We start from the raw sequence: 72,089 nt of genomic DNA, 5'->3' as shown, positions 1-72,089 counted from the left end.
TCAACCGTGTTTGTGTATTTTACACACACATACACTCACACAGTAGACACATATCTATTATACAGTAATTAAAATTACACATCACCTTCATCACAGTGTATCTGATTGGATAATATTTATCACATGACGGGGTAATAAAACATCATCCCAGTCTCACGCGTTCGAGCTTCCCGATCATATTTTCCCTTATTCGGAGCCTCTCTAGAAAAACTGTGCAAGAGACACCACAACCGAGTTCCGAATGTCCGAAGCAGAGGACATACATGGAATGGTGAGTCAATCTGATCCTTCTTTATCACTCGTATTGACCAAGACTGATAAGTAGAAATTTCTATTATTCTAAGGATTATGTTTAAAGTTGCTTCTATCTAAATTTAATTTTTAATGTTCGTATCTGCTAAACCATATGTAGTCATATCGAACAACAGCGATGCGCATGTCGTTGAGCAAGATGGATCACGAGGGTACATTAAAAAAATGGTTAAATATTCTTACCAAATTATTTTATCGCACAATGTAGATGGGTCATTAAATTCAAACTTTAAACTCAAAGAAAACAATCTTCGTCATTTTCCCGTTGCCAACTTATTTTATTATATTGTAAAATCTTCCTTGATATCTGTCAGTCAATTTGTCTTTAAGTCGCTTCAATCTTTCTTTTCTATTCGTTATAAAATTTGGCACATACTGTAAAATCCGGGGCTGGCATGTCAAGGTATGTCTAAGAATCGATTTCATCATCATATGTATGACAAAATGAAATTTATAAAATGATTTATCATCTTCATTGTTAAACTTATTACTCAAACTGCATACGTTAATAATTTAAAATCCAACCGTCGATATTTTCCGTTTGTATAATTACTTTTCCGTATCAGCCCGCATCCGAGGATATCGTCTGCTTCCGGCTATATCTGCCCTCTTCCGTATTTAATATTAGCTGACCTCGGTCCGGCTCCGGGGTCCGCCTCAAATATTAGAAATTTGTCATTGTTGTGTTCTAACTAAACAGGGGACAAAGAATGAAGACTGGCTAGGAATCCTTCGCGCTTTATCGAATTGAACAATATAAAACATATGCGGCGACCAGGGGTCTGGTATATTATGTTAGGTGGTTGATTTTCGCCATTTTGTTGTTTCGTCCTTTCTTTCCGAGAAGATGAGATTCAAAAGTTTGCTTGAATCTCTTTCGTTAGTCTTTCCGTTCCTAAATAAGACAAGAAATAACTCCGAGAAAAAAAGAAAAATGTACGTTAGTTAGCGACTTATAATTTCTATAGGCGTACAAATCTCGCCTTTCTGTTGTTTCGTAAACAGCAGATTTAACAAATCTGAATTAAGGTTTGTAAATTCTCGTCTTTCTGGGACATAAAATACCAAACAATTAGAATTATTATATATATTAGAATATGTCATTTCGGAACGACGAGACAAAACAACGAAATGATACAAATCAGCATGTGAACACATGAAAGCAGTAATGTAATATCTGTTGCCTATCTCTGTGTGCCACAATCTAACAGCGCCAACTCAGCGACGCAACTTTGCACTAATAGACAATCAACAAAAATGTCAGCTGAGTCTGATCACTTTTAACAAATGTAACCTTTTTTATCCATGTTGACATTTCCATCCACAAATTTACTAATTTTCGTGTTACTTTCGCGCCATTCCTTTCACACAAAATATTCATTCGTTTGTTTTTCGCCCGTTTCGTATTTTTTGTCAATCCTGTCAGTTCCGGTTATGCGCTGACGTCACACCCCTGCTCTGGACCGTCCAAGGCCGGGTTTGGTGTACCACGTGGTTACGTCGAAGTGTCAAAGATGGTGACAAGCCCGCCCTACTCGACTGATACAATGACACTCTGATGATCAAATCTCAATCACGAATGTCAACACCCCCAAATGGAACGACCAGTACATTTGAAAACTGTCACAGTTGTCGATTGCGTAGAAATTGATGATATTCGCGTTAGGGATCCCAATTGTTTTTGTGTCATTTTGTACTTTATGAGCAATATCCCGTTGTAAATGTGTTTGTTTCAGTGTGAAATTAGAACAAGGAAATTATCTTATATGTATTTCGGATTTTTTTACCATATAACTCTACTTTTTTTTTAAATTTATTTTTGATTATTGTTAATCACATTAGATTTATGTTAGAAACATACAATGTAAGTATACCGAAATCACCGTAAGTTCGATTTTACTCGAAAAACCTTAATTATATACGTCATTTAAAAACATATTTTTGAAAATGTTGACGATTCTGTCAAACTGTCAGTCGTTTCAGGCTTAACTGTTCAAAATGCAACATTTGTAAAATTATGAAAAGGATAGAACACGCTATGTCGATATTACTAACCCTTTGCGGAAATTCCTTTTCTCCATTTTGAAACATCTTTGGTGGTGTAACCAGTATTGCATACATCAAACCCGTCCATGATCAAAATGACAAATATAAGATTTATTAATATGACAAATATTTTTCTAAGACAAAAACACGACAGCGTCTGAACCGCAATGAGATGATAAAATATATCCGTTAAGTCTGGCGAAACAGTGATGACATGTATCTTATGAAGAAAATAATTTTGATGGTGGTGACTAGAGTGAGTCCTATAGGGGCCGCATTGTTAAGGGGTCTCTTAAGGGTCTGATTCATGGCCCTATGAAGCACATCCATCAAGGCGCGAGGGAGCCCTCCCTCCGGAAAAGCCCGTGCATCGCCGTGAGTGTGCGCTGGGGAGAGCGATGCTGTAAAGCAGGCGTCCATACCGCCACTAATGGTTTAAGTGTTAATGGGATTTTGCTTATGGACAAAGACGAGCATATACATCACCACTGTAAATGGATGGATAGGCTGATGTAGTGATCTAGTCACTGGTCTGAGAATTTCTTCACGTCGCTGGTGACCAGTTCCGATCCGTTCAACATCGTCCCACTGTGACTGACCATTGCTACAATGATATATGGTCCACATTTCATCTCTGCGTGTCCCCTTATTAGGGTGTAAATGAGCGTCAACCTGCGTCGGTAATATTCTTCTTACTTGCATTATTAAATACATTAACGCCATTAGCTAGTTTACATTGTATTGTTTTTCTTGTCTGAATTGTAACATGGTAGACTTACGGCAAATTTCTTTTTAAACGAACTCGTTTTGTTAAAATCTTCTGCATCAAAATTGACACGACGTAAATCAGTACATGTCAGTGAGATTGAATAACGGAGGAGTCCGAAACTTTTCTACAAAAAATATTAATCTATGGCAGTTAAGAAAGGTTTGTTTCCTTTTGAAGACTAAAATTAAATTCAAGTTGCGTTAATGAATTAGAATTTAGATTTCATTAATAAAATGTGATAAGTTTTGAAAGACATATGTATGAATTGATCACAAATTATAATTCTGAATAAAGCTTATTGAAAATGGGCGATAACTCGAACACAAATCAGATGTTAAGTGTGCACGGTAGCCTCAACGTATAACAGATATATACGGGGTTTGACCACGCTAGGCCTACTGCTAATGAGGTTTGTATTTTTTTGCCGATCATCACATGAGTCAATTACTCTCGTCGGGAAAAAGGCAATTCACAAGTAAAGGTTTCATCTGAAACGGGACGAACCACACCTGCTCGTGTCGGGGACCATGTATATGGGATTGGGGTGTTGTATTGGAGCGCTCCAGAGTTCAGAGACACAGCTTGGTCCACTATAGTCGCCACCTAAACTCCAACAGGCTACAATGTGAACGATTGAAAATAAATCTTACAAAATTACGTCACACTTTTTAATCCATTCCCTGGGACCACTTTAGACATTTCAGACATATTACCATGGACATATCGTCACCTCGGCGAATGTGTTGATATTTTTCTCGTGGAGGTTGACGGATGATTGAGGCCTACGACGCATGCGCATTAAATGGATCTAGGTAAAAAGCCGCCATGTTTTGCTCCCTCGTACCTCGTTTTAGTCAAAGTAATACTCGCGTTACGTTTGTTTGAGTTATGAGGTATTACAGTTTGAAAACTTTATGTTGAAAAAGGTGGCGTCACTCCCGAATCAAATAAAAAATAAAAGTTTAAACATTGAGACTTCAAGGGGAACATAGCCATCCTCAACTTACTCACTTTAAGGATTTTAGCATTAATAATTATATACTTTGAAGAAAAAAACTTTGTTGGTCAAAGTTGTAATTGATTAAGTTTATACATATATTTCGAATGCAAGTCCAAGGTGTACTATTGCAAACGAAATATCTTTTCTTTATATCTGAAGAATTTCAGAGTCAATCTGCTGTGTAACATCTACCATTGTGACCAGCCTCGTTAGTGTAGCCGGGTCACGCTGGCGGTTCGAGCTACAATAGTAAGTGTTACAGTGCTTTAATAAATTATCAAGGTGTTGTTTTACATTTCTCTAGTTTAACCAGAAACTGAAAATGTAAAAATGAACATAACACAATAACGTGCCATGTGTTTCAGAATTATAGAAGTTCGCGGTTAAATACAGTTTATTGTAAAAAAGAGTTAAAAGTTACTGTCTCACTCAGGCATTGCGTGTATACTGGAAAACATACCTTTCGTCAATGATATTTTAGCACCTGACACTTATTAACTGTGAGATTTGACCTTTTGGTGGCCAACAAACTTCCCAGATTTGACGGGAGACATCATGAAGTGTGCCACACATGGCGAGAGAAACGCTTACCCTTCCGGAACACCAGGTTTCGTCTTTATGTTTGTATGAGTGTATTTTAAGTGTTTTTACGTCATTTCAGTTCGCCTTATTGTCTTTAAAACTATAGAATTGTAGTCCGTTTGTCTTTGCTTTTTTGTCTTTTGTTTATATTTTATTCCGGGCTGCAAAGATATTTGTAAAAGCTGGTATTAATTTGCGACGTACTTTTAAACAAAAACATAAAACAAAATCACAACAATACGACTGTCTTTCGAGAATATATCACAGAAGTGTGATTTTTTTGTGTTAAATAAAAAACACATTAAAAAGTGGAGATAAATCCGTATAAGTTAATGCTATATTAACCTTACAGAGATTTGCATCTCCTGTACAAAAGATTTCTAACTAAACAGGTAAAAATATAAATAATAAACCATATTTTAATTAAGTTAATTAAATAATGACATGTTTTTCAAGAATGCATTAGTCACGTTAAAGAAATTCTGAAATACTAGAATTACGTATAGAAGATAACGGGAGATAACTCTTACATAACAAGTATAACATGTAGGGTAGCATACGCCTTTAAAAATCACCGTCTAAACAAATCCACCTCTACTTTATGACTACCTTGTTTACAGTGATTGACTATACAAAATCGTGTGCGACATTTTTTTCTCTTTCGAGAGTAGATTTTCTCAGGACGATATTTTTTTTTAATATTTTTCTTCTTGTGTGATCTAGAGGAGTTTTTCGCTTAGCGTTTATAGGTGTATATCTTCTTCACAAATTACAGCTCTTTCGAAATGGGCTAGTGTCTGGGTGAATGATATAGAAAGATATATTGTTGGTTTACGTTGATATAATATGAAAAAAGACGGTTGGTTTGAAATGTATTAACACATTGCATGGTGGCCTACATTTAGTTATCAGAACCGAAATTTTCACTACCAGTTTTATTCCAGTTTTGACGTGGTCAAAGCCTTTCATATCACGATTTTCATAAGTAGCGTTTACCGAGATGGATATAGTTTAAGATTTGACAAGAGTCATATGTTTTGTTATCAAATATCAACGTCGATTTGAGCGAACGTAATAATACCAATTTATGTTTTCTTGGTAGTTTTTTTAACCATCTACTCTCATGACACGTAATCTGAGGATTGAGCGTTTGGGCGATAAAGATCATTCTCATGTTGGAAGTGGGACGGCTTAAGACTGCCACTGTTCCAACTGTTGATGGGTTGTCTTGTTATTCGTACCTATGACAACCTCTACACGTGCATGTCAGTGCTAGATACGTAACTTGTTTTACTTGACACGTAGCATGTATTGTCATGGCAACAACAGATGTAGAAAAGGAGGGGAGACGGAACTCTCTTGTAATGGCGGCAGGAAATGGCAGCTGGAAAAATATACTCTCCCAACACCGTCCCTGGTCCATGTTCCTCAGAATGGAGAACAAACATAATTATATCTATTAAAGAATTCTTTTGTCAATGTGTTATTTTCATCCTAATGTTCTATTAACAATGAAATTCTTCTCAAATTTCGCTATCCGTGTAGCTGTCAGTTACCCACTGCGCCGATCCATCAACCGACTGGCGGGCCAGACCACCGACCCTGCCATCTCCGGCTGGCGGAGTGGAGCTAATGTCTGGGACGGAGAGATAGATCGCACAAGAGAGAGAAAGAATGAGTAAAAACAGAATAGGTGTTGGAAAATGTCTTTGGCGGAGAAACAGACCGCCAGGAGAGAAAAAGGTGGAATAAGAGATCGATAAGCGGAATCGCGCTAATGCCTGGGGCGGAGAGACAGATCGCCAAGGGAGAAAAATCTGTAACAGGCCAGGTAATTAGAGAAAGGAAGGATGTCGGTAACAGAGAGACAGATCGCAAGGAGAGAGAGATGTAAGAAACAGGCAGATGGCGTTAAGTTTTGTCAGGAGAGAAAAATAGATAAGAGATAGGTGGATTGGAAGTAGTGTCTGGGACGGAGAGACAGATCGTCAGGAGAGAGAGAGATGGAATAAGTGATCAAGGAAACTGCGCTAGTGTATGGGGCGGAGAGACAGATCGTCAGGAGAGAGAAAGATGGAATAAGAGATCAAGGGAATTGCGCTAATGTCTAGGGCGGAGACACAGATCGCCAGGAGGGAGAAAGATGGAATGAGAGATCAAGGAAATTGCGCTATTGTCTGGGGCGGAGAGACAGATCGTCAGGGGAGATAAAGGAGGAATAAGAAATTAGTGGAATTGGGGATAATGTCTGGGGCGGAGAGACAGATCGCCAGGAGAGAGAGAAAATAAGAATGTCATTCCCACAGAGTGAAAAAATATGCCTGATGGAGGTAAATGCCTATGATAGAGACACAGGTCGAGAGAAAAGAAAGAACAACGCCGGAGATATAAAGATGTGTTTAGCTACGGAGACACACTGGAGATACAGAGACGATTCTGGATACCGAGACACCATAGAGATATGCAGATATGTCTGGATATAGAGTCAACTTGACGATATAGAGACACACTGAAGATATAGACACGTGTATGAATGCAAAGAAACACTGGATATATAGACATGCGTCTGGATAAAGAGACACATTGGAGATATAGAGACGTGTCAAGATAGAGAGACACACTGGAGATATAAAGACGTGTCTGTATACGGAGACATATTGGAGATAAAGACACGCGTCTGGATACGGAGACACATTGGAGATATAGAGACGTGTCTGGATAGGGAGACATACTAAAGATAAAGACACGCGTCTGGATACGGAGACACACTGGAGATATAGACACGTGTCTGGATACGGAAACACACTGAAGATATAGACACGTGAATGAATGCAAAGAAACACTGGATATATAGACATGCGTCTGGATAAAGAGACACATTGGAGATATAGAGACGTGTCTGGATAGGGAGACACACTGGAGACATAGAGACGTGTCTGGAAACGGTGACACATTGGAGATATAGAGACGTGTCTGGATACGGCGACACATTGGAGATAAAGAGACGCGTCTGGATACGGCGACACATTGGAGATATATAGACGTGTCTGGATACGGAGACACATTGGAGATATAGAGACGTGTCTGGATACGGAGACACATTGGAGATATAGAGACGTGTCTGGATACGGAGACACATTGGAGATATAGAGACGTGTCTGGATACGGAGACACATTGGAGATATAGAGACGTGTCTGGATACGGAGACACATTGGAGATATAGAGACGTGTCTGGATACGGAGACACATTGGAGATATAGAGACGTGTCTGGATACGGAGACACACTGGAGATATAGAGACGTGTCTGGATACGGAGACACACTGGAGATATAGAGACATGTCTGGATTCGGCGACACATTGGAGATATAGAGACGTGTCTGGATACGGTGACACATTGGAGATATAGAGACGTGTCTGGATACGGAGACATACTAAAGATATAGACACGCGTCTGGATACGGCGACACATTGGAGATATAGAGACGCGTCTGGATACGGCGACACACTGGAGATATAGAGACGTGTCTGGATACGGTGACACATTGGAGATATAGAGGCGTGTCTGGATACGGCGACACATTAGAGATATAGAGACGTGTCTGGATACAAAGACACATTGGAGATATTGAGACGTGTCTGGATACGGAGACACACTGGATATATAGAGACATGTCTGGATACGGAGACACATTGGAGATATAGACACGTGTCTGGATACGGAGACACACTGGAGATATAGAGACGTGTCTGGATACAGCGACATATTAAAGATATAGGGACGTGTCTGGATACAAAGACACATTGGAGATATATAGACGTGTCTGGATACGGAGACACATTGGAGATATAGAGACGTGTCTGGATACGGCGACACATTGGAGATATAGACACGTGTCTGGATACGGAGACACACTGGAGATATAGAGACGTGTCTGGATACGGCGACACATTAGAGATATAGACACGTGTCTGGATACAAAGACACATTGGAGATATAGAGACGTGTCTGGATACGGAGACACATTGGAGATATAGAGACGTGTCTGGATACGGAGACACATTGGAGATATAGAGACGTGTCTGGATACGGAGACACACTGGAGATATAGAGACGTGTCTGGATACGGAGACACACTGGAGATATAGAGACATGTCTGGATTCGGCGACACATTGGAGATATAGAGACGTGTCTGGATACGGTGACACATTGGAGATATAGAGACGTGGCTGGATACGGAGACACACTGGAGCTATAGAGACGTGTCTGGATCCGGAGACACACTGGAGATATAGGCACGTGTCTGGATACGGAGACATACTAAAGATATAGACACGCGTCTGGATACGGCGACACATTGGCGATATATAGACGTGTCTGGATACCGAGACACACTGGAGATATAGACATGTGTCTGGATACGGAGACACAGTGGAAATATAGAGACGTGGCTGGATACGGAGACACACTGAAGAAATAGAGGCTTGTCTGGATACGGAGACACACAGGAGATATAGAGACGTGTCTTGATACGGCGACACATTAGAGATATAGAAACGTGTCTGGATCCGGCGACACATTGGAGATATATAGACGTGTCTGGATACCGAGACACACTGGAGATATAGATGGATACGGAGACACACAGGAGATATAGAGACGTGTCTGGAGACGGAGACACACTGGAGATATAAGACTTGTCTGGCTACGGCGACACATTAGAGATATAGAAACGTGTCTGGATCCGGCGACACATTGGAGATATAGAGACGTGTCTTGATACGGCGACACATTAGAGATATAGAGAAGTGTCTGGATACGGCGACAAATTGGAGATATAGAGACGTGTATGGATACGGCGACACATTGGAGATATATAGCCGTGTCTGGATACGGAGACACAGTGGAAATATAGAGACGTGGCTGGATACGGAGACACACTGGGGATATAGAGACGTGTCTGGATAAAGAGCCACACTGGAAATATAGACAGATTTCTGACTATAAAGACACTCTCGAGATATACACACGTGTATGGTACGGAGAGAGACTGGAGATATAGAGACGCGTCTGGATACGGAGACACACGGGAGATATAGACACGTGTCTGGATACGGCGACACAGTAGAGATATAGACACGTGTCTTGATACAAAGACACATTGGAGATATTGAGACGTGTCTGGATACGGAGGCACACTGGAGATATAGACACGGGTCTGGATACGGAGACGCACTGGAGATATAGACACGTGTCTTGATACAAAGACACATTGGAGATATTGAGACGTGTCTGGATACGGAGGCACACTGGAGATATAGACACGGGTCTGGATACGGAGACACTCTGGAGATATAGAGACATGTCTTGAAGATATAGAGACGTGTCAAGATAGAGAGACACACTGGAGATATAAGACTTGTCTGGCTACGGCGACACATTAGAGATAGAGAGACGTGTCTGGATACAAAGACACGTTGGAGATATATAGACGTGTCTGGATACCGAGACACACTGGAGATATAGATGGATACGGAGACACACAGGAGATATAGAGACATGTCTGGATTCGGCGACACATTGGAGCTATAGAGACGTGTCTGGATACGGGGACACTCTGGAGATATAGAGACATGTCTGGATACGGCGACACATTGGCGATATATAGACGTGTCTGGATACCGAGACACACTGGAGATATAGACACGGGTCGGGATACGGAGACACACTGGAGCTATAGAGACGTGTCTGGATCCGGAGACACACTGGAGATATAGACACGGGTCTGGATACGGAGACGCACTGGAGATATAGACACGTGTCTTGATACAAAGACACATTGGAGATATTGAGACGTGTCTGGATACGGAGATACACTGGAGATATAGAGACGTGGCTGGATACGGAGACACACTGGTGATATAGAGACGCGTCTGGATACGGGGACACACTGGAGATATAGACAGACACGTGTCTGGATACGGATACACACTGGAGATATAGAGACGTGTCTGGGTACGGAGACATACTAAAGATATAGACACGCGTCTGGATACGGCGACACACTGGAGATATAGACAGACACGTGTCTGGATACGGATACACACTGGAGATATAGAGACGCGTCTGGCTACGGGGACACACTGGAGATATAGACATGTGTCTGGATACGGAGACACACTGGAGATATAGACACGTGTCTAGATACGGAGACACACTGGAGATATAGAGACTTTTCTGGATACGGAGACACATTGGAGATATAGAGACGTGTCTGGATACGGCTACACATTAGAGATATAGAGACTTGTCTGGATACGGAGACACACTGGAGATATAAGACTTGTCTGGATACGGCGACACATTAGAGATATAGACACGGGTCTGGATACGGAGACACACTGGAGATATAGAGACGTGTCTTGATACGGAGACACACTGGAGATATAGACACGTGTCTAGATACGGAGACACACTGGAGATATAGACACGGGTCTGGATACGGAGACACTCTGGAGATATAGAGACATGTCTTGATACGGAGAAACATTGGAGATACAGACAAGCGTCTGGAAACGGAGACACATTGGAGATATAGAGACGTGTCTGGATAAAGAGACACACTGGAAATATAGACAGATTTCTGACTATAAAGACACTCTGGAGATATACACACGTGTATGGTACGGAGACAAACTGGAGATATAGAGACGTGTCTGGATACGGAGACACCTTGGAGATATAGAGACGCGTCTGGATACGGCTACACATTAGAGATATAGAGACGTGTCTGGATACAAAGACACATTGGAGATATAGAGACGTGTCTGGATACGGAGACACACTGGAGATATAGACATGTGTCCAGATAGAGACATACACATAAAGTTGATCAGGATACATAGCTTTAATGAGATTTAGTTTTTAACACCTGAACAAAAAATATTTTCCTATGCATTAACAAACATTGAATGTACTAGAAACTGGACTGGCGTCCTTAAATTATGGGATCAAGTTTGCTCCTTTTAGCACTGACTGTTGTATATAGCTGTGTAACGTTCTGGTTGAACAGGGGAGATAACCTGTACAAAAATATAGCCACAACTATATAACACTCGGATTCTCACTCAATCTTATTGCACTGAAATAGTTAGGAGAAATGAATTTATGAGGTTTAAAATCGTGATCTATTATATGGTTACAAATACATTTATGGCGTATTCTTCAAACACGACGAGTGTCCCTCAAAGTGACAAAGCAGACATGAAACAGAACCCAAAGTTAATATACAGCCTACTCCGTACTTATAAAGGCTGACTCAGGGCTAACAGGAAATTTCATTCTATATATTTTAGCTGTCATTTTTATTTGAAACTAACATTATGATATCAATAAATTTGTTAAACCTGCAAACATCAGCATATATGATATTGGGTCGTTTTATTTCTTTAATTAAAACTTGTTCTCTTTCAGAAAGAATTTTAAACGGAAAGGCACCTTCAGGGCTGATTTTTTTTTTAAATTGTACAATATCATCCTTGAGTTTCCTCATGAAAGAATAATAGGCTAAAAACACAACACAAGTTATCTTGAACTATGCGGAAGAAGAAGGATACTTTTGTTTCAAAGACAAACAAAGATCGTCATAAGCAAAATGAATAATGGACAAGATCCTTTGCCCAACAGAACGGCTATCTACATGAAGGTACCCATAGCTTATTTGACATAATTAACAACAGAAAGAATATTTCATTTTACGTGTGTTCGGGAATTCAGCGGAATTTTATATTAAGATATTCTTTCTTGACGTCCACTCAAAATACATGTGCTATATTTAGATGTAACAACGTCAGTTGGAACAGTGTCGTGGCGGCCAAATTACACCACCCGAGAATCCGACAAAATTTACAGATAAGAAGCAGGCTTATTGCGTAGTCTTAAGTCAATGTGAGATATAGTAGGGACCATATCACACGTGACCCCGACCAGGAACTCCTCGTTAGCAAGACGCTTTTGAGTTTATTAAGGATATTTGTTTCGAGATCCACCCCGTTCCGACAACAGCAAGCATTGCAAGAACGTGCACTTCTAGGCTCACGAGCAATAAATCATGAATCTGGATCAAAAGACTTGAGTAAATGAAGTAAGCTAAACTGTTACGGCAACGCCAAATCTAGCTTCTCTAGGCAGCTAAGTACCATTTTAAATCCATACATTTTATAAAGCATGACAAACGTTCGTTTGATCTTGTGAACAGGGTGATTTACTAGATCGATAAGAGTCGCCATGTTTTATTTCTTATCATCAAGGGTTTCTATATTGGAGCTTGGTAGAGTATGGCGACCACGGCGGGACGGTCACTTTGAATGGTGGGTAAACATTCGGCGGGAAACTAGCGATATGGCGACCGTGTGGATAGCCACCCAGGCAGACATGCAGATATGTAAATAGACGATTAGTGACGTCACACAAAAACGTGCACTGCGGTCAATAATGGGGTCCTTATTTGACCTCTGAACAAGACTAGCCGTGTTATGAACGGTCAATCAAACCCGGTTTCATGAGGTCAGCGTTGCTTGTTATCAACACTCTTGGCAGGAATTCAACGGTTTACGGTACAGTTCGGAGGTCTTCCCTGTCCTTTATTGATAAATAAATGACGTACATGTGCATATAAGGTTAACCCTCGTCCACTCGGGTCAGTGTGTGTCTGCGTTAGTCCGGACACTTGATTGTATGTCCTTCAGAATGCACGTACACGTCCTGAAGTTTCATTTTCTCGTAATTGCTTCGAAATCGTAAATTGTTAATTTTAAAGTCGTCAACACAGATCAATCTTTTATGTACAATAGATTATTATTTGTCTTAATAGTCTGGGTTTAGGTATAGCGTCAATCCTCTATAATCCGAACACTTTGGTTTGTGTATACAGCGAGAGCCTCGTGAGTATGTGAATTAATGTGTAAACTGACTTTTAAAACACTGCTTAAACACTATGTAGATAGATAGATATGTACGAACAAATAAACAATTGGTCATTATGTCTTACACTGGACATTAACAGTCCATTACATGTCCTGTCTGACCAATAACCAGTGGTATGGACACCGTAACTCGCCGTATCGGGCCGTAATGGATGGTCAATACCGATTGGTTTGTAGAGGAGTCCACAACCTTGTCGCTCCATGCGTCGCGCTGGTCTCCGGACACACGACAGCCGGACATCGAGTGACTCCCGGGGAAGTCCGTCCTGTGAGGGTCAAGCAAGGGGTCAAGCGACAATCTTGATCTAGTCAGTCGGGGACAAATATGGAACAGGTCATCTTTCCTCGTCACATTACGGACACATAACGTTAGCCACACGATTAGCAAGGCGCCATTTTGTTCTGAGCGTGTCAACCAACATTTGTAATTGTCAACGCGGTTTTTTTCTGTCTCGGCTCACACTGTTCGGGATTTAACTGGGAAACGAAAGTTTTGTTATTTGTTCAAAACTTCATGTTCAAATCTTGATAATTTTCGAAAATAAAATTGTCAAGAATTGTTAATAATTAGAAATAAAACTAGAAATAAAATAAGAAATAAAATTAGAAATAAACGAAAGTATGCTTTCTTCAATGTGGCCATAGCACAAAGAGTCGGGCGCTTCTATTTTCAAAAAATCCTTTGTCAAACGAATATTGCCAAATTCCATTTTCAATTTAATTATAATTTTAATTAAAGGTGATATCCATTAAAAGTTTCCGAAAGTTATACTAATTTTAACGATTTTAAGTTTACATCTACAGAAAAATCGAAACACAAGTTAGTGTGATGTAAATAAGAGGGTCGAAAGCACAATTACTATTCCATCTCAATTATTTAAAACATTGTCTATTCACGCGATAAATTTGCTCTTACAGGAATTATAATCATTGCCTTAATTCGAAAATCTGTGTGGAACGTATAGAGTTGTTTTTTTATACCTTGATATGAGATGGTATCTTTCGTACAGGTCTTTAGTTTAATCTACTACCTCCCGTGCGCGGGGAATAAACTGCACGTGCGTTGGGAGGAAATTTCGAGGGTATTGACCGTCGGCTAATCGTCAACAGGTTTACTCTGGAAACTAAACACCGGCTCCCAGTGGGGAATTATAATGTCATGATTTAAAACTCTTTCGGATCAACTTTAGCTAAAACCCTAAGTACTTACGAATGAGGTGTGCGTGTTTAGTTTTGACAATGAACTAGAATCTTTGGAACATATAGCCTCTCCGACAAAAAAGCATTAAGTATGGTCAATCTTAGAATAACATTTTTTTGTGTATTTATTCATCATACTTAATTCATTCCGGATTAATGAACCTTCACTCTAAAGTAAAATATCTCTATAAGCAACTATCAATCTGAAAATTCAAGGAACACATTTTTTTAATGTCCGGATTTATGTGACCCGAAAATCTCAAATTAATGTCATCTTGAAATTAGCCTGTGTATAAATCTAAATGTAAAGACATGTGAAAATGAAGTGTTTGAAGTTAAGAATTTGTACACATATACACAATAAAGACGTGTTATAACTATAATTTTTGTAATTGAATCGTAGAATGAAAACACTTCATTTCAGCCTAAATTAGCAGTTTGATATCGCGATTTATTAAAAATAAATCAAAATGCATCGGAACAGGCCCAACATACAAACAAGCAAATATAAATTTAAAACATATATTTACCTATATATTCTTACCACATGATTTGTTTGATATTTGTCTCTTAGTAAGTAAAAAGTCACAAAGAGTTTTAATGGTTACAGAGATTACATTATTGATAACTATGTATTTACATAATTTATCTGCTGCATCGTATTTGGTAAATAAAATACTTGAACTTGAATTCTCCATATCTTCTTGTCCGAATGTTGAAAAACCAAATCATGGGAATCAGGGTAGAAGTCAATCACCTCTGCACAGTAGTGAAAATTAATAAATTTGTTAGTTTTATCTTTAATATACTTCCAGGACACAGTTAAATTGATGAAATCACTGTTAGTATACATACAGGTATATGTTACATTTGTACCGGGACTTTGACGGGGTTTTCCCCCGAAGTACATTGCCTTTCCCTCCGGAGTACACTGTCAACATAAAAAGAGTACCACATATTTTGTTTGAAATATTTCACGATTCACCAGCAGGCTACAAATTATAAGTAAATTCTAATTGAAGTTATAGGTATGTGTGATAAGTTATTTTTTATGTAAATGTTTATGCATCTTGTCTTGTAATTTGTCATTATCTCACATAGATATCTACTTACATGCATCATAACCACGTAGAGTTAATCTATAAAATATATCATTCATAAATCACCTGGTGTCACAACGAACGCATTCAAATTAAATTGCAATTTAGAAAATAAATCTATATTCTATATTCTACACAATTGATAATAAGAAGTCGCAATATTTAGTTTAAAATAGATTTTATTGAAAATTACAACTGACACCTAACACTTTACAATATCGTCGAATACATCTACAAAAAAATTACATGCGTCAAGACACAGGTGTTGTCATTAAAGATTGATGACTCTGTACATACAGTATCGGTGTCACCATTCAATAAACATACAAATATACACAGTCTAAACAGCAGACAAATTGAAAATTGATATTTGGTGAAAAACTTTATCAGAATAACAAATATTGAATTTAAAAAAAAACGTGTTATATATTCTACTGTTTTGTATACATTATAAATTAATACCCTGTACCGTATATAGGTTGTGTATATTACATATAGAATTGACTGATTGATGTGCTGCCCCTATTACAACAATTGGGATCTTAAGCTTCCCCTTTCTCACTTCTCTACTCTTTCCTTTTTGCGGTTTGTCCCCTGTCACCCGTCTTCATATTCATAACATTGGGTGTTAAACCCAAAACAAATAAAGCTGATAGTCCCGGACGTCCTTTGTGGCAAACAAATGGTTATTGACGCTGGAAATGAAATCGCTCCAAAATTAGTTATTACGACATTTGTTTCTTTCAATATGCAAAATGTCATAATATACGTAGTATTACATTGTTTTGACTCTACAGTCCCTCCCCACCCCNACCCCACCACAACCGCAACCACCACCCCCACCCCACCCCACCACAACTCCCGATCGCCCCGTTAACCTAAACCCATCCCTGTTTTCAGTCAACATCAGAAATAGAGCTAAATTTCCGTTTCTGATTAAAATTCAATTACCTTATTAGTTAATCTTAAGCTTTATTCAAGTATATACCCGAGGTGAATTTGTGTTTTAGTATTTATTTTTTTATTCATAACTTTCACAAGGTAACAAAGTCTTTCCATAGTATTCGGCGACGTTTATAGTACAAACTTGTATTGTTGATTGAAATGAACTTTCCGGAATGCCCCTAAATTTACCAGGAGCATTTTACAAATTATTTCTGTCAGTTCGATGCTTGAACGATCCCAGACATAATTAAAGAGCATTATCAAATGTAGATACGGAACTTTAGTACGGGAAATATCTAATTTTAGAAACAAAAAATAACATTATACACAATTTGAAATATAATATCGTAAAATCTATTGTTTTCCCATGCATACATTTAGTAGGACTCATACTATATATGTGTTTATAATGGGGACTTGATGATGTTAGCTTGCCTGTTTATAACTATATATGTGTTTATATAAATATAATGCCTCTGTTAATTTAATTTCTTCATTAATCCAGTTAAATTGATATCAATATGTTCAAAGGGTTCTGTTTTAAGATTTTGTCTTGGGGGAAAAAGAGCAGGTTGCCGCGAGAAATTGACAGCTACTTTGTTGGAGGTATTACCGAGGTCCAAGGTAGACAGATGCATATCTCTGACATGACGGAGCTGACGTTAAGTGAATTAATTCATAAAATATAATAAATTACAAAACTTTCAATACAAATATGCACACTTAAATTAATTGGGATATTCTCTGAAAAAAAACTTGTTTCAATATAGCGGCTGATTTGAGTGTATCTGAAAATATTATTATTCATATTTGTCGATATTATGTATATGTTTAATATCGTACTTAAATTAAAAAAATAATGACATTTTATCATGCTAAAATTGTGATTTCACAATAAATTTGTATTTTGCATTTGTAAGAAAACATATATCTCTTAGTTTTGTATATGAATAAATAAAAATGTAATAAAGTATTGAATAAATGGAGTATGAATTTTTATTAATGATATTCTATAAAAATGCAATTATAATAAACTTATGCTATACAGTACCATTAAAAATCTGTGTTATTATTGACAGGGAAAACAAATAAAGAGTTAAAAAATGTTACTATTTTGCAGTGGAGAATGAACATTTTTTTAATATCAAAATCGGTTAGTATAGTTTCAGAATCCCTTGTCTGCGATGAGAAGCGTGGATTTTGAAAACAGTCGTCAATTTTCGTCTGTAATTGATGCTTTTTCTGTTGGAATGATATGCGTAATGTGATGGTTTCTTAAAATGGTGTATTTTGGAGAAAACTGTAAAATTTATGGTAAGTATACATGTGATTGATGACTGCACAGCGTAACACATATACCTTCTCTAATTATGATATAAATTTTATGTCTCTATCGAAATCAATATTGCATGATTCTACCAAACTTCTTAAATGCGATAAAAATATATATGTATTTACAGGTTTCAAATAAAAACAAGATTGCTAAACTATAGAATGAATTTTTCACACTTTCAGAGATTTATTAATAGTATCAGGCGACCGCAGATCTATTGCGACAGCTAAGCGTGCTGACTAGGAATACACAACTCTCTCCCATTGTAAAACGGTTTGACAAATAATAATATTCTACGTCATATATATGTATAAAGATAAATCGGAAACAATGCAATCTTATGTACATTTTTTTAAACATTTTCACGCTTACAAAGTTATTTATTTATTTTATTATAATGGAGGCTTGAATCTGTTTTCGAGAAACACCTACAGTTTGCATCATTATTATTTTGTTTGTTTTAATTTTCATGTCGTACATTTATATTTGAATTTATGGTTGAACATGATGGGCATAATTTTCACAAGATACGTGGTTGAAATGAGCGTTTCGGCGGATGAGGGGGCTGAGCGCTGGTCAACCTCCCGACCCCTATCAAGCCGGCCACACCCTTCCTGACGGGCCAATCGATCTCCTCTCACTTCTGGTATATATGAAAACAACAAATATGCCAACTTTTCTGTGTTTTATTATTTTTAGTACATGAACGGCGTCCGTAATGTTTTTCTTCTTGTTTCTACCCGTTATATCTTCGTGATAAACTTGAAATAAATGTCAAAATTTGACACGCATCTCCTGAAGTATCGCTTTAATTACACACGTTATACAATCCAGTTAGATGTCATCTGAAAGTCTACAGGAGATTATATATTGTGAAGAAAAGTGGTATGAATATTTTTTTTATAATTGCATGTGAGATGCGTTAATAAATGTATGTATCGCCTCTAAAATACACAAATGTTTTTTTCCAGTTGCGGTGACTTGGTTTATCACGTGCATAAATAAGTGTCTAGAAATAACAATTTATATCTGTAATAATAAGCATTTTTTACATCTTTATAAAAAAAGATTGACAAACAAAATGGTTTTGATTTGGGTAAAACATTTTTAATGACCTTTTCATACAAAATAAGAAACGATTCATTATTTGTCGCTCATAGAATATTTAAGAATCTTTTTATATAAAATTTGCGTGGGAATAAAATACCATTAACGAATTTTCTTTGTTTAATAGATTGCCTGATCTGAAAAGGTTTTGTTTATTTTCTGAAAAAGATGATAAAATTTGTCGTTAATATATTGTTTTCTATTATTTATTTTTATTCCGAGACACGGATTAAATAAATCTGCAAACTGATAGTTAAAGTTGCAGTTAATTAATGATATAAATAATTAACGATTTATATCTGGGAAGAAGTTCAGCTCTAAGTACTCTCGAACTTTACAAAATATCCATACATTACACATTGGTACATGGAAGAAATAACTATTACAATTCTCTTTGTTTTTATACATTCAACTTTGCTCGTTTTATTTAATTTACGACAATCGTAGATCTGGCGAAACGGCAAGTAACCTTTGCCCATGTCAGCTGTGAGATGGATACCTACCGTCCCGAGGTCGTCCGTCACGGCTCCAGTTCCCGAAAGTCCGAGGTTGTCCGAATGATGAACGACTCGGTCCGTGATTGATGGTTTCGTCCAGTCTAGCGAGGTATGCTGTTTTTAAAATCCGATACAGCCATGGACCACCCCACGGATGGAAAAAAAAATCCGAAACCCCGACTTTCTCACCGACGGGGCTAAAGATACTGGCGCTAATTCTATAACTAGCTATTTTCGAATGAAACCGATGAGCTATCTTGATACAATATACTTGCTTCCGAGGGGCCTAGAACCTCGGATTTGAATGTTTAATGGACTTTCACAGCAAAACATTCCAGTCAAAGGCGATAGATTTATGAACTTGGATGTCAAAGTAAATAATCTGTTATATCATTTATTTTAACGCGGTATCTAAATTTATTGTCTATTATAAAAATTAAGTTTCAAATACTACCGGGGCACGTTGCATTTTTTCCGTATCATATAAATATATTTCATTCCTTCAGTTTTATTTAGATTATAACGAAGGATTTCATTAAAAAATAATCCCACAGTTTTCAGTAATTCATCATTATTTTGACACAGATATATGATGAAATAAAACTTCTATTATTCTGTGAGTTTTCTTCGGGATTGTTTTATTGTCACTTTTTATCAACAATGAATTTTGATATTTGATTTCCATGTGATGCACTTGATTTTCTTTAAAACAAAAAAACATTTGTGTTTGATAAATTACTGCTGTAGAATTTCATTTCATATCTCATTTGATTGATGTGATTTGATTGATGCTTAAATATTCCAGATAATGGCGGATTAAAAAACTCACTCTTCTACATAACGAAAATCAAAAATAATAATAATAACAAACAAACAAATGACGCTATATTCAATATTTAATTTCGTCATTTATTATCATATAATTATCTTCGATGAACACATTTCATTTTGTTTTTCTGGATTTTCTTTTTCTCAAGTTTAATGAAACAATCACCAACTTCCGCACTTAACATAATATTGTAACTACATAATGAGATTTTATATTTCCAATAGAAATAGTGAAATACTCCTAGTTTTATATCGAGCATTTGTAACGCCTTGCCATTATTTTGGGTAAAATCTATTGATCAAATATAAATTGGTCCAGAAGATGGACAGAATCTTCCCATAAGAAGCGATATTGTCTAGATAGAGTGATATCGCTATTTAGAGGATGACAGATTCGCACAAAAGAAGATGTGCGTTATCATGGCGGCTCAACCAAGTAACAACGCATTCGTTTAAGTATCTGAGGGACACACACGAATTTCAATGTATCTATATTGTTTTTGTTTTTAATTCTGAAATAAAATGTCTCGATAATAAAAGTATTATTTCTAGTAAAGTACAATATTTCGTCGACACCTGTTCGGATAATTCTCAAAACATTGTTGACATATGGCATTTTATCAACAGTATAAAATATATGTCATAGGTATTGTGTATGTAAAAATATAAATAACAGTTACTTACTCAACTCACTCACTTAGATAGATTATTTAAATACCACTTCATATAGAGCTAATATCTTCTTAATGCGCGTGAAGGCAGTAAAATTACTCGCGGTATAAATACAAAGAGAATAATACATGCCTTTTTCCATATCACACCCAAAATCAACCCGAGACTGCAATATCAGACCAAGGGCCAGAGGCCCGAGGGCTGATATTTGTCGAGGGTTTATACCGGGTGTGATATGGAAAAAGGCATACCCGTATTTATTAGTAAGTATGTAATAAAAGTCGGTATCATCTATCTGAAACATTCCTGTAGATAATATTATCTTGTATATAAAGAAAATTATATAATGTACACGATAAGACATATAAATAATATCATCTTCGGCTTAAATGTTTGTCAATAATACCTGTCGAATACTAGTCTTGTAAATAAGATTAAATAATCCCTATCAACAGACTTCAGTTATTTTTGTACGACTGTTGCTGTAATGATTGAATAAACCATTTTTAAAACTAAGATTAACAAATAAAAAGCGTCTGCCGTATCAGTAAATAAAATTATCTACATCATAAAATTAATAAAGTTATGGGCGATATAAATTGATGTGATTCTCAAACGAATGATAAGATTATCTACAGTACAACAACATAATAGTATCTACAGTACAACAACATAAGATTATCAACAGTACAACATTAGGATTATCTTCAGTACAACAACATAAGATTATCTACAGTAAGATGACATAAGATTATCTACAGTACAACAACATAAGCTTATCTTCAGTACAACAACATAAGATTATCTACAGTACAACAACTTAAGATTATTTACAGTACAACATATTAGAATTGTCTACAGTACAAAAACATAAGATTATCTACAGTACAACAACATAATATTATCTACAGTACAACAGCATAACTGGATACAAAGACACATTGGAGAAGATTATCTACAGTACAACAAAATAAGATTATCTGCAGTACAACTACATAAGATTATCTACAGTACACAAAAAAACTAACATTATCTACAGTACAACAACATAAGGTTATCTACAGTACCAAAAAAAAAGATTATCTACAGTACTACAGATTAGAATTATCTACAGTATAACAACATAAGATTATCTACAGTACAACAATATAAGAATATCTACAGTACAACAACACAGAGTATAATCACATATAAAGTTGATTCAAATAGTGTCTTATAATAATAATTTCTGATTATTCTCGTTAAAGAGATGTAACTGCATTAATGTTTGTGTAGTCTCCACAACTGCATTAGTATATACACTTTAAGCGTTGTATATGTGGTGCATATACATTGTATACAGGTAAATTCTACATAATTTATGCAGATATGCTCGGATTATCTACTTATTAAGTGGATGTAACCTATATGTGAGATGAAATTCAGTATAAACATTATATTTAAATTATCTTTCCTTGACACATTGTAAGTCGGATTTCTAAGTTTCTCCTGTATATCAATCTATACTTAAGATTATAGTCTGTTAAACATACATTGAGATAACCTTAAACATAACATATACATGGAAGATAATCTCCAATAGTTTATGTTTAAGTGAAATGTGCTAAACATTTGATGTTATTAAGTTTTCCTTCACCGTTAAGTTTATGTCGACAAGATTATATTCAGTATATTTTTTGCCGTAATATTCAGTTTGTAAATTATACAAAAAAAAATATAATCCACTAACACACAAAATATACTTAAGACAATAATGTGTTTATATATCAAGCATGTCAATAACTTTATCTTCGGTAAACATTATATTATCATTAATATCATCTTCAGTATAATGTTGATATACGTATACTATATAATACTATCAATAAGATAATGGTCAGTAAAACAGCTACATGCCAACTGTAACACGTCCGGTTAACCCCCAGTACCTAAAACTGTTGTATCGAGAAGTGTATACTTAGCATTGTAGAGCAGATGTGGACAAGCCGCGGTGAATAATTGATGATGAAGTTGAGAGATACCTTCATCATCAGATAGAGCGGGACACAAGCACCCAGCCTCTGTATCAACTTGGAATGGCGGGAGCGTCTTTCATGCTAACCTATAAAAAAAAGCCTATCTCATACTTAATCATCCTTTGTTCAGTTGTGTAGGAGAGCAATTCGAAATATCCTTCGTGTAGGTATGTTTAAAGGATCACAGCATTACTATTGTCATTTACCAACATACAAGAGATTGGGAGGGTAGATAGGGCCAGCGTCTTGTTCCCCCTTTTACCGCAGTTTTCGGTATTAATCAGGTTTAATAGTAGGTGATACATGACTTCTATTGAAACTCAACCCGGCTAGTCACAAAAGCCGGGAATTGTACTAGGTTCTGGAGTTAGAATTATGCATGCAAAAAAGCACAGACACTATAATTTGATTAAAGACTTAAATTGTATCGAGAAATTTGAGAGCGGATTTGATTCTTTTCGTCCCGAACTGGCGTGTCTCACCGCTGACATGAGACAAAAGGACGCGATATGGGAACCTAACAGTCGACCGATGACCATTGTTACCGCTAGTCTTGGCTGTTTAGTATATAATATTGATCTTCGGCGAGAATGTGTCATATTTTTTGGTTAATTTTCTCTCCTAGTAATACCGGTTACTACCATGTGTCAGTTTCCGTTGAATACGCCAATGTTCAAATGTACAAGAGAGGCCAGATTGTATTTCGCTAAAATTACAGTATCACACTTAGAAAAAAATGACCCCCGTCCCTGAGCAACGTCTTAAGATATACCATTTAATAGTTACTCATCTTAAAACGATGCTGCCGTGGAGGCGATACAGAGATGTGGTTTGCGGTTGAAAATAATCCCAGATATAGGATACTATACAATTTTCAGATCAAATCCACAGCTTTGTGGCAGAAGTGTAAGTGATACCTAAAAACGGAGGTATCTTAAGAGGAAGAATAGCAAAACAAAAGTTTCCTTACTGGAGACTTGATCGAAATGAGCATTCTGTTAGTGAAATCGATGAAAACGTTTTACTTTCTTTTGGATATGAAATTACCTTGAAGATTGTAATAAATATACGGACAACTTAAATGCCTCGAACGGATAAAGTCGTGCATCTATTTTATTCAAAATTTTAAAATGCTAGATTATATTCAGTTGTATTCATTTGCTTAATTAAAGTTGTTGATTTTTATGAAAAAAATAAAGAATAAAATATTGATGATATTTCTTTTACGAAATAATATATCTCGTTTTTTGACCTAAACCAATACAACTCTCTATTTTTTCCGCACTAAATTGCGATTAATACTGACATGTAGTACATATTTCAATGCAGAAATAAACATTTGTACAGAAACGATTTCAATACATCATATGTATGTTTGTGACGTATATGAACATGCTTCATTGATACAAGCCTTTGGAGGACATGGTTTTGCGATTTTTTTTATTGTCCGGATTGGTCGGTCTCGACTGGTTTTAAACTTATAGTTGTTGGCTTGTCTAAATGCAGACTAGGAACATATTTTTCCGGGTTTGAGGCTTGGGAGATGGACAGCATCCCGTAAACTATATGGAACTATCCTGTTTGACAGGATAATTGACTAATGAAATTACAATACAACTCTCTCAAGTTTTGCACTTGCGAAAACATGCGTAAAGCGACCGAATCATAGCCGAATGAGACCCAAGCGGATATTTTAGTTTCCTGCGAATTTGCCAGCTTGACATAGCTTGTTTTTGTGAACGTGCCAAGTGAATGCAGACAGAGCTCATAAATATTCATAACTCACTTGCCCTCATGTATCATATATATCTCTGAAATATCGATAAAACGGCAAAATACTCTAAACAAATGACAATAGAATTTTTATTTTTTCCAGAAAATTAAAGTGCCTGCCTTTTTAATGGTCAGGTCAACTACGAATACAACTGGGAAAAAAGAAAGCGTATAAAAGTGAAATAAAGTTAAGTCAGGGAGGATTTATTACCGACCGATTCTAAGCCCTTGATATTTCTACTAATTGAATGTTATTTTCTGTGCTTTCGGTATCGAACCTTCGATGAAGCATTCACATCGCGTATCTAAGAATTCCACAAATATATAATTCATACACATTGGTTTTATAATTTTTGAGACGTGATTTTCGAACGTATCCATGTATTACACCATACTTAAACGCTAGAAAACATTTAGTATTCCTTTACCCATCCCTATATGTAGATTTCATTCAACTTCGTGTAATCGATTAGTTGAGTTAATTTAAATTTTAAAAAAATCTAAAAGTATATGTTGGGTTTTACTGTGTAGAGCGAAGCAGAGTATAATGCATTCAAATTAACTTAATGAAATAAAACAGGATGTCTTGACGCAGAGCATTCCGTATATCTAGAAAATAAACATGTAGGAAACGGAGCTGTACAAATCTAAGTAAAAAAGTGCATTTCATTCTACTTAATGACAATCCCTACGCTACAGAAAATTATCCCTGGAAAAAATACATGCGCTGGGTTTATCTCCGAATCTCCTTAAGGTGTTTTCATGCAAGAAGTTAAATGAAAAGTATTTAAAACAGTACAGTGTAAGTTGTGATGGGTTCCTAGCACGTCACACTGATGGCCGGGGTAATGACGATTACACAGCCTACAGAACCATTCTAATCTACTAGTTCGTGTAATCAAACGATAATTGTATGTTCTAGATAAGGAAATGGTATGTACAGTATGACGTATTCTGATTTGCAGAGTGCGTTCCATTTCAGATTGTGTTCTTTTTAAGTTGAAACAATCTAATCTTCGGTATGTTTTCAGCGGTTTTTGTTTGTTGACGTTGTTGTTTTTTGATTGTTTGTTTGTTTTTATCAGTGGCTAATAGCAATTCAACTTTCTGCCTACACCAGCAACATAATCCTGAAATAACAGAGCTGCGACCGACTTAAAATAGGATTGCCACCATTTTGAGTATGAAATATGAAATATTATCAAGTCGTTTTGTTTTCTTATTTTTTCTTGGATTTTTTTAATGTATAAGATATGACATTCAATATGGCATTGTTGTTTTTGTAATTGATGTCGTCGTTGTTAATTTTGTTTAAAATTGTATCTTGACGCTACTGCATTGGCTGTTTTGGTTGTTGTTGTTATCTGTTTTCGTTGGTGTGTTATTATTGTGGTTATTGTCGTCGTCAATGTTGTTGTTGTCGTCGTCTTTGTTGGTGGTGGTGGGTGTGGCCGTCGTCGTCTTTGTTGTTGGTGGTGGGTGTGGCCGTCGTCGTCTCCGTTGTTTTTGTTATTGTCGTCGTCGTCTTTGTTGTTGGTGGTGGGTGTGGCCGTCGTCGTCTTTGTTGGTGGTGGTGGTGGGGGTGGCCGTCGTCTTTGTTGGTGGTGGTGGTGGGTGTGGCCGTCGTCGTCTTTGTTGGTGGTGGTGGAGGGTGTGGCCGTCGTCGTCTTTGTTGTTGGTGGGGGGTGTGGCCGTTCTTGTCTTTGTTGTTGGTGGTGGGTGTGGGCGTCGTCGTCTTTGTTGTTGATGGTGGGTGTGGGCGTCGTCGTCTTTGTTGTTGGTGGTGGTGGGTTTGGGTGCCGTCGTCTTTGTTGGTGGTGGTGGTGGGTGTGGCCGTCGTCTTTGTTGGTGGTGGTGGTGGGGGTGGCCGTCGTCTTTGTTGGTGGTGGTGGTGGGTGTGGCCGTCGTCTTTGTTGGTGGTGGTGGTGGGTGTGGTCGTCGTCTTTGTTGTTGGTGGTGGTGGGTGGGGTCGTCGTCGTTTTTGTTGTTGGTGGTGGGTTTGGCCGTCGTCGTCTTTGTTGTTGGTGGTGGTGGGATTGGGTGTCGTCGTCTTTGTTGGTGGTGGTGGTGGGGGTGGCCGTCGTCTTTGTTGGTGGTGGTGGTGGGGGTGGCCGTCGTCGTCTTTCTTCTTGTTGGTGGTGGGTGTGGTCGTCGTCTTTGTTGTTGGTGGTGGTGGGGTTGGCCGTCGTCGTCTTTATTGTTGGTGGTGGTGGGTGTGGCCGTCGTCGTCTTTGTTGTTGGTGGGGGGGGGGGCCGTTCTTGTCTTTGTTGTTGGTGGTGGGTGTGGCCGTCGTCTTCTTTGTTGTTGGTGGTGGGTGTGGCTGTCGTCGTCTTTGTTGTTGGTGGTGGGTGTGGTCGTCTTCGTCTTTTTTGTTGGTGGTGGTGGGTGTGGCCGTCGTCGTCTTTGTTGGTGGTGGTGGAGGGTGTGGCCGTGGTCGTCTTTGTTGTTGGTGGTGGTGGGTTTGGGCGTCGTCGTCTTTATTGTTGGTGGTGGTGGGTGTGGCCGTCGTCGTCTTTCTTGTTGGTGGTGGTTGGTTTGGCCGTCGTCGTCTTTGTTGTTGGTGGTGGGTGTTGCCGTCGTCGTCTCCGTTGTTTTTGTTATTGTCGTCGTCGTCTTTTTTGTTGGTGGTGGGTGTGGCCGTCGTCGTCTTTGTTGGTGGTGGTGGAGGGTGTGGCCGTCGTCGTCTTTGTTGTTGGTGGTGGTGGGTTTGGGTGTCGTCGTCTTTGTTGGTGGTGGTGGTGGGTGTGGCCGTCGTCGTCTTTCTTCTTGTTGGTGGTGGGTGTGGTCGTCGTCTTTGTTGTTGGTGGTGGTAGGTGTGGCCGTCGTCGTCTTTCTTGTTTTTGTTATTGTCGTCGTCGTTGTCGTTGTTGTTGTTGTTGGTGGTGGTGGTGGTCGTGGTGGTGGTGGTGGTGGTCTTCGTATTCGTCGTCAGCGTTGTTGTTTTTGTCAGCATCGTCGTCGTTTTTGTCGATTCTTCATGGCCCTGTACCGATATTTTAGTCGACTTTCCAATCAGTTTCAGAACTTGTTAGTGCTCTCATCCTGACTCTCAGCTGACTGTATCCTATTCACTCCTAAGTCTATCCTGTATAATTAGATTGTATTTTGCTGTATGATGTATAGTTAAAAGTGATCTATCTAACCGACATACTGATTTTGTCGGCGATGGAACGACCTGGCGACGATGTAAGGCCATCCCACAGAGCTAATCCCCAGGGTGGATCTTGTCCAACATACATTTCCTAAATATAGAAATGTTCAACTGATATATACACCTAATTATAGGTTTATTAAGAATCGTACCCACAGTGAAACTATTCGAAAATTAGTCAAATGTCCGGGTGTTAAGTTCCAAATGAGCAGGTAAGACATATCCTGGTTGTTACAGGCCGTCATTGTAGAGTCGTTAGCTGATAGCTTATCTCCCTCGATGTCGACGATATCATCCACGCCTCTGCCGTGCATCATTCATTAATTTAATTTAAATGACGTCGCTGATAAGTAATAAAAGATTTTTACAGTCGACATGAATTTGATGACACTGAATTTTTTCGTTCACTGTCATGGCTCGCAGTTCCATTAAGGAAATTACTCATACTTGTTTGCATTATGAATTGCATTGTCAAACTCGCCTGTCAGTGAAATATCAACATTCGGAATTGCGCAATTCTGTTTCGTTCAAATATATTTTATTGAAAAACAATCAAAGAGACTGCGCACGAGTTCTCACAACTAACTAAACCATATCCTGTGCAATGCTCAATACAACACTACAACTATATATAACTAGGAATGACAAAAAGTTTAAAGATATACCAATTTAAATTGTTGTACGAAAGGCAGTAAAGAGAGAGGGGAAATGGATGGAGGTAGAGATAGAGGGATGGAATCAGTAAGTGGTGGAATGAGAGCTATGAGGAAAGATGTTCAGGTTGATTTAGTTATCCAGTAATTAGTTTCAAACCGATTTGTTGATTTCATGAATGACTGTACTGCAAGTATGATATTGACATTTTAACAGTATCGAGATGGGTATGACTGAATACCAATGTCTACCGTTACCATCGTCCCAATGACCGGCACCTGAGGTAGGTTTCATCTTTGGGTTTTTTGTTGTGGTGTTATTTCATTTGAAGTCTGTCTGATATTACGTGGTATTTTGTTTCATGTAATGTGACATTCATTGTGATCAATATTATGTTAGTTATCATTTTACGCAAACTTGTTAGGGTTAATGCCATTGTAATGTCTAAGAACTTATGCCTAATCTGTCTGCTTCATGTCATCAGATATGTTTCTATCATAAAAGGCGAGAAAAAAAGAAAACACTTCAAAGTCTTTTACAGTTATGTCTTATTCTTGCTAATTAAAATATATCGGTTTCTGGCATTCAAATGTTGCAGAAAAATTCATGCCATATAAAAGCAGAGTATGGTTTAAATTGTTTACAGGATCATCACGTCCATTCCTGAAGCTTATTGTAGAGAGTAGAAATGACGTTTTGAAAAATCTATTCTACGGCATCGAATTGTAATCTGGATAATGGAAATCGTGAAAATGAAGGAAGACAGTCTGAAAATCATCTATGACGATTCTTGTAGAAAGTACAAAGTTAATACAATTATCTTCTAAATTGTTAAGGTACCTAACCGGTTACGAGGTAAAGAGACCCACAAGACGCTAGAGAGGAAAGACTAGATAGGTTTCTTACTGAACCCTTTCAGTACAGTATAACTGTGAGTTTACACTAGCTCGTTTGCTTTACAAGATTCCAGCTCAGACCAACGCAATCCTTCAGCGAAGAGCATTCACTGACACACGTTTTTCTCTGATAAAGCATTGGCAGATTTAAGTTAAGGAGATTTACCTTAACTGTAATATTGCTTTCATATGAAAGATCAACTGAGGATCTGAAATTATAATGAAAGATTGCAAAAGTTGGGCTCACTGAAATATTTGATAATCGACAGGTCATGATCGACAAACACGAAAAAAGGTTGCTCAAAATTAACTTTGCTGACAACAATGCTATAGATGGTCGTTTAAGACAATGATGGAGACAATAAAAAAAACCACGAAACAATCGATAACTATACTGGCAATGACGAGAATGACGAGGACGATGGGAAAACAGAATGTAGTATACATGAGCTAAGAAGAAAGAAAAACTCGAAGAGGATGAATAGGAAAGGCAATAAACAAGAACAGTTTGGAACAAAGAAAGGATGAAAGGAGTAAAAGAGGAAGGATATGAATAGTGGAAAAATAGAAGTGGAGAAGATAGCAAATCAGAGTAGGGAATATGAAAGTAGAAACTAAATGAGAGGCGAATAAAGAAGAAAAGGTATATGGAGGAAGTCAAGCAGGTACAATAGAGTAACGTTAGAGAAAGTTAAAAGACTGGAGGAGTTGAGGGAGAAATAATGTAAAAGATACAAAGAAGGAAAACAAGACTAGAAACACTGGAGTTAGGAGGATAAGTACAGATAAGGCTTACGATAGAGATAGTAGAAAAGACTGAAAGTTGCAGGACAAAATTAAAGTATTAAAAAGCTGTGAAATAGAGAAAATGGAAAGATTGAAGGATTATGAGACACTGAGGAGGAATAATATAGAGAATGAATGAAAGACTCGAGGAACTGAGAAATAATGAAATAGATAAGGAGATGACAGGATAGAAGAAAGGGCAGAAAGGGATGAAGTAAGGAAATTAGGTGAAAATTGTAAATAAAGAGTTTGCTAAAAGAGGAAAACATTACAAGGAAATACACGAAGAAAAATCAGTGGAGAAAAGCTCATCCGAGGAAGAAGAAATGGTTAAGGTCAGGTAATTAGAACATATCCGATTCACCAGATGTGTTATACAGGTAACATTGTGGGTAAAAACACCCGCTATGTAGCATATGATTTATGATTTAAAATTTTATCGCTTTTTAACAACATTTAAATGAAGAGAAGTTTTTTCTCCGTAAAATAGTAATGAGATAGAAAAATGTTATGCATTATTCTGTCACAGTTAGCGCTAATGGGGTGTTTGTACACAACGGTCGACGTAGATACCTCTCAGTAGGGGTACCCCGTGGGGGAACCAGGTCTGTCAGTAAAATATGAGTCAATTATTATCTCCATATTTTCTAAAGCGTTTTACAATTAAGCATATGTACAAACTGTATGAACTTCTTTGGAATTTTGTCAGTTTGCTTGACAGATTCCATCGTTAATATTCTTATTATTGAAGAAAGCATTGAGTTTGTTTTATGTTTATAATTGGGAAAAGAAAAGAGAAACTGCAACCTGGTTTTGAAGTAGGTTAATTTCACCTGTTTTGAACCCCTTAATTGACTGAAGCAACCGAAAACGAAATGACAGGTTGATTTGGTCAAAAGAGTTTCCAATATTGACGAGTTTCATGTTGAATAATGTACCGCGGTCTGCCCGGTACTTACTTTCACTCATAGCCTCGCGAGATCCCGTTAAACACGTAACCTTATCACTTTATTCATCAAGTTGTAGTGCTCTATTTCATTAATAGAAAAAATAATCACAATGGAAAATATTAGCCCACACAGGAAAACTATGAGAGTGAAAGCAAGCATCTATCATGACTCTTTGAATTTTTATCGTTTAAAGAGGTAGAGATCACGGCTCGAGAAGGGTATCGATACATCAACATACTGTCTGAGATTTATTATCAACTGTCAGAATGAAACAAGAATTGGTAGATACCCGGGGCGAACGAGGGCCTCCATTATTACACCTGAATATACCGCGATACGAGATCACGTTATCGCTAATTTCAATCACAAAATATATTTATGAAGGTTTCTTGAATTGAAATTGGCAGCTATCATTTTAAGATAAAAAGCATTTGATGACTGGGATAAATTCATACAATATATATTTAGAGGAAATCAGAGCGGCTCGCGGTAAAGGAATGTTCATGGTTAGTTGTACAAATATAATAGTAGACCGCGCCGTTTCGGGGTAGCTTGATGTTATCGTATACCCCATCCACCGCCCATTGTACCTCCCCTCCTAATAACTGATATCGGCGTATATCTTTGTATGTAAATGCTATTATGGCCGATCGGTAAAATCTTAATTTTGGTTTTTAATAAACATGATAACAAGCTATGTTGAGATCGCTTTTTTCTCCGCCGATATTTTTTCCTCTAGTATTAATACTTAGTATAGATAGTATGGATGAGCGATCGTTGGATTCAAACCGGCCTGGTCCTCAAAGGTGACATTTGGTTTCTGCGTATGAAAGGTATCAGCTAAGAGCCAGATCCATACGTAGGTAGTTTGTGCTCGCTCCTATACGTCTTACTGACCCTACTTGGCTCTGCCGATGGTCACTAACTGACCAGGACAACGAATTTATTGCATCGAGGAGGAAAAAAATAGTGTCAAAACCGGAGGGTAAATTTCTGTTGGTGACATCATTTAATTGTTACGTCATAATGATTCATCTATAAAATCCTTACTGGCCATTTTAAGAAATAGATTTTCACCACGTGATCGTTCCTGCGCGAGGTGCAGTATTATAACGGGTTATTTTACTCTATCACGCTCCAAACGTCTTTGCTAGTTGGACCAGAGATGTGTCGTTTATGACAGATACGGGTTTAGTGACTTGTTGTTGTATTCTGATAAAGAATTGAGATACTTTTGCTAATATTTACCTGTCCGCCAAGATTAAATCAAGAAATTATTGCATTAAAATTGCCAGATCCTTCCAGAAATAGATGCACTTCTAAAACAGAACTGTTCGTTTGTGTGAAATGGCGTGGAGAGCACTGTCCACCGTGATAAAAAAAAACAAAAAAACATCGAGGATTTTTGCAGCCAGCTGGAATAGAAAATTAGCGAGTTTTCAATATGTTCTTAAGGAACACAGAAATTAATAGGAAAGTCGAAAAGAATGAGAACAGAAACCACAGCGCAGAACGCTAGTATACCAATGGATAAATGCATATTTTGGATTATTATTATAATAGAATTATATATATATGAAAAAAATGGTTACTTGTCTTATATATTGTGTTATTATAGTTTGGACTCTTGTTGTCTTTAGTGTGTGGGTCTGTTGCGTTCCTACCGTTGTCTTTAGTTTGAGGGTCTGTTGCGTTCCTACGGTTGTCTTTAGTTTGTGAGTTTGGTGCGTTCCTGCTGTTGTATTTTGTTTGTGGGTTTGTTGCGTGCCTGCTGTTGTCTTTCGTTTGTGGGTTTGTTGCGTGCCTGCTGTTGTCTTTCGTTTGTGGGTTTGTTGCGTGCCTGCTGTTGTCTTTCGTTTGTGGGTTTGTTGCGTGCCTGCTGTTGTCTTTTGTTTGTGGGGCTGTTGCGTTCCTGCTGTTTGCTTTAGTTTGTGGGTCTGTTGCGTTCCTGCTGTTGTCGTTCTTTTTCGTTTGGTGACTGCTTCGTTGTTGTCTTTCCTGAAGCTATGGTGTCCGTCGCATTCCTGTTGTTGTCTTTTTTGCTTTGTTATGGCGTGTGCTGCGTTTCTTTTGTTGTCTTTGCATTATTTGTTTGTGTCTGATGCGTTCCCATTGATGTCAGCTGCGTTCCTAAAATTGTCCGATAAGGTGTTGTTGCCTTTCTTTTTGTTGTGGTGTCTGCTGCTTTCAATTTTTGTCTTTCGTATAGTGTGCTTGTCTTTCCTTTCGTTTTGGTGTCTGATGCATTCCTGTTATTGTCAGTCCTTAATTTTTGTTGTCTGATGCGTCCCTGTTATTGTCAGTCCCTAAGTTTTGGTGTCTGACGCGTTCCTGTTATTGTCAGCCCTTAAGTTTTGGTGTCTCATGCGTTCCTGTTATTGGCAGTCCTTAATTTTTGGTGTATGATGCGTTCCTGTTATCGTCAGTCCTTAAGTTTTGGTATCTGATGCGTTCGTGTTAATGTCAGTCCTTAAGTTTTGGTATCGGATGCGTTCCTGTTAATTTCAATCCTTAAGTTTTGGTGTTTGATGCGTTCCTGTTATCGTCAGTCCTTAAGTTTTGTTGTCTGATGCGTCCCTGTTATTGTCAGTCCTCAATTTTTGGTGTCTGATGGGTTCCTGTTATTGTCAGACCTTAATTTTTGGTGTCTGATGGGTTCCTGTTATTGTCAGTGCTTAATTTTTGGTGTCTGATCCGTTCCTGTTATTGTCAGGCCTTAAGTTTTGGTGTCAGATGCGTTCCTGTTAATTTCAATCCTTAAGTTTTGGTGTTTGATGCGTTCCTGTTATCGTCAGTCCTTAATTTTTGTTGTCTGATGCGTCCCTGTTATTGTCAGTCCTCAATTTTTGGTGTCTGATACGTTCCTGTTATTGTCAGTGCTTAATTTTTGGTGTCTGATGGGTTCCTGTTATTGTCAGCCCTTAATTTTTGGTGTCTAATGCGTTCCTGTTATTGGCAGTCCTTAAGTTTTGGCGTCTGATGCGTTCCTGTCATTGTCAGTCCTTAATTTTTTGTGTCTGATGCATTCCTGCTATTGTCAGTCCTTAAGTTCTGGTGTCTAATGCGTTCCTGTTAATGTCAATCCTTAAGTTTTGGTGTCCGATGCGTTCCTGTTATTGTTAGTCCTTAATTTTTGGTGTATGATGCGTTCCTGTTATCGTCAGTCCTTAAGTTTTGGTGTCTGATGCGTTCCTGTTATTGTCGTTCCACTAATTGTGATTGTCTTTCCTTTTGTTTTGTTTCTAATGCGTTTCTGATGTTGTCATGTCTGTTCCTGGTGAGTGCTTTGCTTTTGTTCTACTCAACTATCTAATTTTAATTTCAGCTTTGTCCTTGTGTGTTGACGATGTTGTATATTTTCTAAATTTGCTGTACTTAAATATATACAACATGGTGACGTACTGATCTCAATCAGTTTTAATAAACCCTTCTTAGGTAGGTTTTATAAAACTATAATAGTATGCATGTATGAGATTTTAAGTTAAATCCAATATAGATAATTCACGCAATCTGTATGGTTTTGAATCCGTCGAATGCTTTTGGATCGTCTCATAATAAAAGGACACTTGATCAAAAGTTAATGCTCCACGGAGTTTCTATCCTTGCGAGTACCTTTTCATACATATAGAAAAAACCTATAAACTAATTTCCTTTTACGCACACTCAAAACGTTATCAAAAAGACCGCTTCAAGTGGACATGACACGGTAAAAATAGCCAACACGGGAAAGCGAGAAAATCCGTGAAAATTGTCCCCGAGCGATTGGGAACGTACTCCTACCCAAACGGATCTCTTAACACCTTCGTGCAATGAACAGCGGAGGCAACTAAAGGCGCGAACATGCAACACTATTATACTTGATGAACTCTGACAGATAAACACAAGCAAGTTGTCCAGCATACAACAATAGAAATACAGTAGCCAGCCGGTGTACCAAGCTTCATTAGTTGATGATACATCAAGGTAATTTTCAAATTGATATTTTTACTGACTCGAACACGTGTTAACTTTAAAACCTTTATTATGTGATCTTGCTTATTTTGAATGTATTTTATATTAAACAATGTCAGAAACAATAATTTAACCTGAAAGATAATTAATCCTACTAAAGTAATTGCAATGTCATATTCATGATTCGCAATAAGGATTTAAGTATGGAACCCTCTCGACATACCTTTAACACAGTTTTGGTTTGGTTTGGTTTAAACCCTTATGTAAGTAATATTGACGAGTCTTAATACGCCATATCAGATACTGCTCGATGGAATTCATAACTTTTACCATCAGCTTTGAATTCGGACCCTCTCTGAACCATTCAACATCGTTCAAGTTTGAGTCAATATCCACAACTGTGAAAGAGGGTAAAGGTGAAAAATGTCTTTATTTCTTATCACATGCGACAGATAAACACTCTTTTTGTTTCCGACAAACTATATCTTAAGATAAAATTCTCGTTTAGAACTAATGTGTCTTAATTATTACGTTCTTATGAATGTATTCTAAAAAAAAAAAGTAAAAAAAATCATTGATTTCAAATCTAGATATGCATTTTTTTCTATTAATCTACCTGATAAACCAAGATCATTTATTTATTATCCTATAAAGTAGAGTAACAAAAAGTCAATACAGTGACGAAGCCGACTTTGTAAGATTCTGAGCCAAAAGTTTTATTTTACGATATTTCTTTACATGAAAGACGTTGTTGTTGGCAAGATGAAAGTGCAAAGTTTATGCATACATCTTGAACAAAGTTCGGTTTTAAACTAAGCTCAAACTGAATAACATGAAAAAACAAAAGGAGTCTACGTTAAAACACAGAAGCTGGCATAATGAAATACACGATTCCCCAAAGACCAGATGCCAGTAAGAATGTGACACAATTCCTGATTACGAGGACTCTAAGACGGAGACACCTCCTGCGTCCGACACCAAGGAAAATAACACCGTTCTTAAGACAGATCCCCAGAGGAAAAGAATTGCGTCGAGAGTAGAAAGCGCCAACGAGAACAACGATACAGCTCTCGAAAGACAAAGAGAAGTGCAGAAAAGTACCGTTCTTATTTAAAGAAAAATGCTGTACCTGTATCTTTTGAACTTTTACCGAGAACCACACATGTTTATGAGTTAATGCCCCGCTATAGACTTGTCTTTAGTACACAAACGATGTTCTTACAAATGTCAAATCTTACATGGTTAGAGTACTAAAGAGAAGGTTTCGTGCCCATTTCTTGTATTGCTACAAGTAATCAAATATTTTTACTGCTGTTTTAATACTTATGAAAGTTCAACGTATAGATTACTGAAGTGTGCTTAAATACAATTTCCAAAATATATTTTCAGAAAAAGAATTTAAAATTTTGCCTTTTTCCAGATAACAGAATTCAAAAAACAATATGTATATAAGCACAATTGATGCTGGTATTCTATGATGTTTCCTCGGTTCGATTTGTTCCCCTATCTCATCGATTGTTTACTTCCCAATTGACGATATAATGGACTTATTCTGTTTTAATTTTCAGGAAATATTATGGCTGTTGTTTTCAACACATTTTGGATTCCTATGTAAGCTTTGATAAATCGATATTTATTTTGAGAGAAAAAAACATTTTAAAAATATCACGGCCTAATTATTCAAAGGTTTTATGTTACTCTTAGGATATGATTTGTTCTTTCCCATACTTCGTACATATTTAACATGACAAAGTCAATGCCGGATTGTGTCAGCATTATCAATACATTCATAATTCTGATGTACCTTGAAATTGCCATTAACTTATTAACAAAGAATAAGAACAGCATAGGCTTTAAAAGCTTCAAAGTTGGGAACTCTTTCGTAAAGGAGATGCCATTCATATAAGGTGTATGTCTCCTTAAAATGTGTTTAAGTGTAAGAAATACGAGATTGGCTAGCTAGCAGGCAAAAGCAATTTACGTTGAGTCAATGCAATTTTGAAGAAACCTTAAAAAATAGAAAAGTTTGATTTAATATGGCAACAAAATAATGAACATTGCGTCATATCTGGTTTAAAGATCTGTATGTTTTAGCATGCTCATTAAAACAGAGCGAGGTTCATAGGTTTTAATAAATCACAATGACCGCACTATTAGGTTACACTCCCCAAACTAACAACAAATACAGAACACCATCCAACCGTGTGTGTATACAACAGGTATAACAGAGTAGCAAACAGGAACACAGGAAACGTAAAATCAACGTTTAATAATAAATACAACGTGCTCCAGTGTTTTTACCTGGAAAACAACAAGCGGGGTTGTGTGTGTACCCGGATAATAAGCTAGTGAAATATAGATGGCCTGGAGTGGACATAACTGTCATGTTCTGTGACGGGTGAACGGCCTGTATAAGTAATGTGAGATGTACAGAAATAGCGAGTCAACAACATTGAGTCGTTTACATGGAAATATCAATTTATTATTTAACAGCAAATATTAGAATTCGCCCATGCCTCATTTATTCTCAAAGCTACGACGACCAGAAGTAATATACACTGCTCCACATTGTTGATCATGCGGCTATATTTTTCAATGATTATTAGAAGCCGTTAAAGTACACAAACCACTTTCACAAAATGTTTTATGACTTTTTCGCAAATACAATAGCAGCTCAGAGGATGACATCTGCACAATGCAGACCAGAAAATGCACATTCGAAATATTTCATGGCAATTTTTGTTTAAAATAAAAACTCCAATGTTGTAACGCCCCATTTGAGAAATATTAACGTAATGATAACATGGCGATATCGTTATGCATCTCTAAATGTCCATGTTGTTCAAAGAAGCAGTCATCTAGCCTAAAACATTCCTTCTGAAGATTAATTTGATTTTAACTCACCTTGTAGCATCAGTCAAACATCAATCTGAATCTTTCTGATGTAGTTAGCACATGAAACAAAATTAATATTGAAAATTGATATCTTCATATATCTATTTTTTCAATAATGAATGAATGTTTAATTTCCTTTTTATAAACTTGTAAGTCATTCAGCACAAGCATTCATATCAATTGTGCTAAAACAGACTGCTATAGTTATTTAACGAATTACTATTGTTGTGTTGCTGCCAACGAGAGGAGTGTAAACAATGTTTTTTTCTACAAAACAACTTAGATGTATATTATATAAAATCAATTCAATATAAAAAACAGTAAAGATATTAATGTAATCAGTTAATCGAAAAGTTTTCTGCAAGACAAAAAAAATTCCGCACAGATTCATCGACTTTATATTTCGCAATATGTTTGATGTAGTACAGTATACCGGACATTTTTCGCCGCAGTTTAATTTTCGCCTTTTTTCGCCCTCCTTAACGAGGGCGAATTTATCATTAAGGTCATTGGAGTGTATTGATAAACGGAAACAGGAAGTACATCCCTAGTTGAAAATCCAATGCAGGGAGACAGTATCACAATTTCCGCAAATTCTAATGTTTAATATTAAACTGATGCATATTGTATGTTTATTATTGACAGAACAGTGTGTTCTCTCGATATTAAAGTATTTCAAAGCAATCCAGGCATTAAATCAGGGGTTCTTTTATCAATGAGTCACATGTGTCCATTTTTTCTTTACTTCAGGAAACCGGCTACCTATTTCACTACTGTGAAGTTTTTCAAGAACAATAACTCTTACCTGCAATTACTATGTGTATATGGTTTTATTATAAAATGTCAATTTTTCTATCGTGTATAGAGAATTAATTTTACACAATTTCAGCATTTATTAAATTGATATACATTAATCCAATACTAATATATGTCAGTATCATTTTTATTGACATTATTTTGTAAAAATATTGTGTCTTTCATTTTTTTTTCAAAATTCACTCCTTTTTACATAAATTTCCATTTAAAATCCTTAAAATTCTGACAACCGATATACTTTTTTTGTGGCAGAAAATTTTCTTTACTTTAAAGCAATATAACTATAAAATTTAAAGAAATTCTACTGAGAAATGGTGACACAATCCTATTACCTTAAAGCGAATATAGGTACACAACATAATCTACATTGAAATTTTATATGAAAGGCGAAATTTACACTGGGCGAAGACTGAGTTTATGGGAGATGGGCGAAAGTTTCACTGGGCGAAAACTGAGTTAAAGGGAGATGGGCGAAATTTACACTGGCAAAAATTGATTTTATGGGAGATTGGCGAAAACTGAGTTTATGGGAGAAGGTCGAAAATTCCCCAATATACATAATTAACGATGTCAGTGTGTCATATATCTACTAGTATGCTAGAGTGACATCAATTGTACATGAAAGCTCTCATATGTGTTTATATTAAACTACATCTGTAGTTTGAGTAAAAAAAAGACGCATTTTCCGACATTATGTCACTTCATTATAACGAACTATAACCCCTTACATGTTAATCACAGGCCCCACTGTAGTTTAGTTGTGTGTTTCTTTTTTTTTAGATCGGGATACATGAATTCTGATTTATTTCGAAATAAACTATGGCAGATTGTTGGAATGTATTGAAACTTGATGATATAACTTTGTCTGACTACTTTTTTACGTCGACATATTGAGGTTAAACTGTTCCTTTATCTCGACATGAAGAAGTTTTACTGTGTTTTTTACATACTGTTACAAACATTACATCGACATATTTAGCATCGACAGATATTTACTTTGAAGTATCAATCAGCGACGTCATCTTGAGTATTGGAAATATGTCAAATCTATTTCTACTTGAGTAAAACGTGTTCAGAAGCTTGATTGTGTTAATTTGCATACCAGTCATGTTAATGCATTCCATGGATCTATTAACCCACATCGTGATTCTATTCCATGGATCTATTCACCCATATCGTGATTCTATTCCTATGGGTATATACAGCATGCACGTCAATCAAGCTAAACATATCCCGACCTAGATATAGCAGGCCTCATTACCTTAATGACATATTTAGGTTTATTTTGAAAATACAATATTGTCGAATTTTTAAAATGAAAACAGAAAATATGCGTTCTGGGATTCAAAATAATCGGCTTTATATATCCCAATCACAAAAATATTCATTTATGCAAAAATAGTTTGGAAGAAAATCGATTTCAAAATTAGGCTTACAATATTATTACGCCAATGAGGTTTGTTTCAACTGTTTAATTGACTGAAATATTTCGAGTGTCGTCAGCTTTCAGACTTGAGTTATATTTTGACTGTACGACTGTTGCTTTCATTATAAGGATAAAAAGGCAGCTATGCATTTGAGGGCTTTGAATTAGACAAAGTGTTCATAGCAATGTTGATATTTTTATGAAGCATAAAGTTTTCAAAATGATTCGATGCACCACTGCAAAGCTTACAAAACTTTATACAAAGTACTCTGTTAGCTTTTCACACGTCGAAGGGATTTTTTAAAAGGTAATTGTAAACAGTTGGCAATAATATAAGTATTTCCGTTTTCTGCTTCGCATCGTAGACTAATTTATTTTAAGTTTTAAAACTCTGGAAGTATTATATATTTAAATTAAATTGAACTGTGTTATGAAAGCAACATACCTTGATACATCAGGATAACTGTCAACTAATCATGCATGTCAAATTAGTCAGGGTAACGTCATCACAAAATTGATTTCACCCTTGAAAGATCACATAGGTTACTGATCTGATAGGCATATACACTCTTTTATTAAATTAGCATCCACCCATGTTCAGTCGTTCATTAATAACAGCACATCAATTTACCATTAATGACGACCCTTCCGTTAGTGCTATTGTGTGACCATCAACATTTAACCTTTTAGTAAAGTACAAGAGTCCTGAAAGACTCAACCTGAAATCACTCATACTACAATTTCCCATTTTACAATTACTTCACGCTAGGTGCTATTATAAGATGATAACATAATATATAGATAATTTAAGATAGACTGCAATACTGTTATCACAAATTTATTGCAAAATTGTAAATTGCAAAAATTGCACTTTTCTTCCGATAACGTGTTTGACATTCTTACTGCTTATGACGGAGTAGACGAAATTGAATTGATAATACAAAGTAGTGACGAATGCCTTGTGAAGGTGTGAATAGGGAAAAAAAAGAGAAAATATGGCAGTTTCCTTATCCTTCCGTTCTCTGAGAAAAACTTTTTATTTTTTATTTTACACATTCACAAAGATAACTCAAAACTTGCAACGTCACTTGACATTTATAGCGCTATGTTTGCAAATACTATTTAGTTTTTAGCATTAAAAACTAAAACTTCTTCTTATAGACAAGTTTGTTGTTATATACATATTTCTGATATAAAACATAAACATTTATGTAATAATTACATCGATATTAGGACAGTTTGTAGACAGGTGGTCCTAATTCAGGTTTATCAGTGTATTGTGTATGGACACCATTCCAACGAACGGTTCTTGTTATAAACTCGAAAATTAACCACATTGAGAAATCACGTCTAAACCGTAAGAAAATATCATGCCTCTCTATTTTAGATCTTAATTTCAGCATTCACGATTATTTGCAACTTGTCTACAGGGAATTGACAAGGATCCACGAGTAGGAAGAAATAGCTGTTACAACAAAACATTCTTTATCAGATCATCAACTTTACTTAGTTCTTCACATCTTCATAACCTTTTTATTTTGTTGGACTTTCCTATTTCTCCACTGGCAGGTACGATATTTATTTTAAACGCTATATAGTGATAAAATAACCAACTACACTAACGATTACCGACTTCAGAATTAAACTGTCTGTTATCAAAAAGGAGAGTTATTAATATATAACTTAGTTTCATATTATAAGTGGGGGTTTTGATTTCATATTAAGTCATCAGATCATGATTATAATAAGCCTTTTTTTAATTTCTGGTTAATTTTTTCAAAATCCTTCCTTTGTTTTCAGGAAAAGGTTTTGTGATCTTTTTAAAATATTCTCTGGTAATAAATTCATAAATTAATTCAGATATGCAAATGAATGCATGTTTAGGGCGAAATACATTTATCCTATCAAAGACAGGCGCCCCTGCCTCATTAACTTATCTAAAAATATATCTCAAAATATCCCGGTGGTCTAGACTTTTGTAAATGTTTTCGGTATCTCCTTATAAAAAATAACTTTTCTAAATGTGTGTCATGAAATTTTTGCTCTTTAAAATGAAATTAAACATATTGTTAAAATATAGGTTCTCTTGCATTATGTATTTCTTACATGAGCCCCCGTTGCCTCCTTGGTTTACTGTTTCCTGGCATGATGATATCATACATGTAACTGCAATAAACAATTCATCATTTTAGCACTCAAATGTATTATGCATAAGCTTGTGTCATCGTACAGTTTAACTCTGGTTATCATCCACTGCCATGGAACGTCCAGATAGCCCTTAGTCTTAAACGCTATATAGTGATAAACACATTCTACCGTTTAGCATATAAAGCAGTAAGCTTACACATAATACCGAGTCGAAATCACTAAAATTATCTCCATCATTTTTTCATTAACTTGTAAAAAAGTTTTGAAAACTGCGATAAGGCTTAAGTGACACTTTTATAGCTGTTGGCATTTTGACTTGTTACTGGTTCTAAGTTTAGCAATGTTTTTCTGATGGCATATTGCTACGGCTGCTGAGAACTGCTACTCGGGTTACCATCTATACACTGGGAGGGGTTCCGAACGGCATGCGGAGTAGTTACCGTGGTCTGAAATGGGCGTGGATTTCACGTACTGATAAGACAAACGTTTGCCGGGTATCCGTAACGTACGTATTTTTAACAATCCCCTCCTCCCCTACGGCACAAGATAAGCCTATCTCACCCTCGGAGATGGTGCCTCCCTGATTGTGCCGGGGAAATATTCGGAACAGGAAAGTAGACATAACAAAGTACATGCCATGAATCTGTCATTCTTGAACAATTCGTTTAAAGTTAAGTCAGCTTAATGTACACTTTAAAAAACGTAATATGATTCTTCAAAGCAGTTTCTTTAATGTTTAGCAGTTTGGTTTGAATGATCGAGTAGGAAATTGACAATATCTTCCAAAATTTGTACCAAAATTCCGAACTTTTCATTTTTAAGAAAGACTATACACATATTTACTGGATTGTTTAAGATAACAAGACATCACAAGATATACAGATTAGCATCAGCAGTTGCATTTCGACAGCAACGCTGCTGTTTCTCAAAGCAGCTAATAAAATGAACATAAGGTTTCATACAAGACAAAAGGCACTCGATTGATAGCGTTTGAACATTTCGGGAAACAAAAGACCGGACAATTCCCTAAAAATTGGTATTTAAAATGCTAGCTTTATCATCAAACGAACATAATATAAGTGCACTTTTATTGGATTTAATATAATATAATTGCTTTAAGAAATAGCATGTAATAGGCTAAAAAGACGCTCCCAATGACAGAAAGAATAGAATATCTAACCGTCAGACAATACAGTATGGGTTCAACTGGTCAGTTCTGTGATGTCTACACCACTGATACATCTAATTGTTGGAGTTTGATGTTTCTAACAATATACCTACCAGCAATTATTTTGCAATAAAACAAGAACTTTCCAAATTGAAAAAAATACCCTTGAAATATTAACATAATGTTGATATTTCAATACTAATTTTAAAATGTAGTGGAATCATTAAAGCCAGTATCGCAAAAGCTGGGGTCACCATGTCTTTCTTTTGTTTCGATATTTTCTCAAATTCTGATGTTGTCTTTTTTTCAAATTTGAGGTCCCATTTTGTCCTGATATATTGGCGTTGTAGCTTATAGTTTTTGTAGATAAAGCATTATATTATATTGAACCTTAAATTTGTGGAGTCATCGCGTCAAATGTTGTTAAACTTTGTTAGGAGTACTATGAATAGATACTCATTTTATATAAACAAGCGCACATCGTGAGGTACAAAGCTGACTTTATGACGAAAGTCGGTGGCGTTTTAGCATGTTTTCGTGAATGTGACTTAATTAATAAATACGATGAAATATCTTAGTCATAAATTTCGAAATTCCTTATTTGAAAATAAATTATTTGAGGAAAAAAATTGAGCACAAAACATCTTGATTTAAACGTTTCATTTTAACTATTATGTGTTGATTGACCTTGGATGCCCTCTGCCAGACGGAACGTATCTTTACAAGGTACAACGAGGAGGCGGTGTCCTTTGTTCTTTGTCCTCAGGCAGGTGTAACTCACAAGGTGTGTCGACTATTATATCACGGTGGTTATATTTTTGTTCATTAAGACACTTTCATATTTCATAACAAATATTGAATAAACTTGTCACCGCATCGCAAACAGTAATCCTTGTGTTAGTATATGAAATTGCAAGTCACAAAAGGAACATATCAAGGTGTATCTATTTCGCAATCTTTTATGATTTATTTTTTAACCATGAGTAAGACAAGTGTTCTTTTTCTTAACAAGAGAGTACAGCTACCCTAACATCCATCTTGTGTCAAATACGCGTCCACTTGTTTGTTTCAGATGAGAGACATTATTCATAAAGACACGGTTCGTCATACAAGAATGGCCATATTCAACACATCTATTTCCATGAAGCGTGAAATTTCTTTGTCGTCTTCTGTCAGAAGAAAAATGAGAAATAGGACTATAACGGTAGGTCTGTCATCCAAAGAATTGTATGTATCTCTTTATTACAGCGTGGGTAACCTCGGTAACAAGACTCGTCTTCTTGATGGGGTTATAACTCTCCCCCTACTCCCCTTTTTCTTTACTCTCGTCTTTTACCCCCACTTCTTCGTACTCTTCTTCAACCATCAGATCTTTCTTTTCCAATCTGTCCATATATACGTATCTCCAAAAAGCCATGAACCTTTTGGAAAAACACCAAAACCATAATTGCATGTAAAACACTTTTCCCGGTTTGAAGAGAAAAAGATTAACAGCGGAGAGGCATTGAGAAGTGTAATTCCTGGGATACTATTGGTAACACGGGCCAGTTTTATTACATATGATTCCATGTTTTATGCTAGTTTGCCATACCTCAGCATCGCCATTTCGACTCCATTCGACTCCACAGTTACGCAATTACAGAGATGATGCATGGCGAGCGACCGGTGGAACTGTCACCCGGTGACGAATTATGAAATAGCTCTTAACATATTTTTGCCAGAGGTGTAACCATTCCATTTTCCATGTAACGCTAACTCGATAGAATTCTTCAACACATTCCATTTTCCTAAGCCAAATAAAAACGCAGACGGTTAAAATGTGAGAACTTGTGCTTCGAAACTTTCATTGGCCTTCCTCGCGCGAGGCCAACACATTAGCGTCTTGGTACCATTCCTAGTGCCGTTATGCAGTTTAATACGCCATTTCATCATCATATTTTGGTGTTATTTCATATCTCTCTATAACAGGTTTTAATATTTAATCGTCTACCATATTGGTCCCCAAAGGTCTCCATAGCTACAATCTTATCACTTCTGCATTCGGCATCATGGGAATATAAAAATCGGCATATCCGAAAAACTGTAGAATGTGTGTTGTTTCTAATATATCGCATTAGGAACGGTCTGCCGGGACAGGTTGTGAATATTTATCATTGTTTCGGAATCAATAGTTAAATGAAACACATGGTTTGAGGTTAGGTGTGTTTTTGGGGGAAAAGGAGTTACATATGGTAAGACCAGAAATGCAACGGGTTTCTTGAATTTAAAACGTGTGTGACAGGTTTTTAATTACCTTCTTTTAAGTTAGATGTCTTTTTCTTTTCATTCTAAATATCTTGTTAAAATTTGTAAACGTATTTGTGGAAAACATCAGTCATGATACAAATTAAAACAACAACTATCTTAAAGTATAAGATTAAAAACCAAGCATATCTATATGTTCTTCCCAATATTGCATTTCTCAATTGTTCTTAGGCCGGACAGCGTCAGTTCATTTGTCAGTTGTCATTGTGCTTTCATTACTATAACTGCGTTTTTATGAAAAATTCAATTTTTTAAATCGACATTTTTCGATGAGACAAGAAAAACATTCATTTAAAAAACGTTTAATTATTTTTTTCACATTTGAGTAAATGTCAATTTTCAATGTTAAAAGGAATTTTGGAGACAAATCTTTATCATCATTTATGAAATGTTGAGTATTATTAGATAAACAGATATTTTTTTCGAACTGAAAATGAATTTAATAAAACGTTTGCTATATAATTTCGGTAAAAAACCTTACCTGAATGGGTTTTTTTATTTCAGAACTTTTGAGAAATTAGGAATCAGTCATTAATTTATGTATTATTATAATAAACATTATATTATGTTGACCACGTTATATAAAACATATTGTTTGTTAATAATAGCACATGTTTTATGGGTTTTTAAAAAAATATTATAAAGAGTTTTTTTCATTAACTTAAAACCGATGTTGAAGAAACAGTTTAAATTTTATGAACTTCTGAGAAACTTGTAAACAATATTTATGTACATTGAAATATCCAAATATTGCAATCGACATTACACTTCATTCTTTCTATCATTAAGAGTGTTAACGAATTCAAACACATATACATAATAACATCAACAGGGCATTTAAATGGTCCCTTTATAATCTTTTCTTGCCAGTGACAAAACATAAATATTACAAACAAAAAACCATTTTATTCACTTTTTTCTTTATGAGATATTGCATTTTGTAAAATCAATTAATTTAAAATTATTTTGTTAATGTCTCTTGAATTGATAAAACGGCTCAAACATTCTCTTCTTCCTCACCACTGCAGCACTAGAGAAACTTTTTTTTATTATTGAAGGATATTTACATTGTACAATTTTTGCGTGAACTTGAGGAGTTCAAAATTTTAATTATTTAGCTGTTTATCTTTAAGTATATATTTTTTTTTAATGTTTACCTATGTCTGATGCGCAAATTGTACCATAAAACACCTTTATATGACTTCCTTTAAGATTTGTCTAGTGCCAAAAATCCATTGGAATGAAACAAACTGAAAGTGTACAGACATCTGTAGCGAAATTTATTTCTAATGGTTGGTTGTTAAGTAAAATATTCCCCTGTCTTTTTGTGCCAAGATAAAAAAATAAATAAAAAAAAAATTCAAACGAATTAAAAGTAAACTCCCCTTTCCATTGAAAGTAGTATTTGTACAAAACTAATATCAGACCTTCTTTATTAACTAATGAGACAGAAACAGAATTTATACTCCAATTAAATTCCTGGCATCGCCATCTCCTTCCCCACGTGGAATGATTCGCGAGTACACTATGGACGGAAATGACCGAGCATCCTACTCATAAATTATAACCAATCAGAGACATGAATGGTCGTCACTTGGGGGCTATAAGTATACAAAACAGGTGCAAAAATAATTCTCACCGGCATAATCTACTTAATTGTTGTTATTTACAACTACTCGTCTCTTCTTGCTTCCTGTCTCGATCGTAAATAACGTAGGATTAGGGAAATCATGAGAGGGACGTTGGCGATACGGGACTATACACTACGGACAGCAAAAGATATGGGGAATGGGAAGGAGAAGATATGGGGAGGAGGGGTAGAGAGGGAGGTCTGCCTAGGGCCAGAAACACAACGAGAACCAGATATATCATTTCTCCTGTTGGGTTATAACTGTCAAAGCTTATTAAAATACAGTTCTGTCTCTGGTGTCAGAAAGTGATGGCGACGCAAGCCGCAGCAACCAGACTCCCGCTCTACCAGAGAACATGTACCAGCTATGTGTACTACTTCCTCTCTTCGCCTCCCTACATAACCGTTAATACGCTCACTATAAATGTTTCTTCTTATTTCCTCAACAATACACATTTCTTGAATTTTCGTTTTCAAATGGAGATGTTTCTCTAACGGTAATGTCTTTATGTATGTATCCTGCTGTGAATAGATAAATTCATGAGCTAAATATATTTTTTAATTATTTCATTATCTTTTTTTACATCAAACGTTACTTATATAACTTACTGATCGAAAAGATAGCAATATTATGACAGAACGCTAGTTTTTTATACATGGAATTGAGAGAAATTCTAAAGGTTTACAATGGACATGTGTACTTTGTTGTGTTTATGTTACTTATTTTGTATTTTACTCGAATGGCGTTAAAAGAAAAAAAGATATAAAAGAATATGTAGGCGTGAAATTAAAAAAAAAAAGGAAAAAAAAGGAAAAAAATAAATGAAATAAGAATAATGCACCGAAAATAAATATTTGTCCGAAACAATCATCATTTTTCAGTATCATAAATCATTTATTTAAATCGTACTGAATATTAAATCAACTTAGAAAGCAATTTGTCTATAGCATTCAACACTACGATGTTTGAGATCTGCCATATGCCCCTATATCCTTCATATTGTGAAAGACTGCTAAGTACAACCTCCCACTTTTGACATTCCTAATTACTAATTGGAAAGCTGTTCCACATGCCCTCTTTTCGATTTTCATAATTATAAGACGATTCATAGGAACGGAGGTTTTTTGTTAAGCTCTGACAGCACTTTCCAGCTCCTTGCAACATTCATAGGTAATTCTAATTGAATATCAGTAACGACTGCTGCTCTCCGAATATAAAGTACACTAAATATTTTAAAATGCGCAAAATAAACCAATTATGTCAAATTATCATGTCACGAGGAACGCTAGAAAAAAAGGCCACTCAAGGATCCGTGATGCCAACTCATTAATGCATTAAGTTAAAATGGCGGCAAAGCATATTAGCGATGTAAACAATGTTCATGAGTATTAGCGCCAGTGCTTCGGACAGAAATACAGAAAAAAAATAGGACGAGTTGTTTCGATAAACATATCAAAGAACGAGTATGATTCTATGTCAAAAAAACGTTTTAATTTTATTTGATCTGAATTCGTTGTCGAGTAATACAACAACGTCATATAAAACTAAAAGATACCATACAGATAAATGGTCGATGTTTTAGAAAATAGAAAAATTGTTAAGTATGGGAAAAAAGTAAACAGTTTTATTGTCATTTCCTAGTAAGTGCAAAAGGTATCTAGTTTGTATTTTGACGACAACATGTGTCGTGTAACATATACTGCGATGTTGCTATGATATATATCGTAATATATATAATAAAAAAATGCTTTTGATGGGAACAATCATTTGCTTTGTTTACATTTTCATGACGTTGTATTTTTGCTTTTATAACAATAACCAATGCTTCTTGTATTATGTTCTCATTCTCCTCTCAGGAAAAGCTCAAGGCCGAAGACCTAAGCAGCTTATGTGGCTGCAAGCAGCACAACCCAATAATATGAGGTATTTGTCACCGTATAACACCGTACTCTGCAAATCAGTTGGTACATGGCGACAACGAGGCCGTATCCCGGCCGCTAGGGGGAGCTGCTTGTCTTCCTGTCGGATCGGCCATGTCAATCCTGCATACTTAAATCAGAATGATTCATCCAAAAATGGACGGCAAGCTTCCGTTTTAATGAAGGCAAAATACACTTTAAATACTAGCCCGAAGCAAACTTTAGACAGCTGCAAAATATCAGCAACATATATTCTAAAATTGGGATTGCATGTATTTTTAAATTGAATTGTTATCGAATGGCAAACACACGCGCCTTTACAGATAAAAACATTGTATTTTATCTTCAATATGAAATCACTTGATAAGTGTTCTCTGTTGCATCGTAAAAATCGGATCTATAATACAAAAACGTGATATGTCTGTGTCATATTTCAATCTGTTTCAATATTATAAGAGCAGTAAAGGAGCTTGGTGATACCTTTTTTCCCTCCGAGCAAACAAAAAGAAGTTATTGTTAAAATAATCTTTATTTTAGACACAACCTATTTCCGTCATGACGATGGTATTATGACAGAGATAGGATGATACAGTTGTCTTCCTTTTGTGTTTGGATCCGTGTGATTCCAGGTGTTTGCGTCCCTTTTCCTGAAGTATTTTTAATTTCTATTTGTCAGTGATTCGTATTTTCGATTGTGACGTCCCTTCTTAGATTCTGCTTTACCAATAAGAAAATTAATTACTTCAGGATTACTACACAAAGTAAATATTTAGCTAACTGTAGATACGATTGAAAACAATGAAAGTTACCAAGCCACCAAAACAAAGCAAAAGATATCAAAAGACCAAAAATACGTATGTGTAACGCAGTGCTCAGGAAGAGTATGCGTTTCCTACATGACATGTTTCACCTCTCGCAAAAACTGCTACCAAGGAAAAATGAAAACAATATGCAAGTCATTAAAATTGAAGAAATATAGAACAAGTCTTAAAAGTCTTCTCTCGGGTAGTAAAACCTTGCTTAGTAAAAAGGGCAGGCATGCTCACTACTCCAGAGGCAAATGTTTGCGATTTATTATCTAAAAACAGTATACTTTGTGTGACATCAAATATCCTACTTCGATTCTAGTGTTTCTTACATATAGGGGTGTGATATATCATGGTAAGGTTATGCTCCCTTCTTATATCTGTTTGCTAAGTACTGTCCTCCTGGGTGTATGTGAGTAATTGTAAATCTCCGTGAAAACTGCCCTCACTTGGTTTGTATAAGACAATCAAGTGTTTTATGACACAAAACTAATTTGTCCTTTGTCTATTGACACGCCTGCGCCGATGCATAATAATTCTTTTAATTTTCCAATATCGCTTTTATGTATATATATGGATAGTGATCCTTGGAAATATTACCCTCGTATGTCCTGTATTAAAACAATAACGTTGAGTTTATGGTGCAAAAATGAATTTGTCCTTTGTCACATCCGTACCGATACGTAACAGTTCTATTAATTTTCTAATGGTGCCTTCATAAATGTGTATGTGAGGATGTTAATCTCAAGAAATAATTCCCTTGCATGCTTAGTGTCGAGACAATAATAGTTGGTTTATGACACAAAATTTAATGTGTCTTATTTTGACTGACCTCGTTACACTCGGGCATAATAATACCAGAAAACACACGGGGAAGCTTTCTTTTCAAAAGTCTTCTGAGCAGACGATGATCTCGAAGGTCAAGAGGAATGTTCATTTGTTAGCTAACACACAACTTTTCCAGTGTAACTTCCATTTCCGATTACATTTGAGGATAAACCAGTATGATGTCTTCGAAGGAAACACACACATTTGGTATAACGTGCACCAGGAAAGCGAAATGAGGATAGATGCATGACCTGAAGCTGAACTAAAAAACAAAATGGCATAGTATATCGTTGAAAAGAGGTTTATGGCTCGTTCCAAAACAACTGGAGTAGAAGAAAAGCTCAACTCTGTGAAAGGCTGTGAAAGGATGGTACTGAGTATATGTGCCTTAGGAGGAGGATCACAGTACCCGGCTTGTGGAAAAGGGACATAGAGAGGATGCAAATTTGAAATGATGGATAATCTTTTTCTCTATTTGTAAGCAAACCCTCAGTGCTTGATAGAGAGGTCAGAGGCTGTAAAAGTATGACCTATGTATCTGATAACCAAAACAAACCTATGTGCCACATAAAGTAAAATATGGAAGAATGATATTGTGAATCAAGTTAAAAGATCACGTGGACTTGTTCTCAGTATCTGGCAGAGAGGAAGGCTCTCAAAGGATTGTCCCAGTTACTGCTACAGAAGAAGAGGGTTCTCAAAGGATTATCTCAGTTACTGCTACAGAAGAAGAGGGCTCTCAACAAATTGTCTCAGAAAAGTGGCACAGAAGAAGAGCCTATCAAAACATGTTTTAAGTAAGGAGGCTCACAAAACATGTTTTCACTTAGTTGCACATTGGAAGGAGTCCCTCAAAACACGCTCTCATTAGGTGACACATTAGAAGAAGGGTCGCAGAACAAGCTCTCAGTAAGTGACACACCAGAGCACAAGTTCACAGGACGGCTCCTCCGGTAGGTGAGAGTACAGAATTTGGACCGAGACTGTGATGCCGTGTTAGACCACTATATCCCGCACCTCTGTGTGCCAAACCCAGCTGCCTGCCTTGCCACTCTGATATTCCGGTGTATTCCGTTCTACGCTCGCAACCGTAATGAAATTTCTCTGAAATCTGCTTACCTTAAATGTCATTATACGTCTAATTGGCTCAAAAATTGAATTTCCCCGCAAATATTTCAAATGAACTAACCTTTGACCCTGGAGAAAGTGCAAAAGATGCACTGAGAGTGACAAAAAGTAATTTTGGAAACTTAACTGATTAGCTACGCTCCTCAGGGACCATGGGCCTTGGAAAGAAACGTGTTAAATTACCCCTGTTGAGTAAAGCGAATCCAAAGTGTGAACGAGTTTTTCGCAATGCAGAAAACCTTGCAGCTCTCTTCCTGACGAAACGATGGTCCCCAGCGCATTGCTAGTGTTCACAGGAGACGCGTCTGTAGAATATAACACGTTTAGCTGTTGCTGTATTATTTTCTTTCATATTGGTCAAATGGTGTCCCCATATACACGCAAATACTCCACAGAGGGACGTCGGGCCGGCAAAAATATGCTCGGATGAGCCAGGTGATAAAATTCTATCAATTGTATCCCTACACCGATGGTTTTGGCTATCTGAGGGAATTAAAGTTTTTGGCTGTCAAGCCAGATTGCTTCATGAAGCCGTCACAAATCTAACATCACGTTGTCTCGTCGTAGTCTCATCATGGAGGTTTACTGTTTTTGTCTTTGATGTTTGGCGCTCATTGCGTACTTTCTCAGTACATCCCCCTCCCTCATCCCCATCACGTGGTTTGTCGTCTACAGGCTGGGCGTTCATCAAACTAACAACAATTAGTCCTGGTTGATAACAAGAAAAGATTGTTTTCGCTGATTAACAAGGAATACTGCACATCCTTTTTTAATTCTAGGCTATATTTGATACGTAGAATGCTGAATATAGACATATATGTATTTCTAATAAACTCAACCATTTGATTTTAACATGTCTTGTAATATTCTTTTTATATATCGTCTATCGAGCTTTTTATGTTGCACTTAGTTTGTTTTTACATAGATAAAAGTATATTTCCTATATCAACAAATTGAGATGCATTAATATTTGATTTCTGCCTTTTCATTTATTCATTATTTATTAAATTGGTGAGAGAAGGATTAGAACTACCACATAAACCTCTATAAAACGATCCAATCATTAAATCATCATGCCAGAGCATATCTGTGGAAAACAATTAATTCGTAAGTGATCTAAAGGTTAAAGAAACATAACACATATGATATTTTGAATTAGTCTGAATCGCATTTGAATATTTAAGCATAAGTCTACATCTAATGATAAATATCAACATGCATGCTGGTCAGATTTTTCCAATATTAGCATACCGTAAACCTCTTTCTACTGTCACTTTTGTTCAACAGCAAAAGTTAAGGCCTAATAGAGAGGTCTTGCAATTTAGGAGACTTTAAACGGAATTGTAAACAAAAATAGTAAAGCAATTTTACAATTTGTCGGTAAAAAAGTTTAAGGAGTGACATTATACCGAGATTTTATTGCTAATATGATAGATATTTACGATAAATGTGACTTTCTTATTTTTAGTTTGCACTTAACTTTTAAGGAAATTACATGTATAGCTGCTTTTTAGTATTTAGCATCAACATACAACTAATAATATCCTCTTGTGAGTTTTCAAACAAACACAAATTGATTTGCATTTGTACTTTACATAAATAGGCCAGGTAAGGTAACATTAAAGTATGTTACAATGTTACTGACAAACCAGGCACCGTACTGTTGATGTAAAGTCGTCCCTCTCTTTGTTCAGTGCCGCTTGGCTATTTGTATAAAACTTGTATTCACTTACTCGTCCAGGGAACCTTGTGTCTGTAGCGGATTGTGCTGTCTAATCTTTTGTTTTGTTGTTCTCTCCATTCTTATTGCTCGCTTGTCATATCAACAATGAATTCAATTATTGTCATTGAGCGATTGTGATTTAATTGTTTATATAAACTTTGTTTATTTTTAATACGTTGAATTTAAAGACTAATTATCGCTAAAACTGCAGCAAAACTCAACATTAAAATTACAGCTAAATTAAAGTGATGCTTCGGTTTTTATATATTCAAATATTTAATGAAAACAAAATAATACTCCAACATCAAAACAGATATATACATTGACGCCAGATATGAGCTTTTAAGAGATGACCATAAATTGGTGTTTATTGAAATAACTGTTGGGGGACAATTTTACCCTATTTTATATTCAATTGTTAATTCAATCCTCAATTTTTCTTGATAAAGTCTGAATTGGAGTTATGAAGTTATGTAACTAATGTTTAATGCATAAGACTGAAGTTGTTGTGAGAACTAAAAAACCCAAACAAACAAAACTAATCAATTGTACATGTAAACAATCGGCAATGAACCCCTAATTGAATGACTTTATGTGCAATATACTGTTTGCCTGACGAACACAGATTCAAACAAAGATCCGATGACCTGCACGCGTGATTTCTGGATCAGGTGTATGTATTATGAAACCAAGTTTACAGTATGTTTATTGTAATATTTTGGCAAAACTGAGGTTGTATTTATTCTTTATTTCTCATATGAAATATCTTCGGTAGCATTTACCATAAAATTGTAACATATCATGTTTGTGATTTATAAATGTGCCATCACTTTCAGTACTTACTTGGGCAATATATACCGCGGTTAACTATATTACAGGTAAAACAACCCATGGACAAATCTAGACACAAATGATCAAATATCAGTTAAGATATGCTTACATGTCATCAGTCCTGCATAGCAATTCGTTCTATAGATGTAGCCGAGGTCAAAATTGAACACTGAAGATTAAATGTATTAATGAAAAATTCTAAACTGGATCTCATCCATGAAGCGTACATTATCAATCGATACATGATTAGGGAAGGCCATTAATTGCAGCTTACACGCTTTGACTCAATAGATAAATGTGTGCTGTAATAAAATTAAATGTAGATTTTCTAACGTGACGTATTTGTTTATAGCGTGCAGTTTTGGGGAAACTATCTGTTTATTTAAAATGTTGAAACGAAATTTGGTGATAATATTAAAACACTTGTTCGGATACATATCCAGTTGTCATTCCTAATAGAAAGTATGACGTGTTTAATTAGGTAAGAAAAAATATGATACATTTAATAATAAATTTAGAATGCCGCCATATTTTATTCAAAAGCGTTTAATCTTTGTTTCGTTTAAATCATAAAACAATCCTCGAAATTATCTCTTCGTTAGGAAATATGATGCACAGCTAGGCCCGTATTCATAAAAAAAAATCAAATGATATCCTGTGTTCGAATTTTATTCTTTATTTAAACTAGATAGAACCATCTCAAATATTTCTATATTATTAAATATTTTAGGTACTATACTAAGGTCTGTGACAGTGTACTTTCCCGTGTTTACCTGTTCACCCTCACACTCGTTCATAGCCTGAACACATACTTGGGCTTTGCGAGTCTCGTAATTAGCAACACTAAGTAAAATGGCATGATATATCTCTTAAACGCTCAACGGGATCTCACATCATAATATGTTCATGAGATTAATTCATTCTAATTTACAAGTTAATATACATATTTGAGAATACATGAATAAACAACGGAGGAAACACTTTATGAACTTGTTTTTGAAATAAACACTGAATTCATATTCTAAATGATATACACATAATTCTTAAACCTAAATAAATCTTGGAATTTAATCTTCAATAATGTGACAATATTTTTTTTATTATTATATGTATATTTCACATTCAAGTAATTTTTATGATGGAATATATGGTATTCAAGTTGACAAATTTTGTATCAATGGTATGAAAAATATGTAATGATAAATAAACAGTATCATCTTAATATTTATTAGAGAAAAAAAGGAAAAATCTGAGTAAGCATGTATTACAATGATTCTAAGGCCCCGCGGAATCCCTATGTCAACAATTCTTATACATACAGATTATATATTTACGGAGAAATTAGTATGAATTATTTGCATAATAATTTACTTCTAATAAAGCAAAAGGTAACTAACTTTGGTAAAAAATATGATCTAATAAAATTCATTTATGGGTGTATTCATTTTAGCCGTAAAGTGTACAGGGAACATGTATTTTTTCTGTACATTTTTGTGCTGAAAATAACGAACAGCAAAAAAGTGATATTTCTGACTTATGGTATCCTTCAGTGTGGCATATTCCGGATACAGGACTCGTAAATCAAGTGAACCGTTGATGCCACGGAAGGACTCCCACCCTTATAGTCATGACATCATCATTATTTGTTTCATTGTTTATGGCTTTTCTTAATCAAAATCATCTTTTTTGCAGATATGTGCAGCGATGGTTGTGCCATATTTAACGGACTTTTTACTGCCTGGTACCACATGCGGTGCCGGCCACGCGCAACCTTTTCAGCCACCTGGAAGTATCCTTGATTAACATTGCGGTTTGTTTAATGTGTCTGTGGAGTTGATATCTACTTGAGTTCTGTCTTTTTTATCAGAGTTCATTTTTTTCATTTGTCGATTGTACTATTGCAATTTGTCCTTTTCTTACGTTAAAGAACCCCAGTTTATTTGAATGTCGTAACGAGACATCGATTTAGATACAGGTACATTTCTAAGCTAATTTGCACTTTTCATCATTAATCTGTTAAGTGTTTGTGCGACATAAACAAATAATTGACACGCATTTTATCTCGTACTGTGAAGTATGTGAATTGTTACTGTATTATAGTGTAGTACATACCATTTGTTTACCTATTATAACCGATCTAGTTATAAGGACCATACACGTGTTTACCATCCGGCTTAATGAATGCCGCGGCCATATTTACATAATAACTTTAGTCTGTCGTTAATAGGGAAATAATTGATCACCATGTCATCAAGCCAGAACTAAATTAACTTATATTTTATGTAACAAGTCCTTAACTTTCAAAAAGCAATAAAGAGGCCACGATCAAGAAAACGTTGAAGTCATATAAGTGTACATTTGGACGGAGAGTGGTCTTGAATTACTTTTACAGAAGCACGCTAATGCACTTCTTGTCATAGCACACAATTTACTGTCTCTTTAAGGAAAGTGCACACCTTCTGAACTGGGGTTTATGCGGTATTATTAAGGCCCATATCACAGGTGTTCACTCTTTAATGCCAAACAGGTAATATGTAAAAATACACATTAAAGGTAGTGAAGAGTAAACAGTTGACATTAATACTTCCCTGCCACATTAAATATGATTTGTTTTGGTCAGCGTCTGGTGTAACTGCTAACGTCGTTATATGGATATCAGGAACAGGAATAGTGTACGAATCTTGGTATTTAAAACAACACCGATCTTATTCTTGTCTATTTTTCGAAATGTTTAAATCAATTATACTTTCATCTTTTAGTTCAGCGATTCTGTTTTACCCAAAACATAAACATTATTTTTTGTTAGATGATTTTGCTTAAGCGGTTCTAACTTTAAATAAAAACAACATCATGATAACGCAAATTGAAATCAGCTATCATCTTTACAAATTCCTCCATAACACTGTCTGAATGATACAAACTCACAAATCATTTGAATCTAATTTATTTCAATAACACAGCCACTAATTATTTTTTTTAAATATAAGAAGAAATAAATTAAGTTCTCGAACAAAACGTTTTAAATCTTATCATTATAACGTGGTATTAACATGATTTCCTAAATGTACCATATACATTATTTTTAAGAAAGATGTTCTTTTAATTATCAGGTGTTTCCAACAAACCTTTAAATCCATTAATTAGTAACGAACTATAGTAAGATATGATTTAAATAACTTAAACTTTTTATTTAACATTGTGATTACTCTGTTAGTAGTACTTATTTGAATTATACATATTGAAACCCGTTTGCCAATGTTTTCGTTGTTCTATAAATATATTGATAAACTCATCTGTGTTTCAAACATGTTTTCTATGTGCATTGTTCAAAATGAATCTTAATGGCGTTAGATTTGTCAGTGTCACTTAGAAAACATGAATTTTTGACGATTTTGTTTGCCTTGGAAATGTGTTCAATACAAAATTGTTGTCATAACGGTGTCATGATATAAATGACGAGAACTGACAATACATTTGTAAAAGAAAAATCAGAATGTGTAATTGTTGGAAGCTACTGTGGAAATAAATGTTTGTGTATTATCGCTAAGATATTTGAATTTTGTATTTGAAGTTTGTTTAGGCATTGCATAAATTACACAATGGGTTTTTTTCCCCCAAATATTGTATATTGTATTTGTGACTACCTGTTGCTTTTTATATGCCTCAGGTTTTTATGTGATAATCCTTTATGTAATAAATGCAGTATTTAAATGTATGTGACACTTTGAAAACATCAATATATCAAACTTGGTTAATTTTGTTAAGTCCCTCTGATCTGTTGGTGAGCATCAGCCAAAGGCCGTGGGGACAAAACCAGTTTTATTTTTCATCAACAGAAAAAAACCACGAAAGGACAGATAGACAATTTATTTACCTACAGTGAATACAGAATACTCTTAACCGTAGCCTTGCTAAACAATACGGCATGTTAAAATTAGATAATGGTGATACGTATTTTGCTCCTGTTCGTGATCCCTGCTGGGTTACATTGATCGATAAATCTATCAATCTTACGTAAAAGTTTTCATTATTTTTTAGTAAACAACGAGAAATATCTCGGCATGCAACCTTACTACGTACTTACAAAACACTTTTGAATGTTATACTCATGTGATTTCCATATAAATATCAATACATTTGTCTTTAATATGACATGTTATAATAAAAACGTAATTTGCATGAATTTGAATTTTTATAAAGTGTAACCTATATATAACTGACTGCACACTAATAGAAACGCACCGTTTAATGTTTTCAAATTTGAAATTGTATTCGAAAGCCGTTTCATTAAATATCAAAACCGTCCATTTTCGACGTATCTATAAGCAATTTATACTTAAACAAATATCAAGAAATGTCAAAATCGTTCTCGTTTGCATAATCTATATACTTTTCCCAAATAATAAAAAAAAACATGAAGATTCTGTGCATGTTATAAAAGATAACATTTCAAGACTCTTTTATTTATTATTTTAGGTATGTTTTACCTACGATAACCTTCTCATACTATTTGAATATATATATCATTTACAAATGAGGAAGACTGTGACAAAGGATGAAATATGTATATATATATTATATATATATATATTATGTATATGTATTATATGTATAATATATATATATTATATATATGTATTTTAATTAGAATAAAATAATAAATTTGTAAGATCTACCGCTTAGTAGATCTTGCAAATTTAGTATGTTGTTCTTTATTTCCTTGGCAAGTGCCTGTTTATTTATCATCTACTGTGTTATAGTTAAATATTGATATACATGTATCTACTCCCTGTATATATATATATATATATATATATAAATAGTTTCACATATGAAAACAACACTACACAAGTGTTCCCTTTGCTATAAAATGTACATACATTTCATGATTAGTTGTGACATTTATACATTTGTATATTAACAGTTAATTATACAATTATATATAAGATACAAAACACAATGTGTCGCAAGTTCTGCGAAGTGTTAATAATACCGTTAGCCACGAACAAATTCGTTTCAAATTATTACCGTTTTAAATAAAACCATTTGACAAACATATGTCGTTATTTTCAGTTTACATTCTTCCTTCATTTTTTCAAATGTCAACCTGATTATTGAAACAGATAATGTAAATATTACCAAGAGACGGAGAAGGTGAAGTGACACTGAATAACTTTTTTGTACATCACACACCCACTCAACTGACAATCTATCATTCGATTTTATACACAGAAACATTTCAACGCCAATAAATCAAACGAATAAACACAGACATATAAAAAAAAGTAATTGTATATCGAAGAATGGTAATAAAGAATATATATCATAATTAATAGTCTTGGAATCTTATGCTCTAAACTAATATGTAATCAAATGTCTAATAATCAAATATTTTGATGTTTTTAATGATTGTAAAATGACATTATTTATGTTAAGAAATGGTATTTGACTCAAGGCTGTATTTTATTGTTAGATTATCAACTCTGCAAACCTTCCGCTTACAAAAGTATCAATAATGAGAATTGTCACAGTATTAGACATTTATTTTCCTGGTGATGTTTACTGTAAAACAAGCTACTCATTGCCTAACTACGGAATATCTTGTACATGTACATATTTCATGACTGTCGGACAAAAATTAATGGTGTTGGTAGAGTTGTTTTAAATTCTGTTTATTCACAAACAAAATCGTAAACTTATATAAGTTATCTGTTTAGCTTTGTATTTGCTTCTTTAATAGCTGGTGCACTTGTTGTTTATAATCCATTATTAAAAGAAACATTTTTTTTTATTATTATTTGTAAACTTTTTATCATAAACAATAAACTATTCACCGTTTTACATACATTGTTTTGTTAATAAGTTGACATAATTTTAAATTCCTTTGTAACATACTTTCATTAACTCTTATTTCTCTTGACCAGTTTCCATCTGCTTCTATTTCAGCTTCAGGATAGATTGACATGAACGATACTTCATAAACGAAATGTTATAAATTGTCTCTTTTCCATCGACAAAAACAAAACAAAAAAATAGCTGACTTTGTTCTTCGGTGCTAAATATTTGCACTTTGCATTAAATTCCAAAGACAAGAAATGCGAATGCACTACGACTTCCGAAAAACATTATACGACTTTACGTTTGGAACGTCTCGGGTTTTAGAGTATTTTCTCATAAAATAGAATTATCTGTTTTCGACAAACAAAAATTATCTACGAACCAAAGGCTTAAAAAAATGATGATGTTCTCGGCATTGTGAGTAGGTTTGAAAGGTTGTTGCCTGCTGTGTGTTGGTCGTGAGAGCGAATCTTTAGATATTTGGCAGAGTGTCTGATAGATTTGATGCTATATATTTATATAGCCCCGTCGACCTATGGCGCATAATTAACATCAGTCCGTTTCTGCCATTAGATGAAACCTATGACAGGATGAGAATATATTTGTCTTAGCTTTCGTTCATATCCGGAACATATACGTCTTCTCCTTTCATTTGATATCCGAATACGACCTAAATTTCCTCTCAACATCGATTTTCTATTTGAACCTCGGGACAGTAAACAGAAATTATTGCTAAAGCCATTTCCTACTGCATCTAGAGGGCAATTAGTAAAATGAGTCTAGTCCTCCAACCCGTACGTCATGGCACATCTCTCATCTTGCACAGCAACGAATTATTTTAAAGAAGAAAAAAAACTAAAAAAACTAAAACACTAAATACCGAGCCGTCAACGTTTGGGCTGCCACGTTTTCCTCTCACTCTACAGTAGCATCTTTTAACATTATTTTCAAAAACCAGCAAATGTCATTTTTTCGACTTGAAAAATAGAAGTTGAAATTGTTTTGATGTTAGTGAAAATTGTGTATCAGTCATCCACTCAAAATCGTAAGTTATTTCCACTATTTGTGCACATTTGTAGAACATGGTTTTGGTCGTTTGTGTAATTATGTATATATGAAAATACCCTTTTTCTATCCTCAACATCCATCAAAACCACAACCTAGGGTGATATATATCATGGATTCCCGTTGTAACGGTATCATGTGTCGCCCTGTGTGAGAACCGGTATGTTCAAACACAAGTCATGGTCCTTGCCACGCAAGGTGAGATGTGTGCTGGTTATTGATGGCTAATGAGGTGGTCTTTGATTTGTTTTCCCTAAAAATGACCTTAGTAATTCGGTCAATACCCTTGCGATTCATTGTCCGGACGGACATTTGCTCCTTAACAATGGAAATAAGGTTGACGAAAACATTTAGATCCACAACCCAACAAGGCCAATAATCCTATTGTCATACACCAAAAGCGGATAGGGGAGAGAGCGTCTGGGCTTATTACCGGTGTTTCTGTCTGTAGCCATGCATTAGTAATATACCTACACTTGTCTCGGGCTTAGCACAAACAGAAATTCAGTAGAAATCAATTGTTTTCTTCTTTATGCTCATATAATATATATATATATATATATATCATACTGAGTGCATAACCTAGAGATATGATTGGTATCGGCTGTATTACAGAACTGAAGAAAATGAATTATATAATTTTAATCTTATTTGCTGAAAAGAATTATTGTATTTCATTCCAAAGGCAACTTTCTTAACTTGTTTTTATTTCGAAAGTGATAAGTATCAAATATTGAACGGAACTTTGTTCCATCTTATAGATACTAGAAATACGTTATAAGGAATCATCTTTTTAAAAATTAGTATTTTCGATTAAAAAACAGACATAGTATGATATAACTACACGTTATTTAATTCCGTCCACTTAGGATTCGTCTAAGGTTTTAAAGGTCAGCGGAATGAAATCAACGTCTAAAGCTACAGTTGAAAGTAAGATGAATTAAAAAATATTTTATAATAATAACTCCAAAAAATGATAATTAAGAAAAATATCATCGAATATCAATAAACATAAAATATCTTTTAAGGTCAATGAACACAACAATATCTTCGAATATCAATGAACTATAATATATCCTCTTCTGTAACAGTTCTGTTATTCCAAATTAAATACATATATATTTATTTGTTTATTTCATTTTGACAAAAAAAAAAATGCGTACAAGAAAAGGATGAGTTACTTATATAACAAGTAGTCGCGTTTACTTACATATATTTTCATTTGTGTAAAGGTAAAGACATATATTGATGGTGAAACCAAAAGATAATATATATATTCTGTTCACACCAATCAGTCAATACTACAATGACGACTGACTAATAAGCAAAGCAGTAAAGCTTTCAAACCCTGACAACTTCAACAAACATTTCATACTATAACACAAAATATATGTTTTAAAAAATTAAAGAGTTCAGGCAAAGATTGTATGATACAGTACATTTTCATTATATTCCTCACCTAAGCTTAGCTTATTCTCAAACACCAAAACATTACCAAGCAGAGTATACATAGCAGCAGAGACTTTTAATCAGAGAGAAAAGTTTTTAACAAATTTTAACACCTTATAAAGTTTAAACTTCCAAAACAGGTCAGAGTTTTCCTTGCACAGCCTGTGGCAAATCCTGGATATTTGTACAGTCACTGACGATCTTATAAAGGTTTGAGATTTTAGTCAAACAGTTAAACATTGTAGACCGGTTAAACATTGTAGACCGGTTAAGCATTGTAAACACAGTTAAACATTTTAAAACATGTAAAAACACATTTAAACATTGTAAACACACAGTTAAACATAATAGTAAAACAGTTAAACATGGTAGATACACAGGTTTACATTGTAAACACACAGTTAAACATTGTAGACACACAGTTAAACATCGTAGACACAGCTAAACATTGAAATGACACTGTTAAAAAATCGTGGACACAGTTAAACATTGTAGAGTCACAGTTAAACAATGTATACACAGTAAACATCGTAGACACATTAAACATTGTAGACACACAGTTAAACATTGTAGACACATTAAACATTGTAGACACAGTTAAACAATGTAGACACATTAAACATTGTAGACACAGTTAAACAATGTATACACAGTAAACATTGTAGACACAGTTAAACATTGTGGACACAGTTAAACATTGTAATGATAAATTTAAACATCATAGACAATTCGTTAAACATTGCAGACACCTAGTTAAACATTGTAAAAATACATTTAAATATTGTACACACATAGTTAAACATAATAGTAAAACAGTTAAATATTGCAGATACACCGGTTTACATTGTAAACACACAGTTAAACATTGTAGACACACAGTTAAATATCGTAGACACAGCTAAACATTAAAAAGACACAGTTAAACATTGTAGACATAGGTAAACATTGTAGATACACAGTTAAACATCGTAGACAAACAGTTAAATATCGTAGACACAGTTAAACATTGTAAAGACACAGTAAACATTGTAGACACACAGTTAAACATTGTAGACACAGTTAAACATTGTAAACACACGGTTAAACATCTTAGACACACAGTTAAACATTGAAGACACACAGTTAAACATTCTAAACACACAGTTAAACATTGTAAACACATAGTTAAACATTGTAGAGACACAGTATAACATTGTAGAGACACAGTTCAGCATTGTAGACACAGTTAACCATTGTAAACACACTGTTAAACATCTTAGACACACAGTTAAACATTGTAGACACACAGTTAAACATTCTAAACACACAGTTAAACATTGTAAACACATAGTTAAACATCGCAGACACACAGACAGACAGTTAAACATTGTAGACACACAGTTAAACATCTTAGACACACAGTTAAACAGTGTAGAGAAACAGATAAGCATTGTAGACACATTTGAACATTGCAGACACAGTTTAACATCGTAGACACACATTTAAACATTGTAGACAAAGTAAAACATTGTAGACAAAGTAAAACATTGTAGACAAAGTTAAACATTGTAGACAAAATTAAACATTGTAAACAAAGTTAAACATTGTAGATACACAGTTGAACATTGTAGACAAAGTGAAACATTGTAGACAAAGTAAACAATGTAGACAAAATTAAACGTTGTAGACAAAATTTAACATTGTAGACAAAGTTAAACATTGTAGATACATAGGTTAAAATCGTAACCAGATAGACACACATTTAAAGATTGTAGACACACGGTTAAACATTGTAGACAAAGTAAAACATTGTAGACAAAGTTAAACATTGTAGAGACACAGTTAAACATTGTAGAGACACAGTTAAACATTGTAGATACACAGTTAAACATTATAGATACATAGTTAAACATCGTAGACACACAGACACACATTTAAATATTGTAGACACACGGTTAACGTTGTAAACACACAGTTAAACATAGTAGACACACAGACAGACAGTTAAACATTGTAGACACACAGTTAAACATCTTAGACAAACAGTGAAACATTGTAGAGACACAGATACGCATTGTAGACACATAGTTTAACATCGTAGACACGCATTTAAACATTGTAGACAAAGTAAAACATTGTAGACAAAGTTAAACATTGTAGACAAAATTAAACATTGTAAACAAAGTTAAACATTGTAGACGAAGTTAAACATTGTAGATACACAGTTAAACATTGTAGACAAAGTAAAACATTGTAGACAAAATAAACAATGTAGACAAAGTTAAGCATTGTAGATAAAATTAAACATTGTAGACAAAGTTAAACATTGTAGATACACAGTTAAACATTGTAGACACACATTTAAACATTGTAAACACAATGTTACACATTGTAGACACAGTTAAACATTGTAGATACACATTAAAACATCGTAGACACACAGTTAAATATCGTAGACACAGTTAAACATTGTAGAGAAACAGTTAAACATTGAAGACACAGTTAAACATTGTAGATACATAGGTTAACATCGTAGACAGACAGACACACATTTAAATATTGTAGACACACGGTTAAACATTGTAGACAAAGTAAAATATTGTAGACACAGTTAAACATTGTAGAGACACAGTTAAACATTGTAGATAAAGTTAAACATTGTAGATACACAGTTAAACATTATAGATACATAGTTAAACATCGTAGACACAAAGACACACATTGAAATATTGTAGACACACTGTTAAACATTGTAGACACAGTTAGACATTGTGGACAAAATTAAACATTGTAGACAAAGTTAAACATTGTAGACACACATTTAAACATTGTAAACACATTCATAAACATTGTAGACATCGTAAAACATTATAGACACATAAAACATTGTAGATAAAATTTAACATTGTAGACAAAGTTAAACATTGTAGATACACAGTTAAACAATGTTGACACATTTTAACATTGTAAACACATTGTTAAACTTTTAAGATACAGTAAAACATTTAAGATACACAGTAAAACATCGTAGAAACAAAGTTAAATATCGTAGACACAGTTAAACATTGTAGAGACACAGTTAAACATTGAAGACACAGTTAAACATTGTAGATACACAGGAAAACATCGTAGACACACAGTTAAATATCTTAGACACATAGTTAAACATCGTAGACATACAGTTAAATATCTTACACACATAGTTAAACATTGTAGACACACAGTTAAACATTGTAGAGACACGGTTCAGCATTGTAGAGACACATTCAAACATGGTAGAAACACAGTTAAACATTGTAGACACACAGTTAAACATTGTAGAGTCACATTTAAACATTGTCGACACACAGTTAAACATTGTAGACTCACAGTTAAACATTGTAAACACATTAAACATTGTAGACTCACAGTTAAACATTGTAGACAAAATAAACATTGTAGACTCACAGTGAAACAATGTAGACGTAGACACAGTTGAACATTGTAGACTCACAGTTAAACATTGTAGACTCACAGTTAAACATTGTAGACTCACCGTTAAACATTGTAGACACATTAAACATTGTAGACTCACAGTTAAACATTGTAGAGTCACATTTAAACATTGTCGACTCACAGTTAAACATTGTAGACTCACAGTTAAACATTGTAGACACATTAAACATTGTAGACTCACAGTTATACATTGTAGACACATTAAACATTGTAGACTCACAGTTAAACATTGTAGACACATTAAACATTGTAGACTCACAGTTAAACATTGTAGACACATTAAACATTGTAGACACACAGTTAAACATTGTAGACACATTTAACATTGAAGACACAGTTAAACATTGTAGAGTCACAGTTAAACTCTGTATAGTCACATTTAAACATTGTCGACTCACAGTTAAACATTGTAGACTCATAGTTAAACATTGTAGACACATTAAACATTGGAGACACAGTTAAACATTGTAGACACACAGTTAAACATTGTAGACACACAGTTAAACATTATAAACACACAGTTAAACATTGTAAACACACAGTTAAACATTTCAGACACACAGTTAAACGTTGCAGTCACAGTTAAACATTGTAGACACAGTTTAAGAGTGTAGACACACAGTTTAAGAGTGTAGACATACAGTTTAAGAGTGTAGACACACAGTTTAAGAGTGTAGACACACAGTTAAGCATTGTAGAGACACATTTGAACGTACGTTGTAGACACAGTTAAACATTGTAGACACAGTTAAACATTGTAGACACTGAGACATCAGAGTTGGATATCAGGTCATGACCTTTAAATTTTGAAGCGTAGTTGGAAGCCGCTCCGGTAAAAAAAACTTTGTTTATGTACCTTATTTGTCAACAGGAAACATATATATATATATATCAAGACAACCTTTTGGTATATATATACATTATGAAAGGTTTTCGAATAGTCAATCTGCAAACAGTTGATCATCACATAATCTGAAAAGCATCGATACAGTTAAGTAAAAAATGTTTTTCTTTTAAAAAATTTGAGAGTAAGAAAACAAGTATTGGAAATCTACATCACAACGTTCTTTTATTCTTCTTAAGATTGAAATAAATATAATTCTTTCTACAGAATTAAAAAATGAAATACAGTAAAACATGCTTTGAACATATACAAAGATAATAAAGAAGCCTTTTGAATCGTTAAGTTTGTCATCTTTAACATACTATTGCGAAACAATGGTTTTTCAATCCACGTTGGAAAAAAAACCTTTCCTCATCAGTATCTGCATTTAATCTGTGGTATTTCAGAATATACAATAATTAAGATATATGTGTTTTTTGTGTATAAAGCTTTGGAGGACCTACAAATCCTCCTTGATTCCACGGAGAACTCTGGTTGTTTGCTACATGTGATACCGGAAGAGCTATTCGGAGCACCTCGTCTCTCCTGTTTATTTGGGTTCATTGATCTACTTTCGTTTGATGTTCCTGTTTTGTCTCATAGTCTTGACATCTGAGTTTCATTTTTTCGTATTATTTTATTATATCCTGATCCAACAACAGAACATACTTTATGTACTATCGGAGCTATTATATATTTCCAAATTTAAAAATGTCCATTTTGTATTAAAACTATCAAACTTTTAAATTATTAAAAGTTTTATGAACACCAATATAATTTCTTTTTTTTAATTTCTACATAGAAAAAATTAATATGTCACCAACTTGAAACTTAATGAAAAACATTTTAAACATATGTTTATTAATTATTTTAGAACTGATATATTTATCAAGGCATTGACTATTCTTTGATGGTAAAATATAAATGCCTAGACAAAGGAAAAGCACGTGTTTCCAGTAATAATAAATAGTGGATTTGTGTTTGCTTATTTTTTTAAAACAGATATATTCATCGAAACCAAAAATATTAATGATGGCAAAGACTTTTTGTATTGAAGAGCGTCTTTCAAATGAAAAGGATTAGAGAATGTAGGTTCAGTGTCTGTAGAAGGTAGGCACATAAGAAACAATATTATAAAACAACAAATAGCATCGCTCAGTTTCAGCAGCCAGAACCTACATATAATCATTACTAACAAACATTGTTACTGAAAATATAATACATTAAATATGTTCATAGTAGCACATTTAGTATCACTAGATAAACAAAACCGTTGAAAATATATCAGCTTTAGAAAAATATTTCTAAAATTGCATCAAAAAACACTAAATCCAATTGTTGTGTCATTATCCTTCCACCCAAACACATTAGAGAACTCTATAAACTAATTCCAAACATACGCGGGATATTGGTCGGCTTGTTTCGGTGACAATTTGTCTGTTTTTTAATAGAGCTATACGGCAGTTAAAACAGAAAAACGACGTAGATAGTCCTTAACTAAGTGTAACAGCTATTACTGTAGATATACAATACAGATACTTGATAACTCTGTCTAACCCGTATGTCTGGCGTTGCTATATCATTTCTGTCTCTGATACCAAATGTTGTACCCCTATGTATGACATCTCCATCGACGTCTTCTAAATCCCCAGTGTGATTGTAATATCACGCTCAAGATAGGAGGACAAATCAATGTTTATTTCTCTAAATGTTGATTATATTTGTTTACACCTCAATAATAAGGCCCCGCCATGTTTGTTTGAAATCTGTATAATTAATTATGGCCGGCGCCTGTAGCCTTGCCTGGAGCATATGAATGGTATAAATCACTAAACTCTCTCGTTGGTATTGTCATGCCCGACATCGCCATTGTCATCGACAACGTTGATAACTTCATCATCAAAGTTGGATTAGCCTTGATTAGAGAGGTCCCTGTCGATATGTCACGTGATAGAATCAAATATGGCGGCCAACCGTGACCAAGATGTTCCAAAGCCGGAATAGAGACTCCCTTAGGTGCCTCCAGCGTCACTATCCTCAAACAAGCTACGTCAACTGACGTCACAGCTGAATGTAACATATGTCTTGGTGTTTGTAGACCTAACACACAACAGTGGACACTTTGCATGACTCTGTTCGCCATATATATCACATTCATGTATCTTTAAATGTTGTTGACAAACTTTAGAAGCTTATTTAACCCATTTAGTCATTAAATGCCAAAGTATGTTCTATTACGTCATGAGATAATAAAGCGGACATAAAGTGTATGCTCTTTTGTCTGTCCGTCCGTCCCTAATAAAAGAATGCACATATGGTTTCTAATAGCAATCAAAAAAAATGGCGCATTATTTAGATAAGATTGATAATAGTTCATCAATTAAAAGTTTGCAATTAAAAAGTTCTTACGAATTATGATTTCCATATTTGATTAAAGTGCCCGGCTGTCCATAGCCACATACTTCAACACCTAATAAGTCCATCCAACTGAGCATACGTCAGAAGAATACGATTCAGTCTCACCTATTTCTATGGTAGAGCAATAGGTTGTAGTGTATCTAAATGTGATATAACACGTTTGGTTGCGTAAAGAAATGCAGTATTTTTTGGAGTTTGAGCAGAGTCGTCTCCCATTTTACACGTGAAAGACAAATTGAGAAAGATTCTGGCGAAAGGTTTTCCTACTTTTAAAGCGTAAAAAATAAGCCAAATGTTTTGTAAAGAGCTATATAATTGTTTCTTAATCGCTAGCACGGCACCTCTCATTTGTTATTTTATAAAAATCATAGTTTAGTCAGCTATAAATTTTCAAATAATAATATATATCAAGCTGTTTTTTTTTAAAAAAAACAGTATTCATGAATGTACTTTAACATATACTATAATGAATAGGTTCCCTATCATCACTGAGTATTCAAACCCACTGAGTCGCCGTTTTAAATGACAAATTAAACACACTCAACCATGCACGTGAATCAGTAGAGGTAAAATGTGTACAGGTAACAGTTTCCAGGCCCGGTCGATCAAACCAATCACTGGGTAACAAATCTGTCCGGATCTATCGGTTTCCACTCGACGGTTTTTATATTATTATGCCGGACAAACTTCCGTAAATCATTCTTGTCCACGGAACATGCTCGTGTGGAGAGCTTCAGTCGGTAGTATTGGGTTCGGTTTCAGAGTAACACTCGCGTCTGGTTTTATATACGTGTAACATATTGTTTCGCGGACATGGCAGCACTCTTTATTGGTCAATTAACTGCTATAAATATCGCCACGAACAGTAAATACGATACTTGAGGCTGATTTTAATATCAAATTCTTTGCAATGATGTTGAATTATTTAATTAAACTCACACTGAGACATATGTTTTTAATGATTGCCATTCTGCTAAAAAAGTGAAATTTAATATATCTTGTTGATATGCAAAACGTGAGTGACCCTTGAGCTGGTATTTTTTTCGAATGAGGAAATAAACACAAACCTATAAAACATCTGGACCAATGATGGTCAATGGAATCGCAATGTATCTATTTCAAAACATTTAACGAGTTATGGAATACAGCTTATCAAACCATTGTCGCTCGCCTGTGAATGTTCGATAAAGAACTCAAGCATGATAAAAACTGACAAAATAACAAAATTAATCGGTCAATCGATAAGCATTATTCTGCTGCGAAATATAGGTGTGAAAGACTCCTTTTTGTTTTCTTTGTTTTGTCTCGTAATATAAGTGAAATTGTTTACAATATAAACGAAACAAATACTTGTTCACCAAACAACATTAAAACACCATGTCGGATTCACAACATTAAGTTGAGCAATCATGCAAAGACAGAAACAGCCTATAAACTCGTGTGGGTTTTATATATTTTTTATATTTTTCACGCCTGCTTGCCATGGAATGGGTCGGCTATTTAGAACTTGACCTCTGACCGAAAACTATAAAGGCAGTTTTCATTTAACAGGTATATATCCTGGCCATTGAATGAAGGGTTTATTTGTGGCGATAAAAGAGACAAACACCAGTAAACCTGTCATACTCAGGAATGATGAGACTGTGCAGTGATATACCGGCCAACAATACGTTTGTATCTTTATAGCTAGGTGCCGAGTATTTGGTCTTCATGCCGTGCTTGCTTACTCATCCCAGATAAGAAAAAATTCGGATAATCTCATCGAATGAGTTTTGTTTAAATACA

General features: G+C 35.2%; 1 long non-coding RNA gene across 2 annotated transcripts; it reads left to right on the top strand.

Moving 5' to 3' along the window:
* The first annotated feature begins 43,240 nt into the window (after positions 1-43,240).
* On the top strand, positions 43,241-59,711 carry LOC110446537. Of its 2 annotated transcripts, XR_002462484.1 has the most exons (4): positions 43,241-43,344; positions 45,080-45,211; positions 56,870-56,966; positions 57,486-59,711. It is a non-coding gene; the product is annotated as an uncharacterized LOC110446537 (long non-coding RNA). The 2 variants fall into 2 exon arrangements; XR_002462483.1 differs by having other exon boundaries at positions 56,870-59,711.
* The last annotated feature ends 12,378 nt before the right edge of the window (positions 59,712-72,089 follow it).

The sequence above is a fragment of the Mizuhopecten yessoensis genome, unplaced genomic scaffold, assembly GCF_002113885.1.
Source record: "Mizuhopecten yessoensis strain PY_sf001 unplaced genomic scaffold, ASM211388v2 scaffold2779, whole genome shotgun sequence".
In the NCBI taxonomy this organism is placed as follows: domain Eukaryota; kingdom Metazoa; phylum Mollusca; class Bivalvia; order Pectinida; family Pectinidae; genus Mizuhopecten; species Mizuhopecten yessoensis.
Note: the sequence above shows the minus strand (reverse complement) of the source record. Positions and strands in the feature narration are given on the sequence as shown.